Here is a 72089-nt window from a genome sequence, read left to right as displayed (position 1 = left end):
GTGTGAGATATAACCTGTGACGTAGGTCTAGTCCAGGTGTGTGATATAACCTGTGACGTAGGTCTAGTCCAGGTGTGAGATATAACCTGTGACGTAGGTCTAGTCCAGGTGTGTGTGATATAACCTGTGACGTAGGTCTAGTCCAGGTGTGTGATATAACCTGTGACGTAGGTCTAGTCCAGGTGTGTGATATAACCTGTGGCGTAGGTCTAGTCCAGGTGTGTGATATAACCTGTGACGTAGGTCTAGTCCAGGTGTGTGTGATATAACCTGTGACGTAGGTCTAGTCCAGGTGTGTGTGATATAACCTGTGACGTAGGTCTAGTCCAGGTGTGTGATATAACCTGTGACGTAGGTCTAGTCCAGGTGTGTGTGATATAACCTGTGACGTAGGTCTAGTCCAGGTGTGTGTGATATAACCTGTGACGTAGGTCTAGTCCAGGTGTGTGTGATATAACCTGTGACGTAGGTCTAGTCCAGGTGTGTGTGATATAACCTGTGACGTAGGTCTAGTCCAGGTGTGAGATATAACCTGTGACGTAGGTCTAGTCCAGGTGTGTGAGAGATATAACCTGTGACGTAGGTCTAGTCCAGGTGTGTGATATAACCTGTGACGTAGGTCTAGTCCAGGTGTGAGATATAACCTGTGACGTAGGTCTAGTCCAGGTGTGTGAGAGATATAACCTGTGACGTAGGTCTAGTCCAGGTGTGAGTGAGATATAACCTGTGACGTAGGTCAGGTCCAGGTCAAAGCCGTCTTTCTGGTAGCGACGCTTGTTCTCAGACACCTGACAGGAGAGAGGTTAGAGGTCAGAGGGTAGGGGTCAGAGGTTATATGAGGATCATTGACACTATGGATGTTTTTCAATATACATACTACCGTGCTCCGAGCACGGGAGGGTCGGAGCATGAGTCCAAATCAAAGTATGCAAAACAGAGCACATTTCTCTGATCAGTACTCCGTTTGTACATATCATTTCTCTGATCAGTACTCCGTTTGTACATATAATTTCTCTGATCAGTACTCCGTTTGTACATATCATTTCTCTGATCAGTACTCCGCTTGTACATATTTTTAAGCATTTAAGCAAGCTTCAATGGAAAGTGGATTCAAATCCCAGGGATGAAAGTGGAAGGAGTGCTCAGGCCACTCTCAGGTTCAGTTTACAGCCGTTGAAGCAAGGCACTTAACCCCACAAATAACCTCAAACACTGTTGCCATGGAGATGACCTCACCATCCTCCTGGTGACCTTCTCCAGTTCTTTCTTCTGAGAGGCTAATCTGAAGATCCTGACCAGGATTATAATCCTCAGAGAACGCAGGAACGTCACCACCCTGAAAAGAGCAAGAAAGAGGGAAATATACAGTATATCAATATATATCACAACATGAAATGGGCCAAAAACAATCATGGCAGAGGAAACGGGATGGTGGGACGGGACTGAAGAGGGTGAAAGGAGAGGGTCAAGCAGAGATACAGTCAGGTGTTGTGTGTGTGTGTACCTGGGGTGAGGCTGGCCTCTGTAGTTACACCCACACCTGTACGTACCTGGGTATAAGGCTGGCCCCTGTCAGGTCAGAGAAGGTGTAGATCATAGTAACAACCAGGGTGATGACAACTATACAGGCATCTATGATATTCAGTCTGGAACTGAAGTACACCTTGAACCTGAAACACACACCAGACAGTCACACAGACGGACACACAGACCAGACAGACAGAGAGACACACACACAGACAGACACACACACAAGACAGTCACACAGACACACACACCAGACAGTCACACAGACGGACAGTCACACAGACGGACACACAGAGACAGTCACACAGAGACAGTCACACAGACAGACAGACAGACGGACGGACAGACAGACAGAGACACACACACACAGACAGACACACAGACCAGACAGACAGTCACACAGACACACACACAGAGAGTCACACAGAGACAGTCAAACAGACCAGACAGACAGAGACACACAGACAGACAGAGACACACACAGAGAGTCACACAGAGACAGTCAAACAGACCAGACAGACAGAGACACACAGACAGACAGAGACACACACAGATAGTTCGACCAGTGCTTCCCAAACTGCGAGGGGTCGGTAAGGGGGGCGAGGGGGTCACTCAAATATCACATGAATACACATTAGGCATGGCAAAATGTACAGAATTGCAAGAAAATGTGCTTTAAAACTGAAAAATGTATTCTGCACGCCATGACAAAATGTGTAGAATAGCAGGAAATAAGCTTTAAACCTGCAAAATGTTCTCTCTACCAACAAGAGGTGTGTGAACAGATTGTGTCATGAACAGTGCTTGTGCCCATAGAAATAGAAATAGATATGGCAGGGGGAGCGCGGGATGTTCCCCAAAGCTGGAAGGGGGGCCTGAGTAAAAAGGTTTGGGAACCACTGAGTGAAACGAGACACAGACAGACAGACAGACACACTATCCCGGCTGACTTTCCCGGCTGACTATCCCGGCTGACTATCCCGGCTGACTATCCCGGCTGACTATCCCGGCTGACTATCCCGGCTGACTATCCCGGCTGACTATCCCGGCTGACTATCCCTGCTGACTATCCCTGCTGACTATCCCGGCTGACTATCCCGGCTGACTATCCCGGCTGACTATCCCTGCTGACTATCCCTGCTGACTATCCCGGCTGACTATCCCTGCTGACTATCCCTGCTGACTATCCCGGCTGACTATCCCGGCTGACTATCCCGGCTGACTATCCCTGCTGACTATCCCGGCTGACTTTCCCGGCTGACTATCCCTGCTGACTATCCCGGCTGACTATCCCGGCTGACTATCCCGGCTGACTATCCCTGCTGACTATCCCGGCTGACTATCCCTGCTGACTATCCCGGCTGACTATCCCTGCTGACTATCCCGGCTGACTATCCCTGCTGACTATCCCTGCTGATTATCCCTGCTGACTATCCCAAACTCAGTCCTGTGCATGTTTTAGTTTTTGGCACCACACAGCTGATTCAAAGAGTTGAAGTCATTTCTATGATGATTCATCAGCGTGTTCCCAGAGGGCACTTCCTGGAACCATTTCCTGCACATGACTTCCTGTTTAACAGCTCATCATAAACAGCACAGCTCTCCCTCCTTCCTGCTCTTTCTCTTTCCTAGTCTCACTTTCACTCTTTCATTTCATCCACTCACACAAACAAAAACACACATATACTGTTCACTCTCTCTCTCTCTCACCCCTCTACATAGACCCGTAGCAGCACGTCGGTGAGGAAGAACAGAGAGATGATGAGAGAGATCGTCTCTAGAGCGTCCCCCACATCTCTGCTCCGCGTCATCAGAGACAGGTCCACTATCACCAACACTATATCCACTATGATCAGCACCACACCAAACATACTGGAATCAGAGTCAGAGTCAGAGTCAGAGTCAGAGAGTCAGAGACAGAGAGAGAGAGACAGAGAATCATCATCCCCATCATCATCATCATCATCAGAGTAATTGGGCCTACCGGAATCCGAAGGACATGACAAAAGGTGTGATCTTCATCCGAATATCTCTGTAGAACGAGGACGAAAGAAAAAACGAATTATGACAATTTCCTCAGAAACAACATTTCTATACATATGAGGTGTGTGATGCTGCACTTGTAACCTTAGTACTTACTGGTGGGTCATTTCAGCAAGCCATGACACCCACCATCTCAGATTGTTCTAAAATGGTTTCTGTAGTTAGTAACGGATGAGATTAGCATTCCTGCAACATTATTTTGTTGAAATTGAATTTGATCGCTGAGAAATTAAGCTAACTGATAGCACCCAAATTGGCCATTTTAATTCATAGGATTAATATAACCTTCAATAAAGAACATCTGATTTGGACCATCATTCTTCCTAACAATGAGTAAGACATGAGGAATCCAATAAATTGCCACCCACAGACCCCCCCACCAATCCCACCACAACAACCAGTATACAGTATCAGTTCTCTATGTTTGAGCAGTATAAATATGCGGTTTGGATTATTGCTTCTTCATCCTCTAATGTATTTCCTGTGAATCTGGTGATGGTTTTTCCCTGTTTAGAGAAATGTGCCATTTTCTCTTGCATTCACCATAAAGTCACATGCATTCTATACCATAAATTAGTGTGGCAGTACCACGTTTCGACCACTAGATGCCGCTGTTCCTACTACTGCCACCACACCATTTTATCCATTTTGCTGATCTCTTGTGTTTTCATCATGAACAAAAGGTTTTCTACCCAAAGTTGCAAAGAAAATGTTGTGATCTATTTAATAAACACAAGAGACCAGCAAAATGTATAAAAGTATCAGGAACAGCAGCATCTAGTGGTCAAAATGTTGCACTGCCACACTAATTAATGTTAAATTATGCAAGAGTCTTTAAATTGGCAAATTTCAATTACCAGGAAAAAAAATTACATTTAAAACATCAGATTCACAGGAAATACATTACAAAGGATGAAGAAGCAATACTCCAAACCGCATATTTATACTACTCAAACATAGAGAACTGATAATGTATACTGGTTCTTGGGGTGGGATTGGTGTGGTGGGTGGCTTTTGACCATTGTATTGGATTCCTCATGCCTAACTCCTCATTAGGAAGAACTATAATCCAAATTGGATGTTATATTTACTGAAGATTATATGAATCCTATAAATTATAAATGGCCAATTTGGGTGCAATCAATTAGTTTAATTTCTCAGAGATTAAATTATATTTCAACAAAATAATGTTTCTGCAATGCTAATTGTTTCCGTTTCTAACTACAGAAATGACTTCCTCTTTCTTCTTGTGCTTTTTTTGAGGTGGAATGATCTGGTACATCAGGTTCAGCACACTTACTGGTACATGGTGCCAGGTTCAGCACTCTCACCCTTCCCATCGTCTATCTCCACCTTAGCCTGCTCCAGCTTCTCTACACTACTGAGAAAGAGGGGGGGGGGGGGGGGGGTGAATGAAAGATGGGGAAAGAGAGATTAACATCAATTAAAAGGAAGGTACGTTTCCATGTACATAAACACTACCAGTCAAAAGTTTGGACACACCTACTCATTCATCGGTTTTTCTTAATTTTTTACTATTTTCTACATTGTAGAATAATAGTGAAGACATCAACACTATTAAATAACACATATGGGATCATGTAGTAACCAAAAAAAGTGTTAAACAAATCAAAATATATTTTATATTTGAGATTCTTTGCCTTGATAACAGCTTTGCACACTCTTGGCGTTCTCTCAACCAGCTTCACCTGGAATGCTTTTCCGACAGTCTTGAAGGAGTTCCCACATATGCTGAGCACTTGTTGGTTCTTTTCTTTCACTCTGCGGTCCGACTCATCCCAAACCATCTCAAATGGGTTGAGGTCGGGTGATTGTGGAGGCCAGGTCATCTGATGCATCACTCCATCACTCTCCTTGGTCAAATAGCCCTTACACAGCCTGGTGGTGTGTTTTGGGTCATTGTCCCGTTGAAAAACAAATTATAGTCACACTAAGCCCAAACCAGATGGGATGGCGTATCGCTGCAGAATGCTGTGGTAGCCATGCTGGTTAAGTGTGCTTTGATTTCTAAATAAATCCATGCTTCACGGTGGGAACCACACATACGGAGATAATCTGTTCACCTACTCTGCGTCTCACAAAAGACACGGCGGTTGGAACCCAAAATCTCAAATTTGGACAGAGCATCAGCTGTTCCGGATGACTATGTGATCACGTTCTCTGTAGCCGATGTGAGTAAGAATTTTAAGCAGGTCAACATTCACAAGGCCGCAGGGCCAGACGGATTACCAGGACGTGTACTCCGAGCATGCGCTGACCAACTGGCAAGTGTCTTCACTGACATTTTCAACATGTCCCTGACTGAGTCTGTAATACCAACATGTTTCAAGCAGACCACCATAGTCCCTGTGCCCAAGAACACTAAGGTAACCTGCCTTAATGACTACCGACCCGTAGCACTCACGTCTGTAGCCATGAAGTGCTTTGAAAGGCTGGTCATGGCTCACATCAACACCATCATCCCAGAAACGCTAGACCCACTCCAATTCGCAAACCGCCCCAACAGATCTGCTTCTGGATGAGCACGCCCCCATTCTCATCGACGGGCTGTAGTGGAACAGGTTGAGAGCTTCAAGTTCCTTGGTGTTCACATCACCAACAAACTATCATGGTCCAAACATACCAAGACAGTCGTGAAGAGGGCACGACAAAGCTTATTCCCCTTCAGGAGACTGAAAAGATTTGGCATGGGTCCTCAGATCCTCAAACAGTTCTACAGCTGCACCATCGAGAGCATCCTGATTGGTTGCATCACCGCCTGGTATGGCAACTGCTCGGCCTCCGACCGCAAGGCACTACAGAGGGTAGTGCGTACGGCCCATTACATCACTGGGGCCAAGCTTCCTGCCATCCAGGACCTCTATACCAGGCGGTGTCAGAGGAATGCCCTAAAAATTGTCAAAGACTCCAGCCACCCTAGTCATAGACTGTTCTCTCTGCTACCGCACGGCAAGCGGTACTGGAGCACCAAGTCTAGGTCCAAAAGGATTCTTAACAGCTTCTACCCCCAAGCCGTAAGATTCCTGAACAGCTAATCATGGCTACCCTGACTATTTTACGCTGCTGCTACTCTGTTTATTATCATCTATGCATAGTCACTTTAACTCTACCCACATGTACATATTACCTCAATTACCTCAACTAACCGGTGCCCCCGCACATTGACTCTGTACCGGTACCCCCCTGTATATAGCCTCCCTACTGTTATTTTATTTTACTGCTGCTCTTTCATTATTTGCTATTTTTATTTTTTACTTAACACTTTTTTTATTTTCTTCAAACTGCATTGTTGGTTAAGAGCTTGTAAGTAAGCATTTCACTGTAAGGTCTACACCTGTTGTATTCGGCGCATGTGGCAAATACATTTTTATTTGATTAATCACACCAAAGAACAGATTTCCACCGGTGTGGTCTAATGTCCATTGCTCGTGTTTCTTGGCCCAAGCAAGTCTCTTCTTCTTATTGGTGTCGTTTAATAGTGGTTTCTTTGCAGAAATTCGACTACGAAAGCCTGATTCACGCAGTCTCCTCTGAACAGTTGATGTTGAAATGTGTCTGTTAATTGAACTCTGTGAAGCATTTATTTGGGCTGCAATCTGAGGTGCAGTTAACTCTAATGAACTCATCCTCTGCAGCAGAAGTAACTCTGGGTCTTCCATTCCTGTGGCAGTCCTCGTGAGAGACAGTTTCAACATAGCTCTTGATGGTTTCTGCGACTGCACTTGAAGAAACGTTCAAAGTTCTTTGGATTGACTGACCTTCATGTGTAATGATAGACTGTCGTTTCTCTTTGCTTATTTGAGCTGTTCTTGAAATGCATTCCAGGTGACTACCTCATGAAGCTGGTTGAGAGAATGCCACGAGTGTGCAAAGCTGTCATCAAGGCAAAGGGTGGCTACTTTGAAGAATCTCAAATATAAAATATATTTTCATTTGTTTAACCATTTTTTTGGTTACTACATGATTCCATATGTGTTATTTCATAGTTTTGATGTCTTCACTATTATTCTACAATGTAGAAAATAGTAAAAAATTAAGAAAAACCCTGGAATGAGTAGGTGTGTCCAAACTTTTGACTGGTCCTGTATGTGTTCAGACAAATAGAGGTTATGGTGTAAATTAATCTTGTCCTCTCTGTCTACATGCGGTAGGGGACGAGGTTATGGAGAAATAGCGGATGACCAGTTGTTTTATACCAGGAAAGAAGCTGCTGACATCAGCAGAGAGGATGTCAGAGTGACTTACCACAGCCACAACGCTACAGCAGTCTTAACTGACCACTCCTAGGCTGTGTCCCAAATGGAGCCCTATTCCCTATATAGTGCACTACTTTAGACCAGAGAATGGCACCCTATTCCCTATATAGTGCACTACTTTAGACCAGGGAATGGCACCCTATTCCCTATATAGTGCACTACTTTAGACCAGAGAATGGCACCCTATTCCCTATATAGTGCACTACTTTAGACCAGAGAATGGCACCCTATTCCCTATATAGTGCACTACTTTAGACCAGAGAATGGCACCCTATTCCCTATATAGTGCACTACTTTAGACCAGGGAATGGCACCCTATTCCCTATATAGTGCACTACTTTAGACCAGAGAATGGCACCCTATTCCCTATATAGTGCACTACTTTAGACCAGAGAATGGCACCCTACCCCCTATATAGTGCACTACTTTAGACCAGAGAATGGCACCCTATTCCCTATATAGTGCACTATTTTTGACCAGAGAATGGCACCCTATTCCCTATATAGTGCACTACTTTAGACCAGAGAATGGCACCCTATTCCCTATATAGTGCACTACTTTAGACCAGAGAATGGCACCCTATTCCCTATATAGTGCACTCCTTTTGACCAGAGAATGGCACCCTATTCCCTATATAGTGCACAACTTTAGACCAGAGAATGGCACCCTATTCCCTATATAGTGCACTACTTTAGACCAGAGAATGGCACCCTATTCCCTATATAGTGCACTACTTTAGACCAGAAAATGGCACCCTACCCCCTATATAGTGCACTCCTTTTGACCAGAGAATGGCACCCTATTCCCTATATAGTGCACTCCTTTTTGACCAGGGCCAATAGGAACATTTGGGACACACCACTTCACTGCTCAGCATGTGGTTGTGAAGTCATGTCTCCTAACAGTAGCTACTGCTGTATATCTGCTGTATATGACTCAGTAAAAGGTGTGTATTAACTCACCCATTAACTTCTTTGGAATCCGACCCTGGACTGAAATGAACAGATGACATGATGATGTTTCTCCAGGTGATCTTATTTTCTTTCCTGTTCCTGTTATAGAGAACATATATCAACACAGGCAGGGGGCGGCTGGGATCAGAAATCGGCCCTGGCATAACTAGCACACCGGCCCATTTTTTTCCTCAAGGCCCCCCACACCAGCCAATTGTTTTGCTCAAGGGCCCCACATCGGCCCACTTTTTTTCTTGAGGCCTCCTCCTAAATTATTATAATTTGTAGCAACAAAAAACAACAACTAGTTAGACAGGCCCACTGGGCTAAAAATGGACCAGCCCATCAGTCATTTGCCCGAAATGACAGAAGACCAGTCTGCCCCTGAAACACAAGAGACCTTGAGATTTGACTTTTCCCAGATGGTGGTTGGTGACCTGTTTCTGTCAAACACTTGTGGAGTCCTAAATGGCACTATATTCCCTAAATAGGGCACTGCTTTTGAAAAGGGTCCAAAAGGCTCTGGTCAAACGTAGTGCACTATGTAGGGAATAGGGTGCCATTTGGCCCACACACTCTGTCTTGAAGTTATAATGGACACAGTGTGTGTGTGTCTGCTGGTTACAACGTATGGACAAGGAAAGAGACGGTGTTGCCAAGAGCACAGGCCCCGCTTCCCCTACAGCGATGGAATTTTAGGTTTGCGGGTGTTTTTAACGATGCATCTTTCCTACAACCGCACAAGATGTAACATGCGTTTCCCAAAACACCGCCCAAGATGTAACGTGCGTTTCCCAAAACACCGCCCAAGATGTAACATGCATTTCCCAAAACACCACGCAGAGAGAACGGTCGCTGAAGTGCGTCGTTGAGGCCACGTGTCGATACTGATAGGATCGAGAGAAAAAAAAAATAGGTAGCGCTGCTCTCAGATCAGATTTCTCCATTCAAATCTTACCTTAACATTAGCATTATTCCACAATACCGACGAAAGATCAGCTTCTAGAAAGATATTATCGCCTACGGATGCAAATATTGGAGGTGGCTTATTCTAATACTTACCTATAATAATCCACTAAATCACGTCATTGCGAGCATGTTGTTACACATCATTAAATATAATTAGACAGGAGCCTATAATTAGCTAAATAGAACTCAATTGAATGAACATCAAATTGATTTTTAATATTAGTGAATTGCATAGGCCTATGCATCCTATACTATAGTAGGCTATCTATCTTTTAATGCAGTCATCTCGGTTTTCATTTGACGCATATTTGTATCATTCGCTTGTTTGTAACAATTGTAAAAAGGCATGGTAACTATTTGTAGTCAACTTAGTTGTGAATTTATCAGCGGTCACAGAGAGAGAGACAGATAAACATCTTGATTCTAATGTTTAGCGGAGATGTTCGGTGTATAAATTGACACGGTATAGGACAAAAACGTATCTAACGACGCACTGTTCTACGAGTGGTCTGAAGCAGTCGGTAAATAACGAGCGTCCTCAAGTGCAACTTTAGCGATGACGCTTTTGGGAAACAGCTCGGAGATTTCAGGACGCTTCTACGAAGGTCCTGTCGATGAACACAGCCGTTTTAAGACGCTTTTGGGAAACCATCCACTGTAGTTGACGCGGACAGCACCGCACACCATCAACAGGATCTCTGCAGAACTGAAGAAGCCCGTCAATTCTAAACGACTGAAACAAACATTCCAAAACAAACGTCTACACTTGTTGAGCTTCTTGACTTGTTGCTGTATTTTGGAAGAATGTATGAAAAGGTTTACAGCAAAGGGTTTGGAAAGTTGTGGCTACAATGATACGAACCAAACGACTCTTCTTGCAGCGGTATAGAAGAGTCCCGTGGCGCTACTCTCTCCCCTGCCCTTGTTTTCCGTTCGTTTTGTTTTCTTCCCCACTTTTTCTTCCCCAACCGTTTTATCCAAACGAATTCCCTTATCGCGGTGTCATAGTGAACCGGGTCGTCTGCATCGGTCTGTGTGATAGCCTACTCCGATCGGGGAATGATACGAGCCTAGTCTTGTGACTGTTAGAGAAGACGGTTCAAGAGAGTCTTGTGACTGTTAGAGAAGACAGTTCAAAGGTTGACGGAGGTATTTTTCACTTCCATCCTCCTATTCCTCCTCCACTCTGCAAACGTAGCGGTTTTCAACTTCCTGACAGGCAGATCGCTCAGAGTAACTTCGAAATTGGACGTCGAGAAATGCCTTGAAAAGCGGACACTAGGGGCCACAGAGAGCTCTTATCTTCAAGCAGTGGTGTAATCCCATTACTCTGGATCAGAAGGTCACGTGTTCAATCCCAGTGCTGGACACTCGTTTTTTATGTTTTTGTTTTAAAACCCTATCCCAAACCTTAACCCCAAAATGTAATGTTTGAAGCAACTTCGAAATTTGAGGTTTGGAGAAACATGGATAAACATGTAATTGTACAGTGTGACTCTGAGAGCTTGTTGAGCGAACAGAGTTCAGTATCCGCCTTTCTCCTCGCTTCTGCTGTAGTCCCCCTTGCCATCGCCACGGGAACTAGGGCTGCTGAAAAATCGGATTTATTCATTTTTTTCTCACAAAGGTAGTGCACTGGGCCTTTAATAGTCCTGTATAAGCACACCACGCCAGTACAGGCAAAACAAGATTTGTACAGCACGCATCCCCCACCCCACCCCCAAATTAATTCCCGTGGCTATGCCCCTCTCTGCACTGTCTGTTGGTCAGTCCAAATAAATGGCCTTTGTTATTCCACGTTGTGTACAAATTTATATTCACTTTAATACAGCGAATACGCCAATAACAACGTTAATATGTCCGCCAATCTTTCACATAAAACAGTTTCCTCAGTTGCAGATGGTAAGGCTTCTGAGAATAACCGTACATCTGGAATCAATAAAGGGAATGAATGGCACTGTGCCAACTCTTCATGGGGAACAAATTAGACTTTAAGTTAATTAGAAAACGTACCTGATGATGACAGTTGTGTCTGAAAAGAACACATGCCTATTTCAAATGTAGGAATCCGATGATGTACAATGTTGCAGATACATTTCTTTTTCCAGGACCAGCAGGAAGAGAATGGTACGCGAAGAATGATGCGTAAAACACCAAAGGGTCCCAAAATTTACATTTTAGTCATTTAGCAGACGCTCTTATTCAGAGTGACTTACAGGAGCAATTAGGGTTAAGTTCCTTGCTTAAGGGCACATCGACAGATTTTTCACCCAGTCGGCTCGGGGATTAGAACCAGCGACCTTTCAGTTACTGGCACAACGCTCTTAACCACTAAGCTACCTGCCGCCCCTATGGCACCCTATTCCCTGTATAGTGCACTGATTTTGGCCAAAGCACTATGGGCCTTGGTCAAATATAGTGCACTGCATGGGGAATAGGGTGCAATTTGGGACAACACCCACATCTTCTCCACTGAGGATGGACCGTAGACACCGGTGGTAGGTAGAGGCACAGATCCAGGATCAGTTTATGCATACCAACTCCCTACCTTGACCACCAGGGGGAAAAAAAGCAAAAACGGATCTTAAGATTGGATTTCAGGGGACACTCCATCCTTCTCTAACATGGACCATGCCGAGCCAGGTGGATTGGATCTGGGGCGATAAATCACACTGATAAAACGGCCATGGTATCGTATCGGAACACACTGCACCTAGACCACAGACCTTCTTTGACTCACAACGGACGAAACACTTGTGAAATGAAGGCAGGCTGCTATATCCATCTTTTTGATTATGTTTTATAAGCTTTATGTTATATATAAAAATATTAAGATTATTTTTGTATTTTCAGGTATTCCATTCAATGTAATGCAGTCTAATATTGAGAGGGGCTCCAGTCTTTCTGTGGCTATTGTCAACTGTTACAAAATGGGTGTCAACTGTCAGCGGTAACTGTCAGTCTTAGTGTCAACTGTCAGCGGTAACTGTCAGTCTGAGTGTCAGGTTCAATGTCAACTGTCAGTGGTAACTGTCAGTCTGAGTGTCAACTGTCAGCGGTAACTGTCAGCGGTAACTGTCAGTCTGAGTGTCAACTGTCAGCGGTAACTGTCAGTCTGAGTGTCAGGTTCAATGTCAACTGTCAGCGGTAACTGTCAGTCTGAGTGACAGGTTGAGTGTCAATTTTCAGGCTATTGTGACTTGACACAAATCAGCTATGTCCACTTTCCCAACAAGTTAGACAAAAAGTTAGAGGGTATGAAATCAACTCTGTCTGAGTGTCAGTTTGAATGTCAACTGTCAGGCTGAGTGACAGGTTGAGTGTCAACTATCAGGCTGAGTGTCAGGTTGAGTGTCAACTGTCAGGCTGAGTGTCAGGTTGAGTGTCAACTATCAGGCTGAGTGTCAACTTTTCAGGCTATTGTGGCTTTTGACACAAATCAGCTTTGTCCACTTTCCCAACAGGTTAGAGGGTATGAAATCTTCCTCTCCTTCTCTGCTATTAAAATCTGAAATCAGAACAAAAATAACTTTTCCGGATCAATAATTACACCTGTATGAGGAACAGACAAAAACTTAAAGAGTATGAAAATATTCCACTACTTTTCTGCCATTCAAATCTAAAATCATAACACTTCTTCCACTACCACAAAAATACTTTTAAAGAGCTAAAGCAAGCCCCACAACTTTACTTGTAAAGTTACAATCTAGTTGTTTGTTGTTTTCCCAGTTATAATAATAATAATAATAATATGCCATTTAGCAGACACTTTTATCCAAAGCGACTTACAGTCATGTGTGCATACATTTTTACGTATGGGTGGTCCCGGGGATCGAACCCACTACCCCTGGCGTTACAAGCGCTGTGCTCTACCACCTGAGCTACAGAGGACCATATACCCTGGCGTTGAGCTACAGAGGACCACGTACCCTGGCGCTGAGCTACAGAGGACCACGTACCCTGGCGCTGAGCTACAGAGCTATATATCGTTGTAAATATATTGAAAGTTAATATCACTTTAATGTCTTTCCAGTTTCATGGTAATAGTTGACACATTAAAGCTCACAGCAGAGGAATGGTAGTTCAGTTTAGTTTATGAACTAAAATGCATTTATACAATAATAAACCAGCATTCTAAACTAACACGGCTCCCTGATGTTTACAGTTGATCATCCTGAATTGTAATAAATCACAAAAACAATAATACTGTAGTAGAAACAGTAGAAGAAACAGTATCCTACATAGGAGTACAGTCGTATACAAAATCAATGAAACAGTACATAGAAAAAAAAAACACTTATAAAATATGAAAATACAAGCGGCCATCTTGTAAAAGGTGTGAAGTAAAAGTTATCTTTGGGTTACAGTTTAGAATACACATTCATATAGTCCCTGAACAGTACGCATACACACATCAAATCACTCATAACACTAATGAGAAATACAAACACATCAATCACTGATAACACTAATGAGAAATACAAACACATCAATCACTCATAACACTAATGAGAAATACAAACACATCAATCACTCATAACACGAATGAGAAATACAAACACATCAATCACTCATAACACTAATGAGAAATACAAACACATCAAATCACTCATAACACTAATGAGAAATACAAACACATCAATCACTGATAACACTAATGAGAAACACAAACACATCAATCACTCATAACACTAATGAGAAATACAAACACATCAATCACTGATAACACTAATGAGAAATACAAACACATCAATCACTCATAACACTAATGAGAAATACAAACACATCAATCACTAATAACACTAATGAGAAATACAAACACATCAATCACTCATAACACTAATGAGAAATACAAACACATCAATCACTCATAACACTAATGAGAAATACAAACACATCAATCACTCATAACACTAATGAGAAATACAAACACATCAATCACTCATAACACTAATGAGAAATACAAACACATCAATCACTCATAACACTAATGAGAAATACAAACACATCAATCACTCATAACACTAATGAGAAATACAAACACATCAATCACTCATAACACTAATGAGAAATACAAACACATCAATCACTCATAACACTAATGAGAAATACACACACATCAATCACTCATAACACTAATGAGAAATACAAACACATCAACCAAATGTAATACATCTAATACTGACATAATATCTCCTCAGTAGACAGGGCACACTCCACAGTAGTTATAGTATATGTTGGCATCCCTTGAAACAGTCCGGTTGAAACAGACAGTAAGGGGCTGAAAAGAGAACAGCTTTGACCTTTGGCAGAACATGTAACAGTATTTGGTAACACTGTAACGTGTCCATCGTCATGTGGTAACAGTTCTTGTCCTTGAAACCAAAAATGTATCAGAGAAGCTCGCGGTGTCACAGACAGACAGACAGACAGACAGTTCCTTTGGCAGGCACGGTCACATTATTTGGCCGTTGGATGTACACAGAGAGCTAACATTAATAATATACACGTCAATCTCTCCTGGCTCAAAGTGGAGGAGAGATTGACTTCATCACTACTTGTATTTGTGAGAGGTGTTGACGTGTTGAATGAACCGAGCTGTCTGTTTAAACTACTAGCACACAGCTCGGACACCCATGCATACCCCACAAGACATGCCACCAGAGGTCTCTTCACAGTCCCCAAGTCCAGAACAGACTATGGGAGGCGCACAGTACTACATAGAGCCATGACTACATGGAACTCTATTCCACAGATTTAAAAAACAGATAAAAACACACCTCATGGAACAGCGGGGACTGTGAAGCAACACAAACATAGACACATGCATACAAACACACAATAACATACGCACTATACACACATGTATCTTGTGTTATAGATATGTGGTAGTAGAGTAGAGGCCTGAGGACACACACTTAATATGTTGTGAAATCTGTTATTGTAATGTAAAATGTATAACTGCCTTAATTTTAAAGACAGACAGAAAGACAGGCAGACAGACAGACAGACAGACAGACAGACAGACAGACAGGCAGGCAGGCAGGCAGACAGGCAGACAGGCAGACAGGCAGACAGACAGACAGACAGACAGACAGGCAGAGACAAAGACAATCTGGTGTGACTGTGACATCATTGCTCTGATATCCAAATGGTGGTAACACTTTACTTGACACCCAGCATATGTATATGTCATAAAAGCTGACATAGGTTGTCATAACCGTGTCATAATATGGTCATAACCTGTCATAATATGGTCATAACCTGTCATAATATGGTCATAACCGTGTCATAATATGGTCATAACCTGTCATAATATGGTCATAACCTGTCATAATATGGTCATAACCTGTCATAATATGGTCATAACCTGTCATAATATGGTCATAACCTGTCATAATATGGTCATAACCTGTCATAATATGGTCATAACCTGTCATAATATGGTCATAACCTGTCATAATAGGGTCATAACCTGTCATAATAGGGTCATAACCTGTCATAATAGGGTCATAACCTGTCATAATATGGTCATAACCTGTCATAATAGGGTCATAACCTGTCATAATAGGGTCATAACCTGTCATAATATGGTCATAACCTGTCATAATATGGTCATAACCTGTCATAATATGGTCATAACGGTGTCATGACCCATATATTTAGCCCTGTTGTGACATATATTGCGTTATTTTACGGCTGGTTATGACACCTACATAAGTGTACTACATAAGTGTGTCAAAACCCACAAAAACCTACCACACAAGGCAAAACATTCCATAACACCAGAGACTATGTCTCAACAGTATGTTTAAGTTATATAACATTTTCTGAAATTGACCATATTAAATTATCATTGTATAATTGTGCACACATTGATGTCAGACATGCACCAATGTCTCGTCCTGACACGATAATTCTCAATAGGACAGTGGAGATCGAATTTCAATATTGAAACTAATGTTGCAATTGTCGAGAGACAGACAGCAACGTTTGTACAAACCCCCCGTTGTTGCAAACCAAATGTTAGGCTAGAAGCAAGGGGAAATAATGTCTAGATGATTTTTACAGCAGAAATCAAGTGAATGAATTGGCCGGCTGGGCTGATGGGACAATGGATGGGCAGGGATTTCCCAGATGGAACAGAAAACGAGATGCCCATTTTTGCATCATTGGTTTATCCGTGTTAAACAGTTTTTTTTAGTATGGCTTAGAACGCGTCGCAACCAATAAAAAAATGCTTGTTTTGACCAACCCGTTGTAGAAAGTGTATTTTCTTAGTCCAAGTAAAGTGACACAGGATGGTCGTAATGCTTCATGACAGTGTCGTCAAAGTGTATTTTCTGCAAGTTATTTAAAATATGATGAAGGAAAAGAAATATGACTACAGAATTCATTGCAACAACAACAAATGATTTAAGAAACAAACTTTCAAACTAAACTTCTTGGCAGGGAAAAAATATATTTGAATAAATGTGGGTTTTGACATTTATGTAGGTGTCATAACCAGCCATAGAATAACACAATATATGTCACAACAGGTGTAAATATATGTGTCATGAGACGGACGTGAAGGATTTACTGCCGATACCGGACCAGCCCCAAATCCCAGTCATTCACATGAAGAAGAGATGCCGATACAGGGGACGCAGGTCCGGGTGCCTTGTGAGAATTCGTCGGCGATTGGGTAACCCGCCTCTACCATCCGTCCTATTGGCCAACGTGCAATCACTGGAGAATAAACTGGATGAGCTCCATTCGAGACTATCATACCAACGGGACATTAAAAACTGTAATATCTTATGTTTCACCGAGTCGTGGCTGAACGACGACATAGATAATATACAGTTGGCTGGTTTTTCCGTGCATCGGCAAGACAGAACAGCTGCCTCTGGTAAGACGAGGGGTGGCGGTCTGTGTCTATTTGTCAATAACAATAACAAAATCTAATATTAAAGAAGTCTCCAGGTTTTGCTCGCCTGAGGTCGAGTATCTCATGATAAGCTGCAGACCACACTATTTACCAAGAGAGTTTTCATCTATATTTTTCGTAGCTGTCTATTTACCACCACAATCCGATGCTGGCACTAAGACCGCACTCAACAAGCTGTATAAGGCCATAAACAAACAAGAAAATGCTCATCCAGAAGCAGATCTGTTGGGGCGGTTTGCGAATTGGAGTGGGTCTAGGGTTTCTGGGATGATGGTGTTGATGTGAGCCATGACCAGCCTTTCAAAGCACTTCATGGCTACAGATGGGATTGCTACAGGTCGGTAGTTATTTAGGCAGGTTATCTTAGTGTTCTTGGGCACAGGGACTATAGTGGTCTGCTTGAAACATGTAGGTATTACAGACTCGGTCAGGGACAGGTTGAAGACACTTGCCAGTTGGTCAGCGCATGCTCTGAGTACACGTCCTGGTAATCCGTCTTGCCCTGCGGCCCTTGAGTATGTTGACTTGTTTAATCGGCTATGGAGAGCATGATCACACAGTCGTCCGGAACAGCTGGTGCTCTCGTGTGCTTCAGTGTTGCTTGCCTCGAATCGCTTAGAAGTAATTTAGCTCATCTGGTAGGCTTGTGTCACTGGGCAGCTCACGGCTGGGCTTCCCTTTGTAGTCTGTAATAGTTTGCAAGCCCTGCCACATCCGACGAGTGTCAGAGCCGGTGTAGTAAGATTCAATCTTAGTCCTATATTGACGTTTTGCCTGTTTGATGGTTCGTCAGAGGCCATAGCAGGATTTCTTATAAGCGTCCGGGTTAGAGTCCTGCTCCTTGAAAGCGGCAGCTCTACCCTTTAGCTCAGTGCGGATGTTGCCTGTAATCCATGGCTTCTGGTTGGGGTATGTACGTACGGTCACTGTGGGGTACTCAGATCCTCAAAAAGTTATACAGCTGCACCATCGAGAGCATCCTGACTGGTTGCATCACCGCCTGGTATGGCAACTGCTCGGTGTCCGACCGCAAGGCGCTACAGATGGTAGTGTGTACGGCCCAGTACATCACTGGGGCCAAGCTTCCTGCCATCCAGGACCTCTATACCAGGCGGTGTCAGAGGAAGGCCCTCAAAATTGACAAAGACTCCAGCCACCCGAGTCATAGACTGTTCTCTCTGCTACCGCATGGCAAGCGGTACCGGAGCGCCAAGACTAGGTCCAGCACATTGACTCGGTACCGGGCCAGACGGTACCTGGAGAATGCAGTCATACAGTTAACCCTTCAGCTGCTGCTGGGCCAGACGGTACCTGTATATAGCCTCGTTATTGTTATTTTATTGTTACTTATTTATTTAGTAAATATTTTCTTAACTCTTATTTTTCTTAAAACTGAATTGTTGGTTAGGGGCTTGTAAGTAAGCATTTCACTGTAAGGTATACCTACACCTGTTCTATTCGGCGTATGTGACAAATACAATTTGATTTGATGACAGTGTTATGACCATATTATGATAGGTTATATCAGCTGTTATGACATATTGTGACATGGTTATAACCGTGTCATAACGTGTTATGATGCTGGGTGTCAAGTAAAGTGTTACCCAAATGGTTTTCAGTGAAAGAGTAACAAAACAAAAAAGAACTAGTAAAAGAAAAGTCTCAGTTATGTCTTTACAGCTTTCTCCTCCTCCTCCTCCACCCTGTTCCTCCTCCTCTCTTCCTCCTCTGGGCACCTTCCAGGCAACAAGAAAGGTCCTCCTTTCCCTCTCCTCTCCTCTCCTCTCCTCTCCTCTCCTCTCCTCTCCTCTCCTCTCCTCTCCTCTCCTCTCCTCTCCTCTCCTCTCCTCTCCTCTCCTCTCCTCCCCACTAGGTGTGTACAGGTGAGAACTCATCCTCTCCCAGGTATAGTGAGGTCATATCTAGATCCAGCATGCGTTGCTCTGCCTCAGTCAGCCCATAGGGGGAGTCTCCAGACAGAGGCAGAGACCTACACCTCCCCTTCCTTTGCTCACTGGCAGACACGCTAAATGTGGAGCTGCGCTGCCTCTGCTGCTGTTGGTTATGGCGCCCCCGCTGGCCGGAGGCGGTGTTGCAGGACTGAGCCTCTCTCAGCTTCCTGGCCAGGATATTTCTCTGAATCGGGGAAGGGCCTCGACGGCTCCAGTTCTGTTCTGCCCGCTCCGCACGGTCCGGGGTGAGGTAGGCAGGGCAGCCACGAGACCCCACCCCTGGTCCTAATCCTGGTCCCCCTATACCTGAAGTCCCACCTCTCTCTCCTCCATCTTCACCTCCTCCTCCTCCTCCTCTATCACCACTCCTCCGCCTCTCCCTCTCCAGGGTGAGTTCAGGGTTGCTAAGCAGCTCAGATCCTAACATGGCTGCCGTTGTAGTGTTGGTCTCTGTGTGTTTGGGGTCAGAGGTCAAGTAGGTGTTGTTGTTTTCAGCGTGTTTGGGTTTGTTACTGAAACACGGAGGACTTCCAGTCTCCACCCAGGGTCTTCTCCTGTCGTCCCCAGGCCCAGGGGGTTGTGGTTTGGGCCTGGCCCAGTCGGGGGTGCTCTGCTCTGGGATGGGATAGTGGGGGTAGGTCGTGTTCTGGATCTGGTTCGCCAAGGTTCCCCGGGCCCTACAGCTGCCCTCGGGGAGGGTCCTGGTGCGGGGACCCACCTGAATGAATGAATAGATGAATGGCTGAATTAATAAATGAATACATTTCATTTTGATAATTACATTTAATAAATTCATTAAATTGTGCATATTTACACTGTCATTGGAGTACAACAATACATACAGTGAGGGAAAAAAGTATTTGATCCCCTGCTGATTTTGTACGTTTGCCCACTGACAAAGAAATGATCAGTCTATAATTTGAGAGACAGAATAACAACAAAATAATCCAGAAAAACGCATGTCAAAAATGTTATAAATTGATTTGCATTTTAATGAGGGAAATAAGTATTTGACCCCCTCTCAATCAAAAAGATTTCTGGCTCCCAGGTGTCTTTTATACAGGTAACGAGCTGAGATTAGGAGCACACTCTTAAAGGGAATGCTCCTAATCTCAGTTTGTTACCTGTATAAAAGACACCTGTCCACAGAAGCAATCAATCAATCACATTCCAAACTCCACCATGGCCAAGACCAAATAGCTCTCCAAGGATGTCAGGGACAAGATTGTAGACCTACACAAGGCTGGAATGGGCTACAAGACCATCGCCAAGCAGCTTGGTGAGAAGGTGACAACAGTTGGTGCGATTATTCGCAAATGGAAGAAACACAAAATAACTGTCAATCTCCTTCGGCCTGGGGCTCCATGCAAGATCTCACCTCGTGGAGTTGCAATGATCATGAGAACGGTGAGGAATCAGCCCAGAACTACACGGGAGGATCTTGTCAATGATCTCAAGGCAGCTGGGACCATAGTCACCAAGAAAATAATTGGTAACACACTACGCCGTGACGGACTGAAATCCTGCAGCGCCCGCAAGGTCCCCCTGCTCAAGAAAGCACATATACAGGGCCGTCTGAAGTTTGCCAATGAACATCTGAATGATTCAGAGGAGAACTGGGTGAAAGTGTTGTGGTCAGATGAGACCAAAATGGAGCTCTTTGGCATCAACTCAACTCGCCGTGTTTGGAAGAGGAGGAATGCTGCCTATGACCCCAAGAACACCATCCCCAACGTCAAACATGGAGGTGGAAACATTATGCTTTGGGGGTGTTTTTCTGCTAAGGGGACAGGACAACTTCACCGCATCAAAGGGACGATGGACGGGGCCATGTACCGTCAAATCTTGGGTGAGAATCTCCTTCCCTCAGCCAGGGCATTGAAAATTGGTTGTGGATGGGTATTCCAGCATGACAATGACCCAAAACACACGGCCAAGGCAACAAAGGAGTGGCTCAAGAAGAAGCACATTAAGGTCCTGGAGTGGCCTAGCCAGTCTCCAGACCTTAATCCCATAGGAAATCTGTGGAGGGAGCTGAAGGTTCGAGTTGCTAAACGTCAGCCTCAAAACCTTAATGACTTGGAGAAGATCTGCAAAGAGGAGTGGAACAAAATCCCTCCTGAGATGTGTGCAAACCTGGTGGCCAACTACAAGAAACGTCTGACCTCTGTGATTGCCAACAAGGGTTTTGCCACCAAGTACTAAGTCATGTTTTGCAGAGGGGTCAAATACTTATTTCCCTCATTAAAATGCAAATCAATTTATAACATTTTTTAAACACTTTTTTCTGGATTTGTATGTTGTTACTCTGTCTCTCACTGTTCAAATAAACCTACCATTAAAATGATAGACTGATCATGTCTTTGTCAGTGGGCAAATGTACAAAATCAGTAGGGGATCAAATACTTTTTTCCCTCACTGTACATTAAATATTATCAAGGATTAAAAACACAAAGCCTACCGACTTATTTCCATTGTGGTCCAGGTTATTATTGGTTATTACCTTCCTGGTTATTATTGGTTATTACCTTCCTGGTTATTACTGGTTATTACCTTCTAGGTTATTATTGGTTATTACCTTCCTGGTTATTATTGGTTATTACCTTCCATGTTATTATTGGTTATTACCTTCCAGGTTATTATTGGTTATTACCCTCCTGGTTATGACTGGTTATTACCTTCCTGGTTATTATTGGTTAGTACCTGGGTCTGACTCCTCTCCCTGTGGGGGCGACATGCGGCTGCTGGGGGAGGTGGGGGCTTGGTGTCGTGAAAGCTGGATGTCCGTCGGAAGTTTGGGTTTCTCTGGTACGAGTTGGAGGGGACGCCCCTTCCTCCTCCCATCCCTCCTAACCCAGTCCTCTCCACCATCTCCACCCAGTCTGCCGTGCGGTCTATTCGTCTGGAGCTCCCTCCACCCCCACCTTCTCTCACGTACCCGGCCACGGGAGGCCCCAGGACGAGCTCCACCCTGGGGCTCAGTCTGTCTGGCAGAGTAGCCGAGCTGCGCTGTGGGACCCTGGGCTCGGGGAACGGGGCGGTGATACAAAACCGGCTCAGATTAGAATCCTCTCCCTGGGGGTCCAGGGGGCCGGGGTTGGGGCTGAGCCCAGGGAGGGTGAACCCTGGCTGGGTAGGGGTGGAGGCGGAGGTGGGAGAGTCCTCCAGAAGAGTGTCGTGGACGGGGCTCTGTGAGACATGATAGAGCTGGGTGGCTTCCTTTAACCCTCTCTTCTTCATCTCTTTTAACTGCTGCTGGGCCAGACGGTACCTGGAGAATGCAGTCATACAGTTAACCCTTCAGCTGCTGCTGGGCCAGACGGTACCTGGAGAATGCAGTCATACAGTTAACCCTTCAGCTGCTGCTGGGCCAGACGGTACCTGGAGAATGCAGTCATACAGTTAACCCTTCAGCTGCTGCTGGGCCAGACGGTACCTGGAGAATGCAGTCATACAGTTAACCCTTCAGCTGCTTCTGGACCAGACGGTACCTGGAGAATGCAGTCATACAGTTAACCCTTCAGCTGTTGCCGGGCCAGACGGTACCTGGAGAATGCAGTCATACAGTTAACCCTTCAGCTGCTTCTGGACCAGACGGTACCTGGTCATATAGTCAGAAGGTGTTTATTTAAATTGCTCATCAGTTTAAAAAGTGTTGATGAATCCAAGCGAGAGAATGAAGAGGTTCATTAGCATGCTGTCTAGTCTGCGTGCGCCATTGCGCACATGTTGATTCTGTCCCCCATGTTGATTCTGTCCCCCCACACCAGACACGATAAGGACACGCAGGTTGAAATATCAAAACTAGCTCTGAACCAACTATATTAATTTGGGGACAGGTCGAAACACATGAAACATTCATGGCCATTTAGACAGCTAGCTTGCTGTTGGTAGTTAATGTGTCCTGGGATATAAACATTGGGTTGTTCATTTACCTGAAATGCACAAGGTCCTTTTTTTCTGGCTCTTTGTAGAATTTTCAGTCACACAAAATCGTGTGTTCTCTACTCCGATAATTAATCCACAGATAAAAGGGGAAACCTAGTTAGTTTCTAGTAATCTCTCCTTCTTCAATCTTCTTCAGTCTTCTTCTTCTTTGGACTTTATATGGCGGTTGGCAAACAACTTTAAGGTGCATTACCACCACCAACTGGACTGGAGTGTGTACCTCAGTTCATCTTTTAATCACCCACGTGGGTATATGCTCCTAAAAACCAATGAGGAGATGGGAGAGGCGGGAATTGCAGCACGTCAAGCTTAAAAAGCAGAACAAAGTTATATTTTAGCGCCTGGCTAAGCAGATTTGGATGAAATTATTGAAAACATCTGGAAATTTATTTTGCAACACGAGTGGTGTGGTCAGAATGTAACACTACAGTTATTCCCCATACTTCAGCTAACACTACAGTTATTCCCCATATTTCAGCTAACACTACAGTTATTCCCCATATTTCAGCTAACACTACAGTTATTCCCCGTCCTTCATCTAACGCTACAGTTATTCCCCACATTTCCGCTAACACCAGAGTTATTCCCCATATTTAAGCTAACACTACAGGTATTCCCTGGGTTTCATTTAACACTACAGTTATTCAACATACTTCAGCTAACACTACAGTTATTCCCAGTACTTGAGCTAGAACACTACAGTTATTCCCCGTATTTCAGCTAACACAACAGTTATTCCCCATCCTTCAACTAACACTACAGTTATTCCAAGTCCTTCATCTAACACTACAGTTATTCCCTTTCTTTCAGCTATAACACTACAGTTATTCCCTGTCCTTCAACTAACACCACAGTTATTCCCTGTCCTTCAACTAACACCACAGTTATTCCCTGTACTTCAGCTAGAACACTACAGTTTCCCAGTACTTTAGCTAACACTACAGTTTTTCCCCATATTTATATTAACACTACAGTTATTCCCTATACTTCAGCTAGAACACTAGTTATTCCCCGTACTTCAGCTAACATTACAGTTATTCAATGTCCTTCAACTAACACAACAGTTATTCACAGTACTTCAGCTAACACTACATTTATTCCCCATACTTCAGCTAGAAACCTACATTTATTCCCCATACTTCAGCTAGAAACCTACAGTTATTCCCTATACTTCAGCTAGAAACCTACAGTTATTCACCATACTTCAGCTAATACAAAAATTATTCCCAGTACTTCAGCTAACACTACAGTTATTCCCCGTCCTTCATCTAACACTACAGTTATTCCCTTTCTTTCAGCTAACACCACCGTTATTCCCTGTACTTCAGCTAACAATACATTTATTCCCCATACTTCAGCTAACAATACATTTATTCCCCATACTTCAGCTAGAACACTACGGTTATTCCCCGTACTGCCACGCCCTGACTCTGAGGACTTGTATTTGTTGAGTCAGGGTGTGTATCTTCTGTGTTGGGTTTGCTAGTTTGTTTTCTATGTTTTAGATCTAGAATATGTAGATCTATGTTGGCCGGTGTGGTTCCCAATCAGAGGCAGCTGTAGCTCGTTGCCTCTGATTGGGGACCATACTTAGGCAGCCTGTTGGCACCAGTTAGTTGTGGGATCTTGTTCCGTGTAAGGTATGTTGTTTGTATGCTACCTTGGACGTCACGTTTCGTTTGTTGTTTTGTTGTGTGTTTAGCCGTAAGTAAATATGAATGCATATCACGCTGCGCCTTGGTCCTTCTCGTCCGTAAGCGATCGTGACACGTACTTCAGCTAACACTACATGTATTCCCCATACTTAAGCTATAACACTACAGTTATTCCCCGTACTTCAGCTAACACTACATTTATTCCCCGTACTTCAGCTAAAAACCTACAGTTATTCCCCGTACTTCAGCTAAAAACCTACAGTTATTCCTCGTACTTCAGCTAGAACACTATAGTTATTTGCCGTACTTCAGCTAACAACACAGTTATTCCCAGTACTTCAGCTAACACTACATTTATTCCCCATACATAAGCTATAACACTACATCTATTTCAAGTTCTTCATCTAACACTACAGTTATTCCCCATACTTCAACTAGAACACTTTAGTTATTCCCTTTCTTTCAGCTAACACTACAGTTATTCCCCATATTTCAGCTAACACTACAGTTATTCCCCGTACTTCAGCTAACACTACATCTATTCCCCATACTTCAGCAAGAAACCTACAGTTATTCCCCATACTTCAGCTAGAACAGTACACTATTTCACGTACTTCAGCTAACAATACAGTTATTTCCCGTCCTTCAACTAACACTACAGTTATTCCCCATACTTCAACTAGAACACTACAGTTATTCTCTGTACTTCAGCCAAAACTACAGTTATTCCCCGTATTTATATTAACACTACAGTTATTCCCTATACTTCAGCTAGAACACTACAGTTATTCCACATACTTCAGCTAACACTAGTTATTCCCCGTACTTCAGCTAAAACTACAGTTATTCCAGATACTTCAGCTAACACTAGTTATTCCCCTTACTTCAGCTAAAACTACAGTTATTCCAGATACTTCAGCTAACACCACAGTTATTCCCCGTACTTCTGACTCAGAACAGTCCTAAAGCCTTCAAAAATATTCATATTTATAAATCCATGTTTTTCATTAAAGATTTCGCAGACAATACATCAATTGTCAGTTATGAGATGGTTAGTTCCAGCCAAGCAATCTGATTGGTCAAAATAGGGAATTGACTGACAAAGTGTATTTGTGGAGCACACAGTATGTTGTGATCGTACAGTACCAGTCAAAAGTTTGGACACACCTACTCATTCCAGGGTTTTTCTTTATTTTTACTATTTTCTACATTGTAGAATAATAGTGAAGACATCAAAACTATGAAATAACACATATGGAATCATATAGTAACCAAAAAAGTGTAAAACAAATCAAAATGTATTTTTGATAGATTAATTATTAATGACTAATTATTACACCCTGAAACTGTGTGAAATGTGTTAGAATGTGTGAGTGTAGGACCAGTAAAGACTATGACATTGAGCCACTATTCAGCAATGTGAGTAAGAGTTAGACCAGACAACAAAGGACAAGGAGAGCTGGCTACAGACAACTGAGAAACCAAGATAACTGAGGAATTTAGGGAGGAGAGAGACTGTTAGGCTTGGAAGTGTGTATGTGTGTGTGTGTATGCATGTGTGTGTGTGTGTGTGTGTATGTATGTGTGTGAACTGATGGTCAGGAGAGCAGTTTTAAAGTGGAAAACTACAGCCCGCCTACAGAGAGGAGGGATTTTTGTATGACGTATGAGTATAAAAGATGGACTCTGAAATTGTGGTGGCAGAATTCTCAATGAATAAATCTCTGACTATGCAGGCCGGGACTCTGTCCGTTTCTTGATTTTGGGAGACGCACAGAGACACTGAAATAGTTTGTTAAATAATTCACATAACAATTTTATAATTGAGATTCTTCAAAGTAGCCACCCTTTGCCTTGATGATAGCTTTGCACACTCTTGGAATTCTCTCAACCAGCTTCATGAGGTAGTCACCTGGAATGAATTTCAATTAACAGGTGTGCCTTGTTAAAAGTTAATTTGTGGAATTTCTGTCCTTCTTAATGTGTTTGAGCCAATCAGTTGTGCTGTGACAAGGTAGGGGTGGTATACAGAAGATAGCCCTATTTGGTAAAAGACCAAGTCCATATTATGGCAAGAACAGCTCAAATAAGCAAAGAGAATCAACAGTCCATCATTACTTTAAGACATGAAGGTCAGTCAATACGGAAAATGTCAAGAACTTTGAAAGTTTCTTCAAGTGCAGTCGCAAAAACCATCAAGCGCTATGATGAAACTGGCTTTCATGAGGACCGTCACAGGAAAGGAAGACCCAGAGTTATCTCTGCTGCAGAGGATACGTTCATTAGAGTTAACGGCACCTCAGATTGCAGCCCAAATAAAATGCTTCACAGAGTTCAAGTAACAGACACATCTCAACATCAACTGTTCAGAGAAGACTGCGTGAATCAGGCCTTCATGGTCGAATTGCTGCAAAGAAACCACTACTAAAGAACACCAATAAGAAGAAGAGACTTGCTTGGGCCAAGAAACACGAGCAATGGACATTAGACCGGTGGAAATCTGTCCTTTGGTCTGATGAGTTCAAATTTGAGATTTTTGGTTCCAACCGCCATGTCTTTGTGAGACGCAGAGTAGGTGAACGGATGATCTCCACATGTGTGGTTCCCACCGTGAAGCATGGAGGAGGAGGTGTGATGGTGCTTTGCTGGTGACACTGTCTGAGATTTATTTAGAATTCAAGGCACACTTAACCAGCATGGCTACCACAGTATTCTGCAGCGATACTCCATCCCATCTGGTTTGCGCTTAGTGCGACTATCATTTGTTTTTCAACAGGACAATAACCCAAAACACACCTCCAGGCTGTGTAAGGGCTATTTGACCAAGGAGAGTGATGCATCAGATGACCTGGCCTCCACAATCACCCTACCTCAACCCAATTGAGATGGTTTGGGATGAGTTGGACCGCAGAGTGAAGTAAAAGCAGCCAACAAGTGCTCAGCATATGTGGGAACTCCTTCAAGACTGTCGGAAAAGCATTCCAGGTGAAGCTGGTTGAGAGAATGCAAAGAGTGTGCGAAGCGGTCTTCAAGGCAAAAGGTGGCTATTTTGAAGAATCTAAAAAGTTTAACAATTTTTTGGTTACTACATGACTCCATATGTGTTATTTCATAGTTTTGATGTCTTCACTATTATTCTACAATGTAGAAAATAGTAAAAATAAAGAAAAACCCTTGAATGAGTAGGTGTGTCCAAACTTTTGACTGGTACTGTATATTAATAATAGTAATACATTCAATTAAAACATAGATGTGAAATAAACAAACACATTCTACCTACCCAAAGATGGGCGGTAGCACCTTCTGTCCCGATGGAGACAGTCTATCTGGGTCCTGAACCAGGGGAATAACCAGAGGAGGGGGCTGAGGCAGAGGCTTGCACCCCAGGTTAGGCCTTTCGTTCTGGGTTAGCCCCGGCCCTGTGCCCCCCTGGTTGTCGGAGAGGCTGGGTCTCTGGAGACTGTGCCCACAGATGGAGGCCTCGTCAGAGAGTTTACGTCCCCCAGGTGAGTGCATAGATCCGCGGCGGACGGAGCTACAATGGGGTGTCCGGCAGAGTTTACGCCACAGGGTGACCAGGAGGGTAGCTAGGATGACTGCCAGACACAGGGATATACCGGCCACGGCTACCAGGTTACCACCACCGAGAGAGGAGGAGGCTGGAGGAGGGGGGAGGGACGGGGGGGGAGCGGGGAGGACTGGGAGACCGAGAGAGATGGAAAGAGAGGAAGTGAGAAAGGGGACGGGAGAGCAGAAAGATAAATAGATGAGGGGGTGGGGAGAAGAGAAACAAGGTTAAGTTAGATGATTGAGGAAATCAATATGACATAATTGAGAATAACCCTATGAGCACAAGACAATGAAAAGATGTTGAAAATACGTATTTTTGGGAAGTAAAAACTGGAGTGATGAAAAGGGAAAGGAGAGAGAGTTGGAGGGAGATACTTCATGACTGAAGATAATAATACCAACAGAGTGGAAAGGAGAGAGAGTTGACAGAAGAAGTACCTGTACAGTCTTCCAGTGAGCAGAGAGACTGTTCCTTGACCATGCCGGTGCACTGCATACTTCCACCACCGGAGGGCAGCAGACACTTTCGCACTCTCTCCCTCACACCCTCTCCACAGCTCACACTGCACACACTCCACGCCTGCCACGCACCCCAGGACTCTACAGAGAGAGATGGGAGAGAGAGAGAGAGAGAGAGGGGGGAGAAAGAGAGGTCGAGAGAGGAGAGAGAGGGGGGGAGAGAGGGGGGGAGAGAAAGGGAGAGAGAGGGGGAGAGGAGAAGGCGGAGAGAGTTTTTGGGGATTGAGTGAGAGAGAGAGAGAGAGAGAGATGTCACATACAGTAGCTCTCTATAGCTGCTGAAAAAAATGCTGGTCTGATGCTGGTCAAGCTGGTCTGATGCTGGTCAGTGCTGGTCTGATGCTGGTCAGTGCTGGTCTGATGCTGGTCAGTGCTGGTCTGATGCTGGTCAGTGCTGTTCTGATGCTGGTCAAGCTGGTCTGATGCTGGTCAAGCTGGGCTGATGCTGGTCAAGCTGGTCTGATGCTGGTCAAGCTGGTCTGATGCTGGTCAGTGCTGGTCTGATGCCGGTCAGTGCTGGTCTGATGCTGGTCAGTGCTGGTTTGATGCTGGTCAAGTTGGTTTGCTGCTGGTCTGATGCTGGTCAAGCTGGTCTGATGCTGGTCAAGCTGGGCTGATGCTGGTCAGTGCTGGTCTGATGCTGGTCAGTGCTGGTCTGATGCTGGTCAGTGCTGGTCTGATGCTGGTCAAGCTGGTCTGATGCTGGTCAAGCGGGTCTGATGCTGGTCAAGCTGGTCTGATGCTGGCCGAGCTAGGGTTAAGTTAGGGTTAGGGTTAAGGTTAGGGCTAGAATATAGCAGTTAGGGTTTGCGGTCAGGGTTAGGGTTGGGGGTCATGGTTGGGTTAGGGGTGTAGGGTCAGGGTAAGGGTTAGGGGTCATGGTTGGGTTAGGGGTGTAGGGTCAGGGTTAGGGTTGGGGGTCATGGTTGGGTTAGGGGTGTAGGGTCAGGGTTAGGGTTGGGGGTCATGGTTGGGTTAGGGGTGTAGGGTCAGGGTTAGGGTTGGGGGTCATGGTTGGGTTAGGGGTGTAGGGTCAGGGTAAGGGTTAGGGGTCATGGTTGGGTTAGGGGTGTAGGGTCAGGGTTAGGGTTGGGGGTCATGGTTGGGTTAGGGGTGTAGGGTCAGGGTAAAGTTGTGTTCCTACCTGCATTCCTGTGTACCACCAGGCAGGTCTGTGCTGGACTCAAAGAGCGGCTGAAGTTGAGAACAAATCTGAAGCAGTATTTATTCCTTCCTGGGTCAAACACTGAACAGTTGAATTCTGTCTCGTTCTCCCCCTGTGTCAGCCAATTAAACGCCAGTGGAGCGGAGGGAGTCGAGCCCTCTGCCCCTCCACCCCCCTCCACCCCCATCACCCCTCCACCTGCGCCCCCCTTCCCCTCCGACCCCACACCTCCGTCCCGGAATAAAAGGACCTTGCCGTAGATCAGAGCACAGGGAGGGGTCACCAGGCGCACAGATACCACTCCCTCACAGCCTGACCTGGAGGAGGAGAAGGAGAAGAAGAATCCTTACAAGGCCTCTGCTGTAATTACCCTTCTGTAACACACACTACAGTTACCTCTGAGTCATTTAAGCCGACGCTGTTATCCAGAGCGACTTACAGTGCATTGGACAACCACATAATCACAGTCATAGTAACTAAAACGTTCCTCAAGAAAGCAGCGATCAGCAAAGTCAGTAAAAACAAGGGCAACAGTAAACATGTCGTCAACAACAACAACAACAACAACAACAACAACAACAACAAAAATCGGGCCATTGGTGTCGGAGATATCGCGTGGGGACGCACTTACTAACGAACGGACGGAGACTGATCAATATTCCATCCTGGATGTCATCGAGGGGTCAAGAGGGCCCCTGTAGGCGCTGGAGTCTGTGGCCCCTTGCAGCGTGTGTTCAAAACCCATCTGTGCCTTCATTCATATCTGTACTTCTGTCTCTCCCACACACACATTTGTGACCTTCTATGTCAATAAAGATGTTTTTTGAATGAGAGGGCACCTGTAGGAGTTTATCTGAGATACGGCTGCTATGTCCGTGTGCGTGCGCAGAGATATCTGTTTACATGTATTTGAAATACGTATTTCAATTACTTGAGTATTTTTTCATTTGTATTTCACAGGCCTGAACTACAATCCAATGTCATTTGTAACAAGATACTTGAGACTTATAATTAGTAAAAAAAAATGTGTGTGCCAAATACAAAATACTTCTCTATACAATATATTTTTTTATTTTATGGTTCACCATTTTGTGGCCCCTTTCACCCTGCATTGGTATCAGAAGTCTGATGGCACTATGGTGTGATAAGAGCGTCTGCTAAATTTACTAAAAATAAATGTATACAGTACCAGTCAAAAGTTTGGACACACCTACTCATTCAAGGGTTTTTCTTTATTTTTACTATTTGCTACATTGTAGAATAATAGTGAAGACATCAAAACTATGAAATAACACATATGGAATCATGTAGTAACCAAAAAAGTGTTAAACAAATCAAAATATATTTTATATTTGAGATTCTTCAAAGTAGCCACCCTTTGCCTTGATGACAGCTTTGCACACTCTTGACATTCTCTCAACCAGCTTGATGAGGTAGTCACCTGGAATGCATTTTAATTAACAGGTGTGCCTTCTTCAAAGTTAATTTGTGGAATTTCTTTCCTTCTTAATGCGTTTGAGCAAACCCTTGAATGAGTAAGTGTGTCCACATTTTTAACTGGTACTGTATATATTTACAAAAATATATAAGGGGGATTGGAAATGATGCAGACAATTACACTGATAGAAGCCACAATCTATCTGCAATATTAAAAGCTGATCTACCACCTAAAAAATACAAAAATTAAAATTATAAATTGTAGCTGGTCCCATCCGATAACATGGTACAAGTTAGCCCTATGCTAACCTCACCCGGTGGCAGTGATTACATCCTGGCACAACTTCTGCTTCAGCTTATCAAAGATCTTAGATTTTCTATCCACCAACCAACGGCATTTCTTAAAATAGGTCAACCCTGGCCACCAGAGGGATTCAAGGTTTCCTTGTTCCGTTGGTCTGTAACAAAACGTTGTGTGCCAAGATGTGACCGACCGGCTCGATTCGGACTTATGTAGCAAAATTTGAAATTGTGTTTTTTTACATTGGATAAAAGTAGAGACTCAGAGCTAGAAAATGGTATATCATACACTACAGTTGAGGAACAATGGGAAAGTAATTCTGCTTTGAAAAGCTGATAAACTTGTAAACCCCACTTTTAAGAAAATGGCCCTTGAATGTTTTGGTACCTACTGGAGAGCTCTTCTTTGTCTACACCCATTCAGCATCATTCACACCCTCTTAAGCTTTAGCCCCACCCATCTCTTTAAGGATTCACATGAGGCCATGTGCTTGACAACCAAAGATTTCAAGACTGAAGGCTGGCTTATACTAAAGTGTGCTCTGGCCGTTCGTAAACTCAGAGCGTTGTCAGATTGGCCATTCAGAAATTCAGAGCGTTTCGCTCTCGGAGCGTTCAGAGCGCACACTGGACGCTCTGGCCGAGGAGTAGGGTTGATCCGAGCGTTCTGACCTAACAACAGTAGTCAAGCACCCAAGCTAACTGGCTAATGTTGGCTAGCTAGCTAGCTACTTCCAGACACAAATGAGAGAACACCTCACTCTGACCATTTTACTCGCCATAGCAGAGCTGGTTAGGCTGTTTTCATGTTATCCAGAGCGTTGGCGACTTCAACTGTGCTGCTGGCAACATTTAATTACGCTTTTTTCCCCTTACGTTTACTGACACCGGCCACATATTCAACGGGTGTTGAGCGTTCGTCACTTATTCTGCGCTCTGGCACACTCAGACGAGAGTGCTCTGAAATCGGAGTAGATAGCCAGAGCGAATTTACCAGCTACGTCTATCGACAGTTGTCGCAGTGACATCATAGCAGTCTTTTAATGTAATATGATTATTAGGCAATAGCAGTGTGTTTGTGTGCAAGGCTAACGTTTTATTCCTTTTTCATTTTGAAACTGTTGGCTATGTCCCTTTTCAACACACTAACCCAATAGCCTACATTCACATTTACGTCATTTAGCAGACGCTCTTATCCAGAGCGACTTACAGTTAGTGAGTGCATCCATGTTTTTTTATTTGTTTTGCTTTTCAAAGGGAAGGGGGGGTTGGGAGGGGGGGGGGAACTCGTGTTAAATTCGACTGGACACTTTACACAGTCACAGGCTAGTTGCTTTGATGATCAGAACGTGCTGTTGGACTGAGGTATGTTAAGGACACTTCCATGAACAAGTGTTGGAACACGTCCCTCCCGAGTGGCGCAGTGGTCTAAGGCACTGCATCGCAGTGCTAGCTGTGCCACTAGAGATCCTGGTTCGTATCCAGGCTCTGTCGTAGCCGGCCGTGACCGGGAGACCCATGGGGCGGCGCACAATTGGCCCAGCGTCGTCCAGGGTAGGGGAGGGAATGGCCGGCAGGGATGTAGCTCAGTTGGTAGAGCATGGTGTTTGCAACGCCAGGGTTGTGGGTTCGATTCCCACGGGGGGCTAGTATAATAAAAAAAAATAATAAACATGCACTCACTAACTGTAAGTCGCTCTGGATAAGAGCGTCTGCTAAATGACTGAAATGTAAATGTACGTCTACAATTTTAACTGGCTGCAGAAGTTGTACCAGGATGTAATCACTGCCACCTGGTGAGGTTAGCATAGGGCTAACATGTGCCATGTTATCTTATGGGTCCAGCTACAATTTTTGCTTTCTGTCACATGCAGGTAAATCAAACATTTTAATTGGCTGATATGCATTTTATGCAGAGAACCTGTTTAACTTTAAATGCTTGCTTTGGTTCCCAAGTATGGCCCCACTGAATTTAGGTAAAATAAAATACTTTGCAAAAGTATTTGATATTTTATTTTGATGCATTGGTCTTTGTAAACAAGATAGTATCTTTGCCCATCTCTCTCTGTGTGTGTGTGTGTGTGTGTGTGAGGTATGCATGTGTGTGTGTGTGTGTGTGTGTGTGTGTGTGTGTGTGTGTGTGTGTGTGTGTGCGCGCGCGTGTGTGCGCGTGTGCATGCGTGCGTGTGTGCGCGTGCGCGTGCGTGTGCGTGTGTGTGTGTGTGTGCGCGTGTGTGTGTGTGTGTGTCTGTGTGTGTGTGTGTCTGTGTGCGCGTGTGCGTGCGTGCGTGTGCGTGTGTGTGTGTGAGAGATCGTACCTGTAGGAGTTGACGTTGTCCACCAGTAGTTTATAGGAGAAGATCCTAGAGAGGTAGAGAGGGCCAGATGACTTGACATCCTGGTTTGTGTGAGGGGAGCGCAGCGCCACCCTGTGGTAGAATAAAATACAACTTTATTTATACCGTACATTACATTTTAGTCATTTAGCAGACGCTCTTATCCAGAGCGACTTACAGTTAGTGAATACATATATATATATTTTTTTTCATACTGGCCCCCCGTGGGAATCGAACCCACAACCCTGGCGTTGCAAACGCTCTATCAACTGATCTGTATGTACTATAGTTTTGGCAAGTCGGTTAGGACATCTACTTTGTGCATGACACGTCATTTTTCCAACAATTGTTTACAGACAGATTATTTCACCTATAATTCACTGTATCACAATTCCAGTGGGTCAGAAGTTTACATACACTAAGTTGACTGTGCCTTTAAACAGCTTGGAAAATTCCAGAAAATGACGTCATGGCTTTAGAAGCTCCTTATAGGCTAATTGACATCGTTTGAGTCAACAGAATGCTAGCTAAATCTCCATGAATGTTTCATGTGTCTTTCGATGGGGCACGCGGATGCACGCTTTGGTTTGATCAAGGTGTGATTGGTCAAAAGACCAATTAGTGGAAAAAAGATCAGAATTGGGCAGCCTGTGTAAATGCAGCCTAACTCTCAATCTATCCAATAAACTGCCCCACTCCTTAAAAATAAAAATAGATGGTAAAACAGCAGTGTACCTGATGAAGTCTCGCTCTGTGAAATGGAACGCACACGACAGATCCACCTTCTGAGAATGCAGCGCTTTGATTGGGTGCCGGGTGCGGGCGCGGACCTTGTCAATGCTGTTTCGACCAATCTGGTTGAACTCCAGGTAGCTGACCTCCAGGAAGAGGGCAGAGCCAACGCCAGAGGAGCAGGACTGGAACAGCTCATTGGTCGAGATCCCCACCTGGGAGTGGCAAAGGGGACGAGGGTTAGACAGTGGCTCACTCCAATGATACCTAACGTGATAAATAGCAGCTATGGTGTTACGGCTATCATTTAGTTGAACAACCACACACACACACACACACACACACACACACACACACAGACCCTTTCCTCACCTGGAAGGATCCTGACTGGTTGCTGGCCCGGTCCACAGCAATGTGAAAGGTCGGCCACTCCACCTGCAGTTCAGAGCTCCACCACCAGGTGCTAGTAGTAGTAACATCCCCATCTCCATCCGTTATGCTAGCATTAGCATTACCATTAGCATTAGAATTGGCGGTTGCGTAGTCAATCTGCTCCAGGTGGAAGCGGAATGTTCCAGCGTACAGGAAGCAGGAGCAGTTGAACTCTAAAATCATGTCAGATCAAAGTGTATTTGTAATATGGGATACAGCGTAGTGTACACAGTTCAATGTAATGCTTACCTACAACAGAGCACATATACAGTACATAGAGAGTTGGGCCAACTTTTAGAATGGATGCCAGGTTAGCGCTTTTGAGCATTCTATTTATCCATTCATGACGAGAATTTGGAATCTTGTACATAGCATTGTTTAGAATTCATAAAATTCAGTGCTATTGGTCAATATTGGCCGTGGGGAGCCAACATGGTCGCCATGAAATGGAGTGTCATGCAAATGCATCATTATGCAGAAACCTCAATGTCCTCGCTAAATACACAGCTCTGACATTCAGTAAAAAAGTGTCTGTAGACAATTAGAATGAGACAAGTGTTGTCTACAGACACGTCGTTAGACCAAGTAAAACCCTGCCTTAAAAAGTACAAAAGAGCACTAACCTAATCTCCCCTCTGATTGGTTGGCTGGCAGGGATCTGGTGAGCAGGGTGGCGTTGGTTTCCGTGTCAACCAGAGATAGGGTCATGTTCCGGAAGTCGGAGGAAGCGTTGCGGTCCGTGGCGTTGTAGTTGACGAACACACTGCTGTTGCTAAGGGCAACATGGACAGAGGGCCACAGGTGGAGGCCAGCCATAGCTACAGTCAGACGAGGGGGCAGATTTATTTAAATAGTAGACAGATTTAGTACACTAAGAAAAATAATGCAGATTTATTTTAATAGATTTAGTACACTAAGAAAAATCATGTAGATTTATTTAAATAGTAGACAGGTTATGTACACTAAGAACAATCATGTAGATTTATTTAAATAGTAGACAGGTTATGTACACTAAGAAAAAGAAAGTAGATTTAATTAAATAGTAGACAGGTTATGTACACTAAGAACAATCATGTAGATTTATTTAAATAGTAGACAGGTTATGTACACTAAGAAAAATCATGTAGATTTATTTAAATAGTAGATAGTTAGGTAGACAGTAAGAAAAATCATGTACAGTTGAAGTCGGAAGTTTACATACACTTAAGTTGGAGTCATTAAAACTCGTTTTTCAACCACTCCACAAATGTATTGTTAACAAACTATAGTTTTGGCAAGTCGGTTAGGACATCTACTTTGTGCATGACACAAGTAATTTTTCCAACAATTGTTTACAGACAGACTATTTCACTTATAATTCACTGTATCACAATTCCAGTGGGTCAGAAGTTTACATACACTAAGTTGACTGTGCATTTAAACAGGTTGGAAAATTCCAGAAAATGATGTAATGGCTTTAGAAGCTTCTGATAGGCTAATTGACATCATTTGAGTGAATTGGAGGTGTACCTGTAGATGTATTTCAAGGCCGACCTTCAAACTCAGTGCCTCTTTGCTTGACATCATGGGAAAATCAAAATAAATCAGCCAAGACCTCAGAAAAAAAATTGTAGACCTTTCCAAATCTGGTTCATCCTTGGGAGCAATTTCCAAACGCCTGAAGGTACCACGTTCATCTGTACAAACAATAGTACGCAAGTATAAACACCATGGGACCACGCAGCCGTCATACCGCTCAGGAAGGAGACGTGTTCTGTCTCCTAGAGATGAACGTACTTTGGTGCGAAAAGTGCAAATCAATCCCAGAACAACTGCAAAGGACCTTGTGAAGATGCTGGAGGAAACAGGTACAAAAGTATCTATATCCACAGTAAAACGAGTCCTATATCGACATAAACTGAAAGGCCGCTCAGCAAGGAAGAAGCCACTGTTCCAAAACCGCCATAAAAAAGCCAGACTACGGTGCGCAATTGCAAATGGGGATAAAGATCGTACTTTTTGGAGAAATGTCCTCTGGTCTGATGAAACAAAAATAGAACTGTTTGGCCATAATGACCATCGTTATGTTTGGAGGAAAAAGGTGGTGGCTTGCAAGCCGAAGAACACCATCCCAACCGTGAAGCACGGGGGTGGCAGCATCATGCTGTGGGGGTGCTTTGCTGCAGGAGGGACTGGTGCACTTCACAAAATAGATTGCATCATGAGGAAGGAAGATTATGTGGATATATTGAAGCAACATTTTAAGACATCAGTCATGAAGTTAAAGCTTGGTCTCAAATGGGTCTTTCAAATGGACAATGACCCCAAGCATACTTCCAAAGTTGTGGCAAAATGGCTTAAGGACAACAAAGTCAAGGTATTGGAGTGGCCATTACAAAGCCCTGACCTCAATCCTATAGAAAATGTGTGGGCAGAACTGAAAAAGCGTGTGCGAGCAAGGAGGCCTACCAACCTGACTCAGTTACACTAGCTCTGTCAGGAGGAATGGGCCAAAATTCACCCAACTTATTGTGGGAAGCTTGTGGAAGGCTACCCGAAACATTTGACCCAAGTTAAACAATTTAAAGGCAATGCTACCAAATACTAATTGAGTGTATGTAAACTTCTGACCCACTGGGAATGTGATGAAAGACATAAAAGCTGAAATAAATCATTCTCTCTACTATTATTCTGACATTTCACATTCTTAAAATAAAGTGGTGATCCTAACTGACCTAACACAGGGAATTTTTACTGTCTCTGTCTGTCTGTCTGTCTGTCTGTCTGTCTGTCTGTCTGTCTGTCTGTCTGTCTGTCTGTCTGTCTGTCTGTCTGTCTGTCTGTCTGTCTGTCTGTCTGTCTATTTGACAGTCTGTCTGTCTGTCTGTCTGTCTGTCTGTCTGTCTGTCTGTCTGTCTGTCTGTCTGTCTGTCTATTTGACAGTCTGTCTGTCTGTCTGTCTGGGTCTGTCTGTCTGTCTGTCTGTCTGTCTGGGTCTGTCTGTCTGTCTCGGTCTCGGTCTGTGTATCTGTATCTGGGTAGTACAGGGCTGCAGTGGCATTGTGATGTGATGAATGCCACTGTGAATAGGTCACATCCTGTCACAGAAACACCCTACGACGGGAAGAGGGTGGAGGAACAGAGACTGACCCTCAATTCAACCATCTCCCTCCCTGTATTTCCTCTCTCAGTGGCCTTCCCTCTCTCAGCAGGTTTGAATGGGTCTGGTTGACCTTCATACTAAAGGTATGTCCCTATTTAGTGCACTACTTTTGACCAGGACCCATAGGGAATAGGGTGCCATTTGGGACGTAACTCAATAGAGGTAGAGTAGAACAAAGAGAACTGAGATAAAAAAAAAAGTATTTATAGAAATCAACTTTGTTGTGTGTCAGAAAGTATTCACACCCCTTGACTTTTTCCACGTTTTGTTGGGTAACAAATTGGGATTAAAATGGATTGAATTGTCATTTTCAACGATCTACACAAAATACTCTGTAATGTCAAAGTAGAAGAACAATTATAAAAAATAAAATATATATATATACAGTGGGGAGAACAAGTATTTGATACACTGCCGATTTTGCAGGTTTTCCTACTTACAAAGCATGTAGAGGTATGTAATTTTTATCATAGGTACACTTCAACTGTGAGAGACGGAATCTAAAACAAAAATCCAGAAAATGATTTTTAAGTAATTAATTTGCATTTTATTGCATGACATAAGTATTTGATACATCAGAAAAGCAGAACTTAATATTTGGTACAGAAACCTTTGTTTGCAATTACAGAGATCATACGTTTCCTGTAGGTCTTGACCAGGTTTGCACACACTGCAGCAGGGATTTTGGACCACTCCTCCATACAGACCTTCTCCAGATCCTTCAGGTTTCGGGGCTGTCGCTGGGCAATACGGACTTTCAGCTCCCTCCAAAGATGTTCTATTGGGTTCAGGTCTGGAGACTGGCTAGGCCACTCCAGGACCTTGAGATGCTTCTTACGGAGCCACTCCTTAGTTGCCCTGGCTGTGTGTTTCGGGTCGTTGTCATGCTGGAAGACCCAGCCACGACCCATCTTCAATGCTCTTACTGAGGGAAGGAGGTTGTTGGCCAAGATCTCGCGATACATGGCCCCATCCATCCTCCCCTCAATACGGTGCAGTCGTCCTGTCCCCTTTGCAGAAAAGCATCCCCAAAGAATGATGTTTCCACCTCCATGCTTCATGGTTGGGATGGTGTTCTTGGGGTTGTACTCATCCTTCTTCTTCCTCCAAACACGGCGAGTGGAGTTTAGACCAAAAAGCTCTATTTTTGTCTCATCAGACCACATGACCTTCTCCCATTCCTCCTCTGGATCATCCAGATGGTCATTGGCAAACTTCAGACGGGCCTGGACATGCGCTGGCTTGAGCAGGGGGACCTTGCGTGCGCTGCAGGATTTTAATCCATGACGGCGTAGCGTGTTACTAATGGAAATTCATTACTTAAAAATCCTACAATGTGATTTTCTGGATTTTTGTATTAGATTCCGTCTCTCACAGTTGACATGTACCTATGATGAAAATTACAGGCCTCTCTCATCTTTTTAAGTGGGAGAACTTGCACAATTGGTGGCTGACTAAATACTTTTTTTCCCCCACTGTACACTGGAGTTGCTTACCAAGAAGACAGTGAATGTTCCTGAGTGGCCTAGTTACAGTTTTGACTTAAATCTGCTTGAAAATCTACGGCAAGACTTGAAAACGTCTTTCTAGCAATGATCAACAACCAACTTGACAGAGCTTGAAGAATGTTTAAAAGAATAATGTGCAAATATTGTACAATCCAGGTGTGGAAAGCTCTTAGATACTTTTTTTTTTTTTTTTTTTTTTTTTTTTTTGGGGGGGGATGGATCAGCTTAATATTGCAGATAGATTGTATCTTCTATCAATGTAATTGTCTGCATCACTTCCAATCCCCCATGTTTATTTTTTATTTTTTATATATATATTCCCCTTTATTACTTTTCAACCCCACCATCCTTTCCCTACTTGGAGTAAATTAGTGAACAACAACGCCCAGGCCTCTACTTCCGGTCTATACTTACTATCTACACCTTATGGACAGAGTTAATTTTACAATAATTCTATATCTATATATATATATATATATTTTTTGCTCCTGAACTTCTTCTACTCTCAACCTCTCCGATCATTTTCATGATGTCCATCCGGTTTGCTTCTAAATGCCATATCTTTCTAACTGTGCTCTTTCCCAAAAGCTCCCAACATACAACCTATATACTTATTATGGACACAGTATGCTTACATTATTAGCTATCTTTGTTATTATTTGTTGTTATTTGTTATTAGTCCCATCCTTCAACTCTATTCAATACCTCCCATCTATCTCTTAACACCATCCATATAGGATTTCTATTTGCCATATATATTTCGACCGTACTGTGATGTTTTACAAAAGTTCTGAACCTTTCTATTCTCATTGCTTCTACAGATTGTGAATTAAAAATAAACATTTTTGCTAAAAGTATTATTATATTATTGATTGATTGACTATGACTTTTCAGATCACCCAGTAATGCTATCTGCAAGGTTAGTTCCAGGTAAATATTGCAATCCTTTAGCCATTCCTGGACCTGTGTCCAAAAACAAGCTACAAATGGACAGAACCAAAACAAATGATCTAATGATTCTGTCTCTTCACAGCAAAATCTGCAGAGCTGGGAAGATTGTATCCCCCATATAAATAACATTCTATTGGTAGCAAGAATTTTATATAATAATTTAAATTGAAAGATTCTAATTTTTGAATCCGGTGTCGTTTTGCGTGTCAGTTCATAAACACTATGCCATGGGATCGGTACGTCAAAGATCTCTTCCCAACTATTTTGCAATCTATATGGGACGGCTGTCAATCCTTTGGTCCTCAAGTGAAACTGATATACTTTTTTATTTATCACAGTTTTCCTTAACCAATTATGTTCTTTAATGCAAGGCCGACAGACAAGTTCCTTACTTTCTCCCCCTTCAACTTTCCTCTTCCACTTTTGCGGTAAGGCTGCAATTATTTGGTTGTAATTCTGGGTAGAGCAGACATTTCCATATGTTTTTGTTAGCTGCATGTGCGACATAACTCCACCAGTCCTACCGATGATATCATTTACGAAGATTATACCTTTTTTAAACATTCTGTCAAAAAATAAAGGTTTTTTGTCAATTAGTATATTTGAATTTAACCACAATATTTGTTGCATTATTTGTTCTGTCGTTTCTGGAGGATTAAATTGAAATTGCAACCAACTTTCTATGGCTTGTTTTAGAAATAGTGACATTTGGGAGATTATTTCCTTTTCAAATAACTGTAAGTGAGAGGTTGTAATCTGAATAAAGGGAAAAAGGCCTTTCTTGAACAGTGGGTGAGACAATCTTACTAATTTGCTTGAGAACCAGTTCGGATTTAAGTATAACTTTTGGATGACTGAAGATTTTAGTGATAGGTCTAATGCTTTAATATTTAATAATTTCTGTCCTCCGAATTCATATTCATTATATAAATATGCTCTTTTAATTTTGTCTGGCTTGCCGTTCCAAATAAAATTGAATATTTTTTTCTCATATAATTTAAAAAACTGTTTGCTAGAAGTAGGCAAGACCATAAGCAAATAGGTAAACTGGGATAATACTAAAGAGTTAATCAGGGTGATTTTTCCACAAATTGACAGGTATTTTCCTTTCCATGGTAGTAAGATCTTATCTATTTTTGCTAACTTTCTATTAAAATTTATTGAAGTGAGATCATTTATTTCCTTTGGGATATGTATTCCGAGTATATCTACATCACCATCAGACCATTTTATTGGTAAACTACATGGTAATGTAAAAATTGTATTTTTTAGTGATCCAATACGTAATATAGTACATTTGTCATAATTTGGTTTTAATCCAGAGAGGTTAGAGAGCTCTTAGAGACTTACCCAGAAAGACTCACAGCTGTAATCGCTGACAAAGGGGGACTGAATACTTATGTCAATTACATATTACTGTATTTCATTTTCAATACATTGGCAAACATTTCTAAAAAAACGTTTTCACTTTGTCATTATGGGGTCTTGTGTGAAGATGAGTGAGAAAAAATATAAATGTAATCCATTTTGAATTCAGGCTGTGACACAACAGAATGTGGAATAATACTTTCTGAATGCACGGTATGTATGTATGTACAGTGGGGAAAAAAAGTATTTAGTCAGCCACCAATTGTGCAAGTTCTCCCACTTAAAAAGATGAGAGGGGCCTGTAATTTTCATCATAGGTACACGTCAACTATGACAGACAAATTGAGGAAAAAAAATCCAGAAAATCACATTGTAGGATTTTTAATGAATTTATTTGCAATTATGGTGGAAAATAAGTATTTGGTCACCTACAAATAAGCAAGATTTCTGGCTCTCACAGACCTGTAACTTCTTCTTTAAGAGGCTCCTCTGTCCTCCACTCGTTACCTGTATTAATGGCACCTGTTTCAACTTGTTATCAGTATAAAAGACACCTGTCCACAACCTCAAACAGTCACACTCCAAACTCCACTATGGCCAAGACCAAAGAGCTGTCAAAGGACACCAGAAACAAAATTGTAGACCTGCACCAGGCTGGGAAGACTGAATCTGCAATAGGTAAGCAGCTTGGTTTGAAGAAATCAACTGTGGGAGCAATTATTAGGAAATGGAAGACATACAAGACCACTGATAATCTCCCTCGATCTGGGGCTCCACGCAAGATCTCACCCCGTGGGGTCAAAATGATCACAAGAACGGTGAGCAAAAATCCCAGAACCACACGGGGGGACCTAGTGAATGACCTGCAGAGAGCTGGGACCAAAGTAACAAAGCCTACCATCAGTAACACACTACGCCGCCAGGGACTCAAATCCTGCAGTGCCAGACGTGTCCCCCTGCTTAAGCCAGTACATGTCCAGGCCCGTCTGAAGTTTGCTAGAGTGTATTTGGATGATCCAGAAGAGGATTGGGAGAATGTCATATGGTCAGATGAAACCAAAATAGAACTTTTTGGTAAAAACTCAACTCGTCGTGTTTGGAGGACAAAGAATGCTGAGTTGCATCCAAAGAACACCATACCTACTGTGAAGCATGGGGGTGGAAACATCATGCTTTGGGGCTGTTTTTCTGCAAAGGGACCAGGACGACTGATCCGTGTAAAGGAAAGAATGAATGGGGCCATGTATCGTGAGATTTTGAGTGAAAACCTCCTTCCATCAGCAAGGGCATTGAAGATGAAACGTGGCTGGGTCTTTCAGCATGACAATGATCCCAAACACACCGCCCGGGCAACGAAGGAGTGGCTTCGTAAGAAGCATTTCAAGGTCCTGGAGTGGCCTAGCCAGTCTCCAGATCTCAACCCCATAGAAAATCTTTGGAGGGAGTTGAAAGTCTGTGTTGCCCAGCGACAGCCCCAAAACATCACTGCTCTAGAGATCTGCATAGAGGAATGGGCCAAAATACCAGCAACAGTGTGTGAAAACCTTGTGAAGACTTACAGAAAACGTTTGACCTGTGTCATTGCCAATAAAGGGTATATAACAAAGTATTGAGAAACTTTTGTTATTGACCAAATACTTATTTTCCACCATAATTTGCAAATAAATTCATTAAAAATCCTACAATGTGATTTTCTGGATTTTTTTTTCTCATTTTGTCTGTCATAGTTGACGTGTACCTATGATGAAAATTACAGGCCTCTCTCATCTTTTTAAGTGGGAGAACTTGCACAATTGGTGGCTGACTAAATACTTTTTTCCCCCACTGTATGTATGTATGTATGTATGTGTGTGTGTATGTGTGTGTGTGTGTGTGTGTGTGTGTGTGTGTGTGTGTGTGTGCACAGTTAATATGCAAAGCAAAGAAAGTACATATCTACTTACAGGTCACTGACATTAAAAGACTCAATTAAAAGACTCTGGTTCAATGAGGGCCTGCATGGTGTGCAAGGTTTCACTCCAGCCCAGCACTAACACACCTTACGTCCACCCCTGTACCCCCCTCGAGCATGTATAAATATGTATAAATATGTATCAATATAAATATATATTGACCCTTCTGTTCATCTAAGAACAATCTGGTTTCTGGCCTTAATGGCCATGTACTGTTATAATCTCCACCCAGCACAGCCAGAAGAGGACTGGCCACCCTTCAGAGCCTGGTTCCTCTCTAGGTTTCTTCCTAGGTTTCTGCCTTTCTAGGGAGTTTTTCCTAGCCACAGTGCTTCTACATCTGCATTGCTTGCTGTTTGGGGTTTTAGGCTGGGTTTCTGTATAGCACTTTGTGACATCTGCTGATGTAAAAAGGGCTTTATAAATAACATTTGATTGATTGATTGATTGATTGATTGATTGATTGAAATGCCCCTCCATTCCAGCATGTCCAATTGGAAAGGGAGCTGCAGCGCGGAACCCTGTGTCAAGGTTTTGTTCCAGGCCTGCACTAAAACCCTCAAGCCCCTCCCACTCACCGTATCCCAGCGTGGCCAATAGGAAGGAGAGCAGCGGTGTCGGCGTGGAACCCTGTGGCATTCCGATGCGTGAGCCCCGGAAACCCCCGCAGTCTCACACCACATGACACTCCACCTCCCACATCCCAACGGCTCTGAGGAAACACACACAGACCAAAATCAGGACGACACCAATACAAAAACAACCAACCAATAGCTGTTTACTTCAGAAGAGTGGTCCAGTCCATGTCTACGTCCCAGATAGCACCCTATTCCCTACACTAAGCACTAGCCCTGGTCAAAACGTAGTGCACGAATAGTCAAATGAAATGGTCCTGGTGACATGTTACTTGGTGATATGGTGCTTCTAGTATAGACAACATACCCAGAATGTTACCTGGTGGTATGGTGCTTCTAGTATAGACAACATACCCAGAATGTTACCTGGTGATATGGTGCTTCTAGTATAGACAACATACCCAGAATGTTACCTGGTGATATGGTGCTTCTAGTATAGACAACATACCCAGAATGTTACCTGGTGATAGGGTGCTTCTAGTATAGACAACATACCCAGAATGTTACCTGGTGATATGGTGCTTCTAGTATAGACAACATACCCAGAATGTTACCTGGTGATATGGTGCTGCTAGTGATAGACAACATAGTCAGAATGTTACCTGGTGATATGGTGCTGCTAGTGATAGACAACATACCCAGAATGTTACCTGGTGGTATGGTGCTTCTAGTATAGACAACATACCCAGAATGTTACCTGGTGATATGGTGCTTCTAGTATAGACAACATACCCAGAATGTTACCTGGTGATATGGTGCTTCTAGTATAGACAACATACCCAGAATGTTACCTGGTGGTATGGTGCTTCTAGTATAGACAACATACCCAGAATGTTACCTGGTGATATGGTGCTGCTAGTGATAGACAACATAGTCAGAATGTTACCTGGTGATATGGTGCTGCTAGTGATAGACAACATAGTCAGAATGTTACCTGGTGATATGGTGCTGCTAGTATAGACAACATACCCAGAATGTTACCTGGTGATATGGTGCTGCTAGTATATAGACAACATACCCAGAATGTTACCTGGTGGTATGGTGCTTCTAGTATAGACAACATACCCAGAATGTTACCTGGTGATATGGTGCTGCTAGTGATAGACAACATAGTCAGAATGTTACCTGGTGATATGGTGCTGCTAGTGATAGACAACATAGTCAGAATGTTACCTGGTGATATGGTGCTGCTAGTGATAGACAACATACCCAGAATGTTACCTGGTGGTATGGTGCTTCTAGTATAGACAACATACCCAGAATGTTACCTGGTGATATGGTGCTTCTAGTATAGACAACATACCCAGAATGTTACCTGGTGATATGGTGCTGCTAGTATAGACAACATACCCAGAATGTTACCTGGTGATATGGTGCTGCTAGTATATAGACAACATACCCAGAATGTTACCTGGTGGTATGGTGCTTCTAGTATAGACAACATACCCAGAATGTTACCTGGTGATATGGTGCTGCTAGTGATAGACAACATAGTCAGAATGTTACCTGGTGATATGGTGCTTCTAGTATAGACAACATACCCAGAATGTTACCTGGTGATATGGTGCTTCTAGTATAGACAACATACTCAGAATGTTACCTGGTGATATGGTGCTTCTAGTATAGACAACATACCCAGAATGTTACCTGGTGATATGGTGCTGCTAGTATAGACAACATGTAGAGACAGAATACAGACAGAGGAATTTGCTTTGGGTTCGTTTGAGTGTCTGGGTCTGAAATGAAAACTCCTGTTAGCTCCCAGTGCTAATGCCTTCGGCTTTATCTCAGTGGGCTAAGTACTGAATACAGTAAGTAATGGACATAGGTTATTCTGTTGTTACTGTGTAATGTAAAGTGTTAAGGATACAGCATCACTGTGTAATGCAAAGTGTTAAGCATACAGCATCACTGTGTAATGTAAAGTGTTAAGCATACAGCATCACTGTGTAATGCAAAGTGTTAAGCATACAGCATCACTGTGTAATGCAAAGTGTTAAGCATACAGTATCACTGTTAAGCATACAGCATCACTGTGTAATGCAAAGTGTTAAGCATACAGCATCACTGTGTAATGCAAAGTGTTAAGGATACAGCATCACTGTGTAATGCAAAGTGTTAAGCATACAGCATCACTGTGTAATGCAAAGTGTTAAGCATACAGCATCACTGTGTAATGCAAAGTGTTAAGCATACAGCATCACTGTGTAATGCAAAGTGTTAAGCATACAGCATCACTGTGTAATGTAAAGTGTTAAGCATACAGCATCACTGTGTAATGCAAAGTGTTAAGCATACGCATCACTGTGTAATGCAAAGTGTTAAGCATACAGCATCACTGTGTAATGCAAAGTGTTAAGCATACGCATCACTGTGTAATGCAAAGTGTTAAGCATACAGCATCACTGTGTAATGCAAAGTTTGTTAAAAGGCATGACAGCACAGTAACACACTCACTGAGCTAGCATGTCAAAAACACGAGGAAAGAACATGTAGAAGTCAACTAGCAAAGACTGTTGTCTGATTGGTTTGATTTACACTGTTCTGATCCCCCCTCTAGCTAGGAGGAAAAACAACACACGCTCTCAGTAGGACCCTCAGCTCAGTCACTCTCAGTAGGACCCTCAGCTCAGTCACTCTCTCAGTAGGACCCTCAGCTCAGTCACTCTCAGTATGACCCTCAGCTCAGTCACTCTCAGTATGACCCTCAGCTCAGTCACTCTCAGTATGACCCTCAGCTCAGTCACTCTCAGTATGACCCTCAGCTCAGTCACTCAGTATGACCCTCAGCTCAGTCACTCTCAGTATGACCCTCAGCTCAGTCACTCTCAGTATGACCCTCAGCTCAGTCACTCTCAGTATGACCCTCAGCTCAGTCACTCAGTATGACCCTCAGCTCAGTCACTCTCAGTATGACCCTCAGCTCAGTCACTCTCAGTATGACCCTCAGCTCAGTCACTCTCAGTATGACCCTCAGCTCAGTCACTCTCAGTATGACCCTCAGCTCAGTCACTCAGTATGACCCTCAGCTCAGTCACTCTCAGTATGACCCTCAGCTCAGTCACTCTCAGTATGACCCTCAGCTCAGTCACTCTCAGTATGACCCTCAGCTCAGTCACTCTCAGTATGACCCTCAGCTCAGTCACTCTCAGTATGACCCTCAGCTCAGTCACTCTCAGTATGACCCTCAGCTCAGTCACTCTCAGTATGACCCTCAGCTCAGTCACACTCTCTCCACGTGTGTGTGCACACCAAGAAATAAACATAACTGCCTGTAAGTTTCAATCACAAAGCACAATGGAGCCTCTCTCTCTCTCCCTCTCCCTCCCTCGGAAATTCAAAACATGCTGTTCACCCTGCTACCACCTAGAAGGCGGATATCGACTTTTCTCAAGTGTTCGTGATACCAGGCGGTGAAGCAGCCAGTCAAGATGCTCTCAATGGTGCAGCTGTATAACTTTTTGAGGATCCGAAGGACCCATGCCAAATCTTTTCAACCTCGCGAGGGGGAAGACCCGCTGCCGTGCCCTCTTCACAACTGCGCGGGTGTGTGTGAATCATGTTAAGTCCTTAGTTAAGTCCAAGGAACTTGAAGCTGTCAACCCGCTCCACAACAGCCCTGTCGATGTGGATGGGGGCGTGAGCTCCCCTCTTTCTCCTGTAGTCTATGATCAGCTCCTTTGTCTTGCTGACGTTGAGGGAGAGGTCGTTGTCCTGGCAACACACCAAGTCTCTGACCTCCTCCCTATAGGCTGACTCATCGTCGTCGGTGATCAGGCCTACTATCGTTGTGTCGTCAGCAAACTTGAAAAACAGGCTATCACACATGGTACAGTGTTTATTTTTTATTTTTTTTACAAATAAAAAAACAGAAATACCATATTTACATAAGTATTCAGACCCTTTGCTATGAGACTCGAAATTGAGCTCAGGTGCATCCTGTTTCCATTGATCATCCTTCAGATGTTTATACAACTTGATTGGAGTCCAACTGTTTTTATTTATTTATTTCACCTTTATTTAACCAGGTAAACAAAACATAAAGTCAAAAATATAAACAGAACATATATATATATATATATATATATATATATATATATATATATATATATATATATATATATATATATATATATATATATATATATATATATATATATATATATACAGTGTGTGCGAATGTAGTAAGTTATGGAGGTAAGGCAATAAATAGGCCATAGTGCAAAATAGTTACAATTTCGTATTAACACTGGAATGATAGATGTGCAAAAGATGATGTGCAAATAGAGATACTGGGGTGCAAATTAACAAAATGAATAACAATATGGGGATGAGGTAGTTTGGTGGGCTAATTACAGATGGGCTGTGTACAGGTGCAGTGATCGGTAAGCTGCTCTGACAACTGACGCTTAAAGTTAGTCAACTGTGGTAAATTCAATTGATTGGACATGATTTGGAAAGGCACACACCTGTCTATATAAGGTCCCACAGTTGACAGTGCATGTCAGAGCAAAAACCAAGCCATGAGGTCCAAGGAATTGTCTGTAGAGCTCCGAAACAGGATTGTGTCGAGGCACAGATCTGGGGAAGGGTACCAAAGAATGTCTGCAGCATTGAAGGTCCCCAAGAACACAGTGGTCTCCATCATTCTTAAATGGAAGAAGTTTGGAACCACCAAGACTCTTCCTAGAGCTGGCCGCCTGGCCAAACTGAGCAATCGGGGGAGAAGGGCCTTGGTCAAGGAGAACAACCCAATGGTCACTCTGACAGAGCTCCACAGTTCCTCTGTGGAGATGGGAGAACCTTCCAGAAGGAAATCAGGCCTTTATGGTAGAGTGGCGAGACGGAAGCCACTCCTCAGTAAAACACACATGACAGCCCACTTGGAGTTTGCCAAAAGGTACCGAAAGGACTCTCAGGCCATGAGAAACAAGATTCTCTGGTCTGATAAAACCAAGATTGAACTCTTTGGCCTGAATGCCAAGCGTCACGTCTGGAGGAAACCTGGCACCATCCCTACGGTGAAGCATGGTGGTGGCAGCATCATGCTGTGGGGATGTCTTTCAGCGGCAGGGACTGGGAGACTAGTCAGGATCAAGGGAAAGATGAACGGAGCAAAGTACAGAGAGATCCTTGATGAAAACCTGCTCCAGAGCGCTCAGGACCACAGACTGTGGCGAAGGTTCACCTTCCAACAGGACAACGACCTTAAGCACATAGCCAAGACAACGCAGGAGTGGCGTAAAGGGTCTGAATACTTATGTAAATGTAATATTTCTGTTTTTTTTTAATCTAAAAACCTATTTTTGCTTTGTCATTATGGGGTAGTGTGTAGATTGATTAGGGAAAAAAATAACAATTTAATCAATTTTAGAATAAGGCTGTAACGTAACAAAATGTGGAAAAAGTCAAGGTGTCTGAATACTTTCCGAATGCGCTGTATGTGTAAGCGGTGTGAAATGGCTAGCTAGGTAGCAGTGCATGCTAGTAGCATTTCAATCGGTAACGTCACTCGCTCCGAGACCTTGAAGTAGTTGTTTCGCTCGCTGTACGAAGACTGTCAGAGTCTGAGTCCTATATTTTCCCTTTGCATGTTTGATGTCTCGTCCGGAGGTCGTAGCGGGATTTCTTGTACGTGTCCGTGTCCCGTTCCTTGTAAGCGGTAGCCTTTAGCCCACCGTGGATATTGCCTGTAATCCATGGTTTGGATACGTTCTTATAGTCACTGTGGGGACAACATCATCTGTGCACTTTTTGATGAAGCCAGTGACTGTTGTGGTTAACTCCTCGATGCTATCGGATGAATCTCGGAACATATCCCAGTCTGTACCAGCAAAACAGTCTTGTAGCCTCGCGTCTGCTTCATCTGACCACTTCCGTATTGGGCACATCACTGGTACTTCCTGTTTGAGCTTTTGTTTGTAAATAGGAAGCAGGAGAATGGAGTCATGGTCAGATTTGTGGGCGGTAGGTAGCTTAGTGGTTAAGAGCGCTGTGGCAGTAACCGAAAGGTCGCTGGTTCTAATCCCTGAACCGACTAGGTGAAAAATCTGTCGATGTGCCCTTGAGCAAGGCACTTAACCCTAATTGCTCCTGTAAGTCGCTCTGGATAAGAGCGTCTGCTAAATGACTAAAATGTAAAATTTGCCAAGGGGAGGGCCTTGTATGCGTTTCTGTGGGTAGAATAAAAGTGGTCTAGAGTTTTAGCGCCCCTAGTGGCGCAGGAGACGTGTCGGTAGATGTGAAATTAAAAGTCACCGCTCACCAGAAACGCAGTCTCTGGGTGAGCGGTTTCTTGTTTGTTTATGGCTTCATACAGTTTGTTGAGTGCCAGAGTGCTGTTGGCTTGGGGAGGGATGTAGACAGCTGTGATAATTACAGATTGAGAACTCTCTTGATAGATAGAAGGATCTGCAGCTTAACATGAGGTATTCTACATCAGGAGAGCTAAAGCTCAAGATTTCTGTCACACTTGAAGCAGTACACCAGCTGTTACTTCTGAAAAAACACTCTCCCTCTCCTTTCGACTTCCCAGAAGCAGCCGTCCGATCCTGTCGCTGCACCAAGTACTACGTGCATAGCATCATCATCCAGCCACGTTTCAGTAAGACATATAATATTGCAGCTTTTCAAGTCTCTATGAGCTTCGTTCGAGTGTCTCCTATCTTATTCTCGAGTGACTGGACATTTGCCAATAGAATGGAGGGGAGCGCCGTTCGGTTTTCTCTTCGCCTCAATTTCAGAAGGACTCCACCTCATCTCCCGCGTCTACGCCTGCGGTGTCAAGTCGTATTCGATGCAGAGTTAGGTTTTCGCCAGGCATTACTGGAAGCAAAAAGTTATACTTTTGAATCATCTGTCCATAGAACGTTCTTCCAAGAGTCTTGATGATCATCCAGGTGCTTTTTGGCAAACTTGAGTCAACTTTTTGGACGAGATGGGTCCCATTATGCCTAGCGAAAACCAAACTCTGCATTCCACAGTAAGAACATCATACCAAAGGTCAAGCATGGTGGTGGTGGTGTGATGGTTTGGGGATGTTTTGCTGCCTCAGGACCTGGACGACTTGCCTTAATAGAAGGAACCATGAATTCTGCTCTGTATCAGAGAATTCTACAGGAGAATGTCAGACCATCCGTCTGTGAGCTGAAGCTGAAGCGCAGCTGGGTCATGCAGCAAGACAACGATCCAAAACACACAATCAAGTCTACATAGCAAAAAAATCCTAAAAAGCAAAAAATTTGAAGTTTTGGAAAGGCCTAGTCAAAGTCCAGACCTAATCCCAATTGAGATGTTGTGGCAGGACTTGAAACGAGCAGTTCATGCTTGAAAACCCACACGTCACTGAGTTAAAGCAGTTCTGCATGGAAGAGTGGGCCAAAATTCCTCCACAGCGACGTGAGAGACTGATCAACAACTACAGGAAGCATTTGGTTGGAGTCATTGCAGCTAAAGGTGGCACAACCAGTTATTGAGTGTAAGGGGGCAATTACTTTTTCACACAGGGGAATTGGGTGTTGCATAACTTTGTTTATGAAATAAATTAAATAAATATGTAATTGTTGTGTCCAAGCTTTGATGCACCTGTACTGTCTCCGCCTTCTAGATAGTAGCAGGATGAACAGGACGTGGCTTGGGTGACTGCGGTCCTTGATGATCTTCTTGGCCTTCCTGTGACACCAGGTGCTGTAGATGTCCTGGAGAGCTGGCAGTGTGACCCCGATGATGCGTTGAGCTTACCACACCACCCTCTGAAGAGCCCTGCTGTTGCGGACGGTGTAATTGCCATACCAGGCGGTGATACAGCCAGACAGGATGGTCTCAATGGTACATCTGTAGAAGTCTGTGAGGGTCTTATGAGCCAAGACAAGGGACCATTTCACCTTGTCAGTGATGTGCACGCCGAGGAACTTGAAGCTTTTGACCGTCTCCACTGCGGCCCCGTTGATGTGGATAGGGGTTCTCTCTCCTGTCTCCTGTAGTCCATGATCAGCTCCTTCGTTTTGTTGACATTGAGGGAGAGGTTATTTTCCTGGCACCGCTCCGCCAGGGCTCTCACCACCTCCCTGTAGGCGGTCTCGTCGGTAATCAGGCCTACCACTGTTGCGTCATCAGAAGACTTGATGTGGTCCTCTGTAGCTCAATTGGTAGAGCGTGGCGCTTGTAAACGCCAGGGTAGTGGGTTCGATCCCCGGGACCACCCATATGTAAAAATGTATGCGCACATGACTGTAAGTCGCTTTGGATAAAAGCGTCTGCTAAATGGCATATAATGATTGAGTTGGAGACGTGCGCGGCCACGCAGTCATGGGTGAACAGGGAGTACAGGAGGGGGCTGAGCACGGTGTCTGTATCTCAGTCTCACAGTAACCCAAGGGAATTGATTAAAGACATTCTCTGGAACTTTGGCGACTACATAAAGTACTTTTGTTAAACCTCCCACTTTGGGCTGAATGTGCCAATGTGTAGTTCATACATGAATAATCTATGAGCAGAATTACTGTTTTACCTTGATTAGCCACAAAATCCATAGTTTGAAAGTGACTTTTTTTTCTTATTTTTTTATTTTTTCGGCATTTGAGTGACAGCTAGCAAGATGCACATTGACGAGTTGCACAGCAAAAGAAGAAGGCCTGCCCTGTGTTACACTACACATATCTGCACATCGTGACGTAGAATGCAATTTATTTTCAGGGACCGGTTAAGGCTTTCGAGCGCTACTTCAGAACTACTGACTGAAATTATACAAACGTTTGAGAGTGCATCTTTAAGTAATGGTTCTGCTGGTTGTACAGTGCCAGTACTTGTTGGAAAGTGGAAAGTCACGATCATGTTCAGGCTGAATGTACAAAACGGAAGGCCAAATCATATTCAGCAGTTATAAAAACCTGCCCAACTGGTGTTGAAGCCTGGGGACCTATAGCTATCTCATTCTCTGCCCCCCCCCCCCCCCCCCTCCAACCCCCCACCCCACCCCCACCCAATCTCTATCTCCTGCTCAAATACTTTTCTACAAGTCTATGAGGTGAATCAGAGATTCAGAGTTGACAGGTACCATTATTCTCAGGTAGCCTAAGTTATTACCATTGCTACTAGTAAGCCTAGTTGGACTGATCATATTACATACAATCCCAATGACAACAGCAGCAGAAACACATATTGCTGTTTACTTTGCTATTATATTTATCTACAAGGCCCTGGGAACACTCACATTGTCTAGTAGATGAGGAGTAAAGGCTGTTGTCTGGTATGAAACAGAGCGAGCCAGCCAACTCTACACAACAGAGGAGGCTGGTGGTGGGAGGAGCTATAGGAGGACGGGCTCATTGTAATGGCTGTAATGGAATCAATGCAACGGAGTCAAACATGTGGTTTCCATTGGTTTGATGTGTTTGATACCATTCCATTATTCCATTCCAGTCATTGCAATGAGCCCGTCCTCCTACACCTCCTCCCACCAGCCTCCCCTGCTACACACACACACACAGGCCAACTCTGCTCACAGGCCAACTCTGCTCACAGGCCAACTCTGCTGTTGTGTGTCCAACAAAACCCACTGACTCCAAGTTTCCCCCTGCCACACACACACACACACACACACACACACACACACACACACACATCACTGTCCATGTCCACTATAACATCCCATCAGTCTACAGGCTGATCACAACCCACATGGTGAGGCATGTACAACCTTTTGTAACTTAAAGGTATAGTTCAGGACTTCCCCAACGAGGCCATTTATCTCCTTCCCCAACAAGGCCATTTATCTCCTTCCCCAACGAGGCCATTTATCTCCTTCCCCAACGAGGCCATTTATCTCCTTCCCCAACGAGGCCCTTTATCTCCTTCCCCAACGAGGCCATTTATCTCCTTCCCCAACGAGGCCATTTATCTCCTTCCCCAACGAGGCCATTTATCTCCTTCCCCAACGAGGCCCTTTATCTCCTTCCCCAACGAGGCCCTTTATCTCCTTCCCCAACGAGGCCCTTTATCTCCTTCCCCAACGAGGCCCTTTATCTCCTTCCCCAACGAGGCCCTTTATCTCCTTCCCCAACGAGGCCATTTATCTCCTTCCCCAACGAGGCCATTTACTCCTTCCCCAACGAGGCCATTTATCTCCTTCCCCAACGAGGCCATTTATCTCCTTCCCCAACGAGGCCATTTATCTCCTTCCCCAACGAGGCCATTTATCTCCTTCCCCAACGAGGCCCTTTATCTCCTTCCCCAACGAGGCCCTTTATCTCCTTCCCCAACGAGGCCCTTTATCTCCTTCCCCAACGAGGCCCTTTATCTACTTCCTCAGTCAGATGAACTCGTGGATACCATGTCTCTGCATCTCTTACTAGCGTTACGCAATGACTGGACGTTTTTGGGAACAGATAGCATCATGGACGTCACCTGGACCTGGCTTTCGGAGCTTTAGCCGCCGAATGATGTTGGGTCAGCCCCGAATATTTTGCGCTGCTGCAATGGTGTAAAAAAAAATAATAATGTAGTCAACTGAATGCGTCACTTAGTTCATAGAGCTGTGGTTAGCTGAAACTCCTGAAGGCATCCAACCGTTATAATCAGGGGTGACTCCTGAAGACATCCAACCGTTATAATCAGGGGTGACTCCTGAAGGCATCCAACCGTTATAATCAGGGGTGACTCCTGAAGGCATCCAACCGTTATAATCAGGGGTGACTCCTGAAGGCATCCAACCGTTATAATCAGGGGTGTCTCCTGAAGGCATCCAACCGTTATAATCAGGGGTGACTCCTGAAGGCATCCAACCGTTATAATCAGGGGTGACTCCTGAAGGCATCCAACCGTTATAATCAGGGGTGACTCCTGAAGGCATCCAACCGTTATAATCAGGGGTGACTCCTGAAGGCATCCAACCGTTATAATCAGGGGTGACTCCTGAAGGCATCCAACCGTTATAATCAGGGGTGACTCCTGAAGGCATCCAACCGTTATAATCAGGGGTGACTCCTGAAGGCATCCAACCGTTATAATCAGGGGTGACTCCTGAAGGCATCCAACCGTTATAATCAGGGGTGACTCCTGAAGGCATCCAACCGTTATAATCAGGGGTGACTCCTGAAGGCATCCAACCGTTATAATCAGGGGTGACTCCTGAAGGCATCCAACCGTTATAATCAGGGGTGACTCCTGAAGGCATCCAACCGTTATAATCAGGGGTGACTCCTGAAGGCATCCAACCGTTATAATCAGGGGTGACTCCTGAAGGCATCCAACCGTTATAATCAGGGGTGACTCCTGAAGGCATCCAACCGTTATAATCAGGGGTGACTCCTGAAGGCATCCAACCGTTATAATCAGGGGTGACTCCTGAAGGCATCCAACCGTTATAATCAGGGGTGACTCCTGAAGGCATCCAACCGTTATAATCAGGGGTGACTCCTGAAGGCATCCAACCGTTATAATCAGGGGTGACTCCTGAAGGCATCCAACCGTTATAATCAGGGGTGACTCCTGAAGGCATCCAACCGTTATAATCAGGGGTGACTCCTGAAGGCATCCAACCGTTATAATCAGGGGTGACTCCTGAAGGCATCCAACCGTTATAATCAGGGGTGACTCCTGAAGGCATCCAACCGTTATAATCAGGGGTGACTCCTGAAGGCATCCAACCGTTATAATCAGGGGTGACTCCTGAAGGCATCCAACCGTTATAATCAGGGGTGACTCCTGAAGGCATCCAACCGTTATAATCAGGGGTGACTCCTGAAGGCATCCAACCGTTATAATCAGGGGTGACTCCTGAAGGCATCCAACCGTTATAATCAGGGGTGACTCCTGAAGGCATCCAACCGTTATAATCAGGGGTGACTCCTGAAGGCATCCAACCGTTATAATCAGGGGTGACTCCTGAAGGCATCCAACCGTTATAATCAGGGGTGACTCCTGAAGGCATCCAACCGTTATAATCAGGGGTGACTCCTGAAGGCATCCAACCGTTATAATCAGGGGTGACTCCTGAAGGCATCCAACCGTTATAATCAGGGGTGACTCCTGAAGGCATCCAACCGTTATAATCAGGGGTGACTCCTGAAGGCATCCAACCGTTATAATCAGGGGTGACTCCTGAAGGCATCCAACCGTTATAATCAGGGGTGACTCCTGAAGGCATCCAACCGTTATAATCAGGGGTGACTCCTGAAGGCATCCAACCGTTATAATCAGGGGTGACTCCTGAAGGCATCCAACCGTTATAATCAGGGGTGACTCCTGAAGGCATCCAACCGTTATAATCAGGGGTGACTCCTGAAGGCATCCAACCGTTATAATCAGGGGTGACTCCTGAAGGCATCCAACCGTTATAATCAGGGGTGACTCCTGAAGGCATCCAACCGTTATAATCAGGGGTGACTCCTGAAGGCATCCAACCGTTATAATCAGGGGTGACTCCTGAAGGCATCCAACCGTTATAATCAGGGGTGACTCCTGAAGGCATCCAACCGTTATAATCAGGGGTGACTCCTGAAGGCATCCAACCGTTATAATCAGGGGTGACTCCTGAAGGCATCCAACCGTTATAATCAGGGGTGACTCCTGAAGGCATCCAACCGTTATAATCAGGGGTGACTCCTGAAGGCATCCAACCGTTATAATCAGGGGTGACTCCTGAAGGCATCCAACCGTTATAATCAGGGGTGACTCCTGAAGGCATCCAACCGTTATAATCAGGGGTGACTCCTGAAGGCATCCAACCGTTATAATCAGGGGTGCAGTGCTGCCGGTGCACTGCAGGGCGACGCTCCGCCACTTCTCAGAATGGTGCTGTCTCACGTTTTGTGGTGTAGTGCTAAATAACTACACAACTGGCTATGATAAATGTAAAGTGATTTCCATGTGTGGTCAACTGATAATTCCAGCACCGTTTTTGATTGGGACAGCTTCATTGCTTTGAGTCAAGCATGGGAACTCATCTTGATAAATCAATCAATGTCAGATTTTTGTTTTCACTGAATCTGCGTTTGGATATTTGGTCACAATTAGGCTGGGAAATGTTATCTATGTTGAGGTGAGTGCTCATGATCATCAGTCTAACAATTGAAAGCAATGCAGATATTCTTTACACACGCATTAGGCCTATAGCCTACCTGATGAGCTTCCCTGATGTTTTCCTGAGCTTCCCTGATGTTTTCCTGAGCCTCCCTGGTGTTTTCCTGAGCCTCCCTGATGTTTTCCTGAGCTTCCCTGATGTTTTCCTGAGCTTCCCTGATGTTTTCCTGAGCTTCCCTGATGTTTTCCTGAGCTTCCCTGATGCATTTCAGTCACTTAGCCTATTGAGGTGAATACACATTTGTACACACGATTAGCTTCATTGACTTACTGAATCTATTCTCTTGTAAATTGTAGGCTACTTGCTGATAGATAATTTTAAATAGTATTGTTAACAGTAGGCCTACCTACACTATAACCTCATATGGGGTTACTGACCACAATCGATTGAATTAATAATAAGAAGTGTTGATTATTTGGCCTTGGGGAGAGCACAGTGCATGGAAGAAAACACAGCACTGCGGGAAGAGGTGCAGATAAACAAATATATAATTACTCCTGTCTCTATAGAAAAATTAATGAAATCATTGAAAATACTACACCAGCAAAATTTAGCCACAGAGGAGCAATAGCGTATTTAACATTGCTGTAGATAAGTGTTTTGTCACAAGGCCTAGTCTACAGTCTGGAATCCCGTCATTGCCCAGACAAATATAAAACAGATGATTGTTGAGTTGTGGCTGTCAATGAACAGCAGGCAGCAGCTACAAGGTATTTCGCAATATTTCAAAATACAATTGCGGGAAAAAAAAAAATCAGTTTGAACAGGTGAGTGCCACTGGAGAGTTGGTTGGCTATAATTTCCTCCTCATATTGTAGGCCTGAGATCTGTGCATCCACTCTTTTCCTCCACTCTTTTAAGACACGTTGGTTGTATTGATTTCAGTATGTAAATGACAGAGTAGCTTGTCATTTTCATCATTTTTGTGGTATAAAAAAATATTATTGTAACGTCTCCAGTCATGTAGAATTGCAGGAAACAATTTTTTTTCCTTGGACCCCACAAACCCCTGGTCTTCAGGACTGAGCCCCGAATATTATGAAACTCTGGTGACAGCCCTGGCTAGCATGCTAGTGGTTCCTATACACTTCCAGTCATTGTGCTAACACTAGTTAGCATTGGCTCGCGAAACTGTCTTCCTTCATACTGGATGCAGATAGTCATACTGGATGCAGATAGTCATACTGGATGCAGATAGTCATACTGGATGCAGATAGTCATACTGGATGCAGATAGTCATACTGGATGCAGATAGTCATACTGGATGCAGATAGTCATACTGGATGCAGATAGTCTAAATGAAAACGGTGTCCAGGAGTTCATCTGACTCTTGGGGGAAGCAGATAAAAGGGCCTCTCCACTGCTCAATTCAACTTCTGTTCGCCATTGGTTCAACAATGACGTGGAAACAACGTTGATTCAACCAGTGTGTGCCCAGTGGGTCATTGCCAAAATCCCGAACTATCCCCTTAAGCTCATTAGGACATTAGCCTACATAACATATAGCCTAATGTTTTCTCAATGTTTGCTCAAATTAATAGAAGAAACATTTAGAAATGTGAGGCTTTCTGTCCCTCAGGCTATTATGACCACAGTTAGGCTAATTCATTTTCAAATTAAAGTCAGGCTTATTCCAAAGGGGTTGGCAGACACTTTGTAGGCTACCTGTCATTCTCGATTGACTATGACCACATTTGCGTACTTACATTTCCTGTAGACTCAGCAAGGCATTGATTATTCTCAACGAAAACTCCATCAAACGTCTCGACTCATCCATGGAAACGTCATTCCGTCAATTTCTGATCATCAACATCCACAGATGATTGATTAACGTCAGATCAGCCGTTCGATTGCGGATCAACTTCAGAGAGAGAAGGAGCAGCACAGAGAGAGAGAGAGAGGGAGAGGGAGGGAGGGAGAGAGGGAGGGAGAGGGAAAGCAAAGGCAATCCCTTTGCGCGCGTCCGTGCAGTGAGCGGCCGGAGCAGAGCCAGGGTGACCGCGCATTCCGGTGCCGCTCGTCCTCTGTACCGCCGATTATCCACGGCTCATTGCGGTATTAAGAACCTATGAGGCTGCACGCGGTCCTACGTGCGCTCAATCAGTTGTGTTTAAATTCATGTGTAGATCAAACACAGTGCTCAAAGTTTGAGCCACGAACAGAAGTAAAAGTTTAAAGATGAATACAAAGACAGACTACATGACTTAAATGACAAAGGCTTTTTTTTTTTTTTGCATATTTTATGAGGGTAATAAAAGCAGGAAATATACTGTAGGTTGTATTAAGTACCCAAGAAATGCCCATAGCTCATTTTGAGTTCCAAGGAAAATACTCAGCACACAGAATAAGCACCCCCCCCCCCCCTTTAGGATGTCTTGAGCGCTGCAGAGTAATGCTGAAGCCTACTTCAGATAAATGTTTAGGCGTTGAATCACTGAGGAGCATCAGGCTATAACCTGTACCAGAGATACCAACAGGGTTATACAACACTGGCTAACAGAGATTTATAGCCCTATACGTTAACTATAAGTCCCAGTATCATCTAAGAACCCATGAGGCCGTCAAAGAGTTCAACGCCACAGACAGGCACCCGGGGAAGCTGACAGGCCGAGGTCCCGGCTCTAGTGGGGGGGTTGCAGGGTAGGGCACTGCCTGACTCAGGTTTAACTGTTAAATTGCAGTAAGCAAGCTATGAAACAAGCTTTGAAACAGCTAAACATTTTCTGACTGCCCACCCAGACAAATCATTCTGGAGCCGGCAGTGGCCGTATAGGCCTAAATGTAGCGATTGATGGGGGAACAGCTGAAACGGGGCGTGAACCATCGACTGAGGTTACAGGGCAACTACACTGCCTCCTGTACCTTAATGACATTATTGAATAATGGCCGGAGCACTCAGTTATGATATGATTATATGACAGACTCCACCCGCTGGCACAACAAGATCACAGAGGACCAGACTAGGAGGATGTCAGCTTCATACACTGTGTGTGTGTGTGTGTGTGTATTTGTGTGTGTACATGTGTGTTTTACACACTGTGTGTGTATGTGTGTGTGTGTATTTGTGTGCGTACGTGTGTGTGTGTGTGTGTACTTTATACACTGCGTGTGTGTGTGTGTGTTATGTATTTTACCAGGTAAATTGACTGAGAACACATTATCTACAGCAATGACCTGGGGAATGACCTGGGGAATGACCTGGGGAATGACCTGGGGAATGACCTGGGGAATGACCTGGGGAATGACCTGGGGAATGACCTGGGGAATAGTTACAAATCAAATCACACTTTCCATATCACATGCAGCGACTAAAACTGGAGTAGACTTTACAGAGAAATGCTTTGGAACCTTTCCCAACGATGCAGAGTAACAACATGAATAAATAGTAACACAAGAGGAATAAAATAAAATACACAAGAATGGAGCTACAGAATATACAGGAAGTACCAGATCAATGTGTAGCTATATACAGGAAGTACCAGATCAATGTGGAGCTATATACAGGGAGTACCAGTACCAGATCAATGTGGAGCTATATACAGGGAGTACCAGTACCAGATCAATGTGGAGCTATATACAGGGAGTACCAGTACCAGATCAATGTGGAGCTATATACAGGGAGTACCAGTACCAGATCAATGTGGAGCTATATACAGGAAGTACCAGTACCAGATCAATATGGAGCTATATACAGGGAGTACCAGATCAATGTGGAGCTATATACAGGAAGTACCAGTACCAGATCAATGTGGAGCTATATACAGGGAGTACCAGTACCAGATCAATATGGAGCTATATACAGTGAGTACCAGTACCAGATCAATGTGGAGCTATATACAGGGAGTACCAGTACCAGATCAATGTGGAGCTATATACAGGGAGTACCAGTACCAGATCAATGTGGAGCTATATACAGGGAGTACCAGTACCAGATCAATGTGGAGCTATATACAGGGAGTACCAGTACCAGATCAATGTGGATCTATATACAGGGAGTACCAGATCAATGTGGAGCTATATACAGTGAGTACCAGTACCAGACCAATGTGGAGCTATATACAGTGAGTACCAGTACCAGATCAATGTGGAGCTATATACAGGGAGTACCAGTACCAGATCAATATGGAGCTATATACAGTGAGTACCAGTACCAGATCAATGTGGAGCTATATACAGGGAGTACCAGATCAATGTGGAGCTATATACAGGGAGTACCAGCACCAGATCAATGTGGAGCTATATACAGGGAGTACCAGTACCAGACCAATGTGGAGCTATATACAGGGAGTACCAGTACCAGATCAATGTGGAGCTATATACAGGGAGTACCAGTACCAGATCAATGTGGAGCTATATACAGGGAGTACCAGATCAATGTGGAGCTATATACAGGGAGTACCAGCACCAGATCAATGTGGAGCTATATACAGGGAGTACCAGTACCAGATCAATGTGGATCTATATACAGGGAGTACCAGATCAATGTGGAGCTATATACAGTGAGTACCAGTACCAGATCAATGTGGAGCTATATACAGGGAGTACCAGTACCAGATCAATGTGGAGCTATATACAGGGAGTACCAGTACCAGATCAATGTGGAGCTATATACAGGGAGTACCAGTACCAGATCAATGTGGATCTATATACAGGGAGTACCAGATCAATGTGGAGCTATATACAGTGAGTACCAGTACCAGACCAATGTGGAGCTATATACAGTGAGTACCAGTACCAGATCAATGTGGAGCTATATACAGGGAGTACCAGTACCAGATCAATATGGAGCTATATACAGTGAGTACCAGTACCAGATCAATGTGGAGCTATATACAGGGAGTACCAGTACCAGATCAATGTGGAGCTATATACAGGGAGTACCAGTACCAGATCAATGTGGAGCTATATACAGGGAGTACCAGTACCAGATCAATGTGGAGCTATATACAGGGAGTACCAGTACCAGATCAATGTGGAGCTATATACAGGGAGTACCAGTACCAGATCAATGTGGAGCTATATACAGGGAGTACCAGTACCAGATCACTGTGGAGCTATATACAGGGAGTACCAGTACCAGATCAATGTGAAGCTATATACAGGGAGTACCAGTACCAGATCAATGTGAAGCTATATACAGGGAGTACCAGTACCAGATCAATGTGGAGCTATATACAGGGAGTACCAGTACCAGATCAATATGGAGCTATATACAGGGAGTACCAGTACCAGATCAATGTGGAGCTATATACAGGGAGTACCAGTACCAGATCAATGTGGATCTATATACAGGGAGTACCAGATCAATGTGGAGCTATATACAGGGAGTACCAGTACCAGATCAATGTAGAGCTATATACAGGGAGTACCAGTACCAGATCAATGTGGAGCTATATACAGGGAGTACCAGTACCAGATCAATGTGGAGCTATATACAGGGAGTACCAGTACCAGATCAATGTGGTGGTATATACAGTGAGTACCAGTACCAGATCAATGTGGAGCTATATACAGGGAGTACCAGTACCAGATCAATGTGGAGCTATATACAGGGAGTACCAGTACCAGATATAAGGGGGACAAAGGGGTCTGTCTATAAGGAGAACAAAGGGGTCAGTCTATAAGGAGAACAAAGGGGTCTGTCTATAAGGAGAACAAAGGGGTCTGTCTATAAGGAGAACAAAGGGGTCTGTCTATAAGGAGAACAAAAGGGTCAGTCTATAAGGAGAACAAAGGGGTCTGTCTATAAGGAGAACAAAGGGGTCTGTCTATAAGGAGAACAAAGGGGTCTGTCTATAAGGAGAACAAAGGGGTCTGTCTATAAGGAGAACAAAGGGGTCAGTCTATAAGGAGAACAAAAGGGGTCTGTCTATAAGGAGAACAAAGGGGTCTGTCTATAAGGAGAACAAAGGGGTCTGTCTATAAGGAGAACAAAAGGGTCAGTCTATAAGGAGAACAAAGGGGTCTGTCTATAAGGAGAACAAAGGGGTCTGTCTATAAGGAGAACAAAGGGGTCTGTCTATAAGGAGAACAAAGGGGTCTGTCTATAAGGAGAACAAAGGGGTCTGTCTATAAGGAGAACAAAGGGGTCTGTCTATAAGGAGAACAAAGGGGTCTGTCTATAAGGAGAACAAAGGGGTCTGTCTATAAGGAGAACAAAGGGGTCAGTCTATAAGGAGAACAAAGGGGTCTGTCTATAAGGAGAACAAAGGGGTCTGTCTATAAGGAGAACAAAGGGGTCTGTCTATAAGGAGAACAAAGGGGTCTGTCTATAAGAAGAACAAAGGGGTCTGTCTATAAGGAGAACAAAGGGGTCTGTCTATAAGGAGAACAAAGGGGTCTGTCTATAAGGAGAACAAAGGGGTCTGTCTATAAGGAGAACAAAGGGGTCTGTCTATAAGGAGAACAAAGGGGTCTGTCTATAAGGAGAACAAAGGTGTCTATCTAAAAGGAGAACAAAGGGGTCTGTCTATAAGGAGAACAAAGGGGTCTGTCTATAAGGAGAACAAAGGGGTCAGTCTATAAGGAGAACAAAGGGGTCTGTCTATAAGGAGAACAAAGGGGTCAGTCTATAAGGAGAACAAAGGGGTCTGTCTATAAGGAGAACAAAGGGGTCAGTCTATAAGGAGAACAAAGGGGTCTGTCTATAAGGAGAACAAAGGGGTCTGTCTATAAGGAGAACAAAGGGGTCTGTCTATAAGGAGAACAAAAGGGTCAGTCTATAAGGAGAACAAAGGGGTCAGTCTATAAGGAGAACAAAAGGGTCAGTCTATAAGGAGAACAAAGGGGTCTGTCTATAAGGAGAACAAAGGGGTCTGTCTATAAGGAGAACAAAGGGGTCTGTCTATAAGGAGAACAAAGGGGTCTGTCTATAAGGAGAACAAAGGGGTCTGTCTATAAGGAGAACAAAGGGGTCTGTCTATAAGGAGAACAAAGGGGTCTGTCTATAAGGAGAACAAAGGGGTCTGTCTATAAGGAGAACAAAGGGGTCTGTCTATAAGGAGAACAAAGGGGTCTGTCTATAAGGAGAACAAAGGGGTCTGTCTATAAGGAGAACAAAGGGGTCTGTCTATAAGGAGAACAAAGGGGTCAGTCTATAAGGAGAACAAAGGGGTCTGTCTATAAGGAGAACAAAGGGGTCTGTCTATAAGGAGAACAAAGGGGTCAGTCTATAAGGAGAACAAAGGGGTCTGTCTATAAGGAGAACAAAGGGGTCAGTCTATAAGGAGAACAAAGGGGTCAGTCTATAAGGAGAACAAAGGGGTCAGTCTATAAGGAGAACAAAGGGGTCTGTCTATAAGGAGAACAAAGGGGTCTGTCTATAAGGAGAACAAAGGGGTCAGTCTATAAGGAGAACAAAGGGGTCAGTCTATAAGGAGAACAAAGGGGTCTGTCTATAAGGAGAACAAAGGGGTCAGTCTATAAGGAGAACAAAGGGGTCAGTCTATAAGGAGAACAAAGGGGTCTGTCTATAAGGAGAACAAAGGGGTCAGTCTATAAGGAGAACAAAGGGGTCAGTCTATAAGGAGAACAAAGGGGTCAGTCTATAAGGAGAACAAAGGGGTCAGTCTATAAGGAGAACAAAGGGGTCAGTCTATAAGGAGAACAAAGGGGTCAGTCTATAAGGAGAACAAAGGGGTCAGTCTATAAGAGTCAGATGAGGTACCCCTAGATGCTGACCTAGGGTCTGTTTTGCTAATCAAGGTTAGGATTTGGAGAAGGAAAACTGGTCCTAGATCTGTGCCTAAGGGCAACTTTAAACAACAGAGCCACTGTACTGTGTGCAGGGTTGGGTAGGTTACTGTCTCCATGGCTATGGTTGTCAGGGTTACTGTCTACATGGCTATGGTTGTCAGGGTTGGGTAGGTTACTGTCTAAATGTAATCCATTACAGTTACTAGTTACATGTCCAGAATTTTAATTAGTAACGTAACTTTTGTATTACCAAACTCAGTATCATAATCTGACTACTTTCCATTACTTTTGGATGACTTTCCCCTTAAGAGGCCTTAAGGATCCATCATAGTGGTCTCTGATTGGTGGTCATCATCTGGTGTGTCATCATAGTGGTCTCTGATTGGTGGTCATCATTTGATGTGTCATCATAGTGGTCTCTGATTCGTGGTCATCATTTGATGTGTCATCATAATGGTCTCTGATTGGTGGTCATCATCTGGTGTGTCATCATAGTGGTCTCTGATTGGTGGTCATCATTTGGTGTGTCATCATAGTGGTCTCTGATTGGTGGTCATCATTTGGTGTGTCATCATAGTGGTCTCTGATTGGTGGTCATTATCTGGTGTGTCATTATAGTGGTCTCTGATTGGTGGTCAGACTCCCTCAGGTGGAACAGAACGCGTCTCCTTCCTGAGTGGTATGACGGCTGCGTGGTCCCATGGTGTTTATATGGTACCTTCAGGTGTTTGTAAATTGTTCCCAAGGATGAACCAGACTTGTGGGGGTCTACCATTTTTTCCCCTTAGGTATTGGCTGATTTATTTTGATTTCCCCATGATGTCAAGCAAAGAGGCACTGAGTTTGAAGGTAGGCCTTGAAATACATCCACAGTTACACCTCCAATTGACTCAAATGATGTCAATTAGCCTATCAGAAGCTTCTAAAGCCATGACGTCATTTTCTGGAATTTTCCAAGCTGTTTAAAGGCACAGTCAGCTTAGTGTATGTAAACTTCTGACCCACAGGAATTATGATACAGTGAATTATAAGTGAAATAATCTGTTTGTAAACAATTGTTGGAAAAATTACTTGTGTCATGCAGAAAGTAGATGTCCTAACCGACTTGCCAAAACTATAGTTTGTTAACAAGAAATGTGTGGAGTGGTTGAAAAACGAGTTTTAATGACTCCAACCTAAGTGTATGTAAACTTCCGACTTCAACTGTATATATATATATATATATATATATATACAGTACCAGTCAAAAGTTTGGACACACCTACTCATTCCAGGGTTTTTCTTAATTTTTACTATTTTTTACATTGTAGAATAATGGTGAAGACATCAAAACTATGAAATAACACATATGGAATCATTTAGTAACCAAAAAGGTGTTAAACTAAATATATTTTATAGTTGAGATTCTTCAAAGTAGCCACCCTTTTCCTTGATGACAGCTTTGCACACTCTTGGCATTCTCTCAACCAGCTTTACACAGGTAAAGACAAACGCATGCACACACATACATTGTAATATTGTTGTATTGTGGTATTATACATTTTGTATTGTAGATATGTAGTGGTGTAATAATGTTATATGATGTACTGTTTTATATTTTGTTTTATGTGTGATGTAAGTGCCTTAATGTGTTTGGACCCCAGGAAGAGTAGCTGCTGCCTTGGCAGGAACTACTGGGGATCCATAATAAACCACAGGAAGAGTAGCTGCTGCCTTGGCAGGAACTAATGGGGATCCATAATAAACCCCAGGAAGAGTAGCTGCTGCCTTGGCAGGAACTAATGGGAATCCATAATAAACCCCAGGAAGAGTAGCTGCTGCCTTGGCAGGAACTAATGGGAATCCATAATAAACCCCAGGAAGAGTAGCTGCTGCCTTGGCAGGAACTAATGGGGATCCATAATAAACCCCAGGAAGAGTAGCTGCTGCCTTGGCAGGAACTAATGGGGATCCATAATAAACCCCAGGAAGAGTAGCTGCTGCCTTGGCAGGAACTAATGGGGATCCATAATAAACCCCAGGAAGAGTAGCCGCTGCCTTGGCAGGAACTAATGGGGATCCATAATAAACCCCAGGAAGAGTAGCTGCTGCCTTGGCAGGAACTAAAGGGGATCCATAATAAACCACAGGAAGAGTAGCTGCTGCCTTGGCAGGAACTAATGGGGATCCATAATAAACCCCAGGAAGAGTAGCTGCTGCCTTGGCAGGAACTAATGGGAATCCATAATAAACCCCAGGAAGAGTAGCTGCTACCTTGGCAGGAACTAATGGGGATCCATAATAAACCCCAGGAAGAGTAGCTGCTGCCTTGGCAGGAACTAATGGGGATCCATAATAAACCCCAGGAAGAGTAGCTGCTGCCTTGGCAGGAACTAATGGGGATCCATAATAAACCCCAGGAAGAGTAGCCGCTGCCTTGGCAGGAACTAATGGGGATCCATAATAAACCCCAGGAAGAGTAGCTGCTGCCTTGGCAGGAACTAAAGGGGATCCATAATAAACCACAGGAAGAGTAGCTGCTGCCTTGGCAGGAACTAATGGGGATCCATAATAAACCCCAGGAAGAGTAGCTGCTGCCTTGGCAGGAACTAATGGGAATCCATAATAAACCCCAGGAAGAGTAGCTGCTGCCTTGGCAGGAACTAATGGGGATCCATAATAAACCCCAGGAAGAGTAGCTGCTACCTTGGCAGGAACTAATGGGGATCCATAATAAACCCCAGGAAGAGTAGCTGCTGCCTTGGCAGGAACTAATGGGGATCCATAATAAACCCCAGGAAGAGTAGCTGCTGCCTTGGCAGGAACTAATGGGGATCCATAATAAACCCCAGGAAGAGTAGCCGCTGCCTTGGCAGGAACTAATGGGGATCCATAATAAACCCCAGGAAGAGTAGCTGCTGCCTTGGCAGGAACTAAAGGGGATCCATAATAAACCACAGGAAGAGTAGCTGCTGCCTTGGCAGGAACTAATGGGGATCCATAATAAACCCCAGGAAGAGTAGCTGCTGCCTTGGCAGGAACTAATGGGGATCCATAATAAACCCCAGGAAGAGTAGCTGCTGCCTTGGCAGGAACTAATGGGGATCCATAATAAACCCCAGGAAGAGTAGCTGCTACCTTGGCAGGAACTAATGGGGATCCATAATAAACCCCAGGAAGAGTAGCTGCCGCCTTGGCAGGAACTAATGGGGATCCATAATAAACCCCAGGAAGAGTAGCCGCTGCCTTGGCAGGAACTAATGGGGATCCATAATAAACCCCAGGAAGAGTAGCTGCTGCCTTGGCAGGAACTAATGGGGATCCATAATAAACCCCAGGAAGAGTAGCCGCTGCCTTGGCAGGAACTAATGGGGATCCATAATAAACCCCAGGAAGAGTAGCTGCTGCCTTGGCAGGAACTAAAGGGGATCCATAATAAACCACAGGAAGAGTAGCTGCTGCCTTGGCAGGAACTAATGGGGATCCATAATAAACCCCAGGAAGAGTAGCTGCTGCCTTGGCAGGAACTAATGGGAATCCATAATAAACCCCAGGAAGAGTAGCTGCTGCCTTGGCAGGAACTAATGGGGATCCATAATAAACCCCAGGAAGAGTAGCTGCTGCCTTGGCAGGAACTAATGGGGATCCATAATAAACCCCAGGAAGAGTAGCTGCTACCTTGGCAGGAACTAATGGGGATCCATAATAAACCCCAGGAAGAGTAGCCGCTGCCTTGGCAGGAACTAATGGGGATCCATAATAAACCCCAGGAAGAGTAGCTGCTGCCTTGGCAGGAACTAAAGGGGATCCATAATAAACCACAGGAAGAGTAGCTGCTGCCTTGGCAGGAACTAATGGGGATCCATAATAAACCCCAGGAAGAGTAGCTGCTGCCTTGGCAGGAACTAATGGGGATCCATAATAAACCCCAGGAAGAGTAGCTGCTGCCTTGGCAGGAACTAATGGGGATCCATAATAAACCCCAGGAAGAGTAGCCGCTGCCTTGGCAGGAACTAATGGGGATCCATAATAAACCCCAGGAAGAGTAGCTGCTGCCTTGGCAGGAACTAATGGGGATCCATAATAAACCCCAGGAAGAGTAGCTGCTGCCTTGGCAGGAACTAATGGGGATCCATAATAAACCCCAGGAAGAGTAGCTGCTACCTTGGCAGGAACTAATGGGGATCCATAATAAACCCCAGGAAGAGTAGCTGCCGCCTTGGCAGGAACTAATGGGGATCCATAATAAACCCCAGGAAGAGTAGCCGCTGCCTTGGCAGGAACTAATGGGGATCCATAATAAACCCCAGGAAGAGTAGCTGCCGCCTTGGCAGGAACTAATGGGGATCCATAATAAACCCCAGGAAGAGTAGCCGCTGCCTTGGCAGGAACTAATGGGGATCCATAATAAACCCCAGGAAGAGTAGCTGCTGCCTTGGCAGGAACCAATGGGGATCCATAATAAACCCCAGGAAGAGTAGCTGCTGCCTTGGCAGGAACTAATGGGGATCCATAATAAACCCCAGGAAGAGTAGCTGCTGCCTTGGCAGGAACTAATGGGGATCCATAATAAACCCCAGGAAGAGTAGCTGCTGCCTTGGCAGGAACTAATGAGGATCCATAATAAACCCCAAGAAAAGTAGCTGCTGCCTTGGCAGGAACTAATGGGGATCCATAATAAACCCCAGGAAGAGTAGCTGCTACCTTGGCAGGAACTAATGGGGATCCATAATAAATACAATAGCACACTCCCTCAAACCTTAGACATCTGTGGCATTGTGTTGTATGACAAAACTAGACATTTTAGAGTGGCCTTTTATTGTCTCCAGCACAAGGTGCACCTGTGTAATGATCATGCTGTTGAATCAGCTTCTTGATATGCCACACCTGCCAGATGGATGGATTATCTTGGCAAAGGAGAAATGCTTACTAACAGGGATGTAAACAAACTTGTGCCCCCAAAAAATTGAGAAATAAGCTTTTTGTGCGTATGGACAATTTCTGGGATCTTTTATTTCAGCTCAAGAAACATGGGACCAGCACTTTACATGTTACGTTTATATTGTTGTTCAGTGTAGACAGTATGTCATATAACTGATTACATATAATATATATATTAAATATAATCAGTTACTCCCCAACCCTGACTTTGTGTGTCATAGCTTCCTTCCACTGCATTGTACTGTGTGTGTGTGTGTGTGTGTGTGTGTCTTTGTGTGTGTGTGTGTGTAACATACAGTTCTCTACAAGGGTCTCCTCTACCCTCAACAACCAACACTGCTGCTGCTACTGTCTATTATCTATCCTGATTGTCTAGTCACTTTTAGCCCTACCTACATGTACAAATGACCTCGACTTACCTGTACCCCCACACATTGACTCAGTACCGGCACCCCATGTATATAGCCTCGGTATTGTTATTTTATTGTGTTACTTAAAAAAAAAAAAAACATTTGTTTATTTAGTAAATATTTTCTTAACCCTATTTCTTAAAACTGCATTGTTGGTTAAGGGCTCGTAAGTAAACATTTCACTGTAAGGTCTACACCTGTTGTATTCGGAGCATGTGACAAATAACATTTGATTTGATTTACTCCAGGTCAACGTCTTCAGGTTTCCTCCCAGTTAAGTTTAATCCATTAATTTAACTGATGACCCACACAGCAGGCTAATCTAATCTGGGTTACACCACGTGCTGCCACGCTCCCAGCCTCTGTGTGTGTGTGTGTTCGTGTGTGTGTTCGTGTGTGTTCGTGTATGAGTGTGTTCATGTGTGTGTGTGTTCGTGTGTGTGTTCGTTTATGAGTGTGTGTTCGTGTATGAGTGTGTTCATGTGTGTGTGTGTTCATGTGTGTGTGTGTTTGTGTGTGTGTGTATGCTGCTCTGCTCCACAGCCTTCCCTCCCCTCTTGGTCTAAAGTAGTGCACTATATAGGGAATAGGGTGCCATTCTCTGGTCTAAAGTAGTGCACTATATAGGGAATAGGGTGCCATTTGACACAACCTAATAAGAGTCTTTAGCTTGCTGATC

At 44.0% G+C, this 72089-nt stretch overlaps 2 protein-coding genes across 2 annotated transcripts in view; both read right to left on the bottom strand.

Annotated features, from left to right (window-relative positions):
- Positions 1-10917, bottom strand: part of tpte (transmembrane phosphatase with tensin homology) — a 53105-nt gene extending 42188 nt beyond the window's left edge. The window contains exons 1-8 of the mRNA XM_084140468.1: positions 10632-10917; positions 8810-8899; positions 4871-4951; positions 3512-3559; positions 3238-3399; positions 1551-1670; positions 1237-1336; positions 725-788 (exon numbers count right to left, since the gene is read on the bottom strand). Coding sequence (XP_083996594.1) covers positions 725-788; positions 1237-1336; positions 1551-1670; positions 3238-3399; positions 3512-3559; positions 4871-4951; positions 8810-8859 — 625 coding nt within the window. The 5' untranslated portion in view covers positions 8860-8899; positions 10632-10917. The remainder of the gene's footprint in view (positions 1-724; positions 789-1236; positions 1337-1550; positions 1671-3237; positions 3400-3511; positions 3560-4870; positions 4952-8809; positions 8900-10631) is intronic.
- An 8654-nt stretch (positions 10918-19571) lies between these two features.
- Positions 19572-60186, bottom strand: LOC311099904 (thrombospondin type-1 domain-containing protein 1-like; the record flags this gene model as incomplete). Its single annotated transcript, XM_084140623.1, has 11 exons — positions 60092-60186; positions 45248-45381; positions 36372-36566; positions 35689-35921; positions 35320-35531; positions 34567-34677; positions 30491-30828; positions 29266-29427; positions 28538-28955; positions 22358-22925; positions 19572-20372 (listed from the first exon to the last, which is right to left on the bottom strand). The coding sequence occupies exons 2-11, from the start codon at positions 45306-45308 to the stop codon at positions 19572-19574; spliced, it is 3099 nt and encodes a 1032-aa protein (XP_083996749.1). The 5' UTR covers positions 45309-45381; positions 60092-60186.
- Positions 60187-72089: the final 11903 nt, after the last annotated feature.

Source organism: Coregonus lavaretus, assembly GCF_964263955.1.
Source record: "Coregonus lavaretus genome assembly, chromosome: 24".
Lineage (NCBI taxonomy): Eukaryota > Metazoa > Chordata > Actinopteri > Salmoniformes > Salmonidae > Coregonus > Coregonus lavaretus.
The sequence above is the reverse complement of the archived record's forward strand: the minus strand, read 5'-3'. Positions and strand labels throughout refer to the sequence as shown.